Source organism: Haemaphysalis longicornis, unplaced genomic scaffold (assembly GCF_048455015.1).
Source record: "Haemaphysalis longicornis isolate Haplotype H1 unplaced genomic scaffold, Haemaphysalis longicornis Haplotype H1 scaffold_1, whole genome shotgun sequence".
NCBI classification, from domain to species: domain Eukaryota; kingdom Metazoa; phylum Arthropoda; class Arachnida; order Ixodida; family Ixodidae; genus Haemaphysalis; species Haemaphysalis longicornis.
Window position 1 is genome coordinate 57,891,059 of NW_027526203.1, and position 56,355 is coordinate 57,947,413.

General features: G+C 49.1%; 1 protein-coding gene across 1 annotated transcript; it reads left to right on the forward strand.

Moving 5' to 3' along the window:
• The first annotated feature begins 9,451 nt into the window (after positions 1-9,451).
• On the forward strand, positions 9,452-56,096 carry LOC144173392 (uncharacterized). The gene is made up of 9 exons (XM_077701859.1): positions 9,452-9,470; positions 10,727-11,005; positions 11,362-11,527; positions 29,223-29,359; positions 32,074-32,715; positions 46,621-46,971; positions 47,557-47,700; positions 49,447-49,704; positions 52,077-56,096. The coding sequence occupies exons 1-9, from the start codon at positions 9,452-9,454 to the stop codon at positions 52,367-52,369; spliced, it is 2,289 nt and encodes a 762-aa protein (XP_077557985.1). The 3' UTR covers positions 52,370-56,096.
• The last annotated feature ends 259 nt before the right edge of the window (positions 56,097-56,355 follow it).

The window sequence follows — 56,355 nt, forward strand, 5'->3', positions numbered from 1 at the left end:
AGTGCAACTCGCTCTCGCGAGAGGTGAGTGGGGCTCACCTCGAGTGGAACTCGCACTCACGAGTGGTGAGTGGGGTTCACCGCGAGTGGCTTTCGCACTCGTGAGTGCTCAGCGGGGCTCGCCACGAGTGGAGCTCGCCCTCACGAGTGGCGAGTTCCACTCGCCGTGAGTGGCTCTCGCACTCGCGAGTGCTGAGCGTGGCTCGCCGCGAGTAGAACTCGCACTCGCAAGTGGTGAACGGGGCTCACCGTAAGTGCCGCTCGCACTCAATCGCACTCGCACTCACCAGGCCAAAACGACGGTGAGGCTCACTCACCAGTCACTCGTGAGTGGTGAGGGGGGGGGGGGGTCTGTGAGTGCACTCATGAGTGAGTTTGCCGACCTATGCCGAGCAAGTCACACCGCAGGGGCTTTCGATCGGTCGAATTGTACGTGTCGCCGTCGGATACGTGTGACAATGGGGTCTGCCAACTCGTAAGTTGGCGTCGCAGTTGCGTCGTCGTCGTGTCGGCTTAGCAACGTGTCTTAACTGGAAGCGTAGTAAAAGAGTAAAAAAGATAAATATAGAAGAACACGATGGCTTTAAGCGTGCTGCCGCAAGCGCTAATTAACCAAAGGCACTGCCATGACCCGTCGATGCTGAGCAGACGACGCTTCTCTTCGCCGTTGGAGAAAAAGCCGCCCAACTGCAAGATTTCTGCTGAGTGACGCGCGTAGGGGAATCGATGACGTACATGCAGGAATATGGCGGAGCTTAAAAATACGCAGGAAAGTCTGGGAACGCGGCAACAAATTTTGCAACGATAGTGTGAGCTTTTTCTGCACGTAAAAATGTTATACTTTGCACAGATGACGTTGACCACCCAATCTAGCGATTGCGCTTGTTCATTTTGTGTGCTCACAACGCCTTTCAAGACACATTTAAAATAGTGTTGAATTACAGCATCCTTGTAGAAACGAGAATGCGACTGCACATGTTTTGGAAATATGTTCGGAGAGCACGTTGCAACCTAGCCGAAGAATTACTGTGAAAATTGTAGGAACAATACCAACTACCGCCATCACCAGAGTTTAGCAGTGATGATGTTTAATGTGGGGCATAGCCTCCTGTATAACCGACTGTGCCTGCTCTGTCGCCCCGAAACCCATTGGAGCAGCCCGTTCACCGTGGGGCGCCAAGTTCCCAGGTTTTTGGATGAGCATGCCTATGCGAACTGCTGTTTGAAGCGGAGGTGAAATGAAACGCACATGGCGTCGTCTGCGACGCGAAGACGTCTTCCAGTTACGAAAGTCCGCAAAGCGGCGAGCTTGGACTTCATGAGCCAATATTAAAGACCGAGGCTTTACTCGTGGGTTCGCAGAACAACTAAACTGCGTTCAGTGTACTGTTCCCGCCTACACGCTCGCCCTTTTGGGTTCACTACGGGAGTTTCACAACAAACTGTATACATTTCCTCACGGTTATCACTGCGATAAGAACCAGTGAACTTTTATCCCGCTCTGTAGGAGTTAAAAAGTGAAAAATAATGATTCTTGATTCATGTTTAGTGATAATTGAGTAATACTAATTAAATTTTATTTGAAGACGTCCAAACTGTTGATCTCCCCTTTTTTCTTACGAGTCCATTCAGTCTTGTTCTGCGGGTAATATTTTTCACGGTCCCCGAAAAGACATACGCCCACCGTCCTCCATCCCTTCCCTTTTTCTCCGTCGCCGCTGCTCCACGAAATGTTGCCATCGCGCATGTAGTAGATATATTGACGACGCGGTAATCGGCAATGCCTGGCTGCTGCGCAAAGAATGACGACTCTTTAGCTCAAGGCGATGCTCAGTATTTCAGAGCCCCTATATACGCTTATGATAAACATTCAGGGTGAACTTATCTTGTTTCTCTCGCTACTTCTCCCCGGTACATTCATTCTTCCCTCACCAATCATATACCGAATAACCGATTAATTCCCAGTTTGTCACAAACCCACTCGTGAACTCACCCGTAACATTTCTGGCTGAATCGAGGGAAACGCGGAAAGAAAACTTTTGCGTTAAATTATTTACGAACGAACAAGGTATAGCCCGAGAAAGACCATCTCTTTTATGATTACACTGTTAAGTTCTAGCGCCACCCGAGCTAGATGGTTTCATTTCTGGCCTCGTGAATTTCTGTACATTTCTTGTTCAAACAGGAGTTGCCCGTCAGTGCTTGAAACAGAATCGTCTTTACAAAAAAAATTCGCGCCAATCCACCCTGTGAATGTGGTTGGAAAGCAAAGCTGTAAACGTCACTCACAACGATTATCCCTGCGACGTCACTGAAATTCATTCAGTCGCTCTACAAATAGTGAAACCAGAGAGAAGTTAAATGCGCTTAACCACACCCTTTATTACTTCAAAGAGATATTCTTGGTAAGGTTAAATCAATGCATGATGCATGAACGGTGGTTGATTGAGTTGTATTGGTGTAGCACACCAGTAGAAACTCTTTTTTTATGAAATTAAAGGAAGCTCAAACCCGTTGTTAGACGATCTCACTTCTCTGTCTCTGCCGCCGTGGACAGAGGCGACGAGATCGGCGGTGGAGACGGAGGAGAAGGAGGAGGAGGAAATACTTCTATTCAGATTTCTGAACGACCCAGAGTACGGCCTAGGGGAGTGGTTACTTCTACACTGGAGCCTATATGTAGTCCGCGCTGTCTGTTCTCTGTCCACCAGCTTAACCTGGGAAGGAAGAGAGGGGCTGTAGAGCAGCATCTCCCTTTGCTCGTGTTGGGTAGTTGCCGGAAGGAGAGGAGGTGCTCAGGACCAAATTCCCACACCCCGATTATGTCGTGTAGTGTCCCTACCTCTGAGTAAAATTTATATTCAGGGTCATAGCGATTCGGGTGGATTAAGGGTAGACGCGTCAGGTGTGGAAAGGAGCCAGATTTCGTCAGCCGCACGGTAGTTTGTTGTTCTGTTCTCTCGAGACGTCCGGGTAAAGCGAAGGCAGGGTCTGTTTCTGTAGGTGATAATGCTGGGTTATGTCCCTGAACAAGACAAGCGGGTGACGGTCCTCGTGCAGCTCCGTAGCACGGGTGGTAAGAGCGCAGGCGCGCAGGCTTGTTGGTGGGCGTATTTGTTGCCCTCCAAGGAAGCGTGAACGGGTGTCTAGATGAGCTGCATGGAACCGTTTGGGGAGTGTATTCTTAGCACACGCAATGCAGGTCGAGACACCCAACCGAAGTGGTAATTCCTGTAGGCTTGTTGGGAATCGGTGACTACCTTTCGAGTCCCTAATTGAGTGAGAGCAAAGGCGATGGATGCCTCTTCTGCCTCTGAGTGGGGCACACCCAAGGAGGTTGTTTCTGGAGGTAGCCACGATGCTGGCGTACTGCTGCCTTCTATGTTGGGAGGCGTCTGTGCAGATAGCTGCATGATCCCCACCAAGGGTGGTGTTGAGCGGTTGAGCCCGTGCTTGTCGCCGACTCTCTTCGCGTGAGGGGTTCATATTTCTAGGGAAAGGGACTATCTTTAGTTCTCGTTGCCCAGAGTCCGGTGGTACATCAGACGGAGTGACATTCTGGGCTGCCCAGCCAATCGGGTTAAAAATGCGGCGGCCCGCCGCAGTTCTGCTCAATCGGCGCTTCTGGTTAGAAAGAGGCCCTCTATCAGCTTTTCAATCGTGTTGTGGAGCACCGTGCTAAGCAGCCTCTCTGTGGACGCGCACTCAGGGGAAGAAATATGTCCGGCTCAACCGCCTTTCTAATCACTATACAGCGCATCTTTATGTCCTTCTTGCCGAGAAGAATACAAGGGGTTGATGTAACTGATTCTCGAGAGGACAAAAGTTTCAATTAGTCGAAAGGTATCGGATGCCTTGAGGCGTCGCTTCTTGGTGCAACTCGCCTGATCCTGTGTATGATTTGATTGAGGCTGTGTTTGAGGCGCTGCAAGGATACGTTACTCTTGGTGTTGTCCAGGAGATGTAGGCCCAGGATCTTGATCCGGTGGCGTGTGGTTATGGGCTGGCCATCAAGGGCTATGTGAATGTGTTTCTTGATGTGTCGTTTGGCGTGAGGGCGGACGACAAGGAGCCGCCATTTTTTACGCCAGCACTGGCGGCCACAGGCTTTAGCACATTGGCGTACTAGAAGTGGGATGCCATGCGTTGGTGTGAGCTTCCTTTAATTTTGTAACTCCTAGCACGCACGCAACGTGCGCACAGGGCCGTTAGACGTGCCGTGGGCGGAGCGCACAGGAGCGCGAGAGGTCGCGTGAAGGTGGCATTCAACGAGAATGCGGGAGGCAAACCCGTGGACGTGCTTGGTGAGTGCACCACCTGTATTCCGCGTCTTCGCGTGGGATCGTAGCTAAATCGGTATGACAATAGGCTATCGCTTTGTTACTCTGTTAGTTCCAGGTTCGATTCCTGGCTGTGCCAGTAAATTCTTTTATTTGTTCGCGGGAGTTTTCTGTTGACACCAACGGTCGCGAAAGAACCCTTGGGGGGTAGAGGTAAAAAGCTTTGCTTTAAAAACGTATATTTTGTTTGCAAAGGGCCCTGGGAACTTTTTTTTAAACCACTCATTGTTGCAAGGTGTGTAGGCAAATGTTGACCGTGCCCTCGCCAACACAGGAGAACCTGGGTTTAGGGTGCCGCCACAGAGAACAGCAGAATTTCTCTCACTGAGCCGGCACAAGGTGTTATACAGGAGGCTATGGGTGGGGGTTAAGCCGTCCAGCATGTGCAGGCCGGCGAACGTGCTAGCGAAACCTCGCCAAACGATGACGACAATGCGCACGCCGGTACCACTTCACCGTAGCTTTACCGCGCCGCGCCATACGTAGGCCGCGCATGCGCAGATGCGGAGCTAAGCCATGACGTCATCACGGGGATGTAAAAGCAGGTCACCTCCGCAGCCGCGGTGACGGAACAGCCGGTAGGTCTTGATTGCTGGATAGTGGGTTCATGACGTACGAAAGAATAAGTTTGCGCAAAAGACGAGGACGAAGATAGAGAGGACAAGACTAGCGCAATTTTCAACTTTATTTTGCATGAAATAACCTCCTACCGGTATCTATGGTAGGTTGTAACAAGAACCACATGTCAAATACAACAAACGATGTTGTTGCATTTGACATGTTCTATTTGATGTATTTGACATGCGATTCTTGTTACGCCGGATTGGGTGGTGCGGCTGTTGATATAGATTGGAAGGTATCGGTGGAAGGTATACATGTGTTTTGTTATTCCAGGCAAAATAAAATGGGAAGTTGCCCTCGCCTTGTACTCTCTATCTTCGTCCTCGTCTTTCGCCCAAACGTATCCTTCGTAAGAACAGCCGGGTTTCCGACGAAAACAAAGATGGGGCAACACAAGAAGAGCTCGAGGTTTACTGTCTGAAGATGCGCTGGAGGAAGATTTGCGCTGTCTATTTGTGCCATCGGACGAGGACGACAAAATAAATGATTGGTACTGAACATAAAACACCACAATGTACAATGTATGTACATACTTTAATGGCCGAGTGTCCATTGCTCTTTGGCGAGCTGATGACGACACCACGCCGAAAACTTGACCGACTCTACAAGCATAACTACGCAGAAAACTTGGCCCAGTCTCCAAGCATAACCACGCATAAACTTAGACGAGCCAAGAATAAGCTGGGTGGGGCCACCAGTTTCGCATTCGCCCAGTCTTCGTGCCACTAGTGCGAGGCTGTCCCAATTATGTAGATTCAACATTGTGCCTCTTCTCACTGCGTCCCATTCCCCTGCTGCTAGCGGCTGTTTTCCGCGAGTTTAACCCAATACAGTTCCGAACAGTCAATGCTACTGCTCTGTAACATGAGTAATGATCTCAAACTGCACTGAAAAGCGAAAGTTGAGGCTGTAGGCGCCGATTTTAGAAATAGGCATTTATAGGCACTTATATGGATTTATACACAAACACAAAAACAGGCGTTTATAGACATCTTCGCTGTTTGTAAACAAACATGAATGCGCCGAACAGTTCGCCTCAGAAGACTTCCGGTGCGGCACTTCCTGTAATGGTTTCTAATGGTCGCGGCCGTAGCGGCGGTGTTTGCCTGGTGTGTTTGAATTTGTTGCTGCATTATTTCTGGCGCATTCCTGAAGATGTGTTTACATGATGTGTAAACATGATGTGTAAAGATGTGTTTACATGTGTTTACATGTGTTTACGTCTACATGACTGCTACTATGACAACACTATTAACAAAGTCGCAATAATGAACACTACTTTTTCACATAAGAAGAGGTGTGTACGGTACGCCACTTCACATAAACGGAACCTACGCTTTATCGCACGTATTTTAAGCTGCCTAAAACGGGCTAGTAGACAAACTCAAACGTTTGGCACACATCACGATAAATCGCCTTTTACTGCGCCTGTGTCACAATGGGCAGCTTTGATAGAGATCGGCGCCGATCGGAATCGGTCGCGATCTAAGGTGTTCAGTGTGACTGAGATAACAAAACGTACTCATTATGTGATGACGTCAGGTGCGGCTGAGTCACTAGAACAACTATGGTTTACTGGCGAGTACATTATTCATGAATCAAACTTTCAATTAACCCGCCTACATGTAGTCCGCGCTCACACCGAGAGGTAAATTAGCTGGAGTGCGACTATTTCCATTAACGGCAACACGACAAACTACGAGTCAGTTGCTCGTACCGATGAAAACCCACTCGCAGGCGTCGCTCTCATAAAAAGAAAATGTAAGGGCGCCACTGTAATTAGCAACAAAGCGTGGGTAACGCGACGTACGCTGTGCGGCGATTCCTGCGGAGAGCGGCTACTTTGGTGTCCCAAGTGTTGTTTCGAACAGTACACATCACTGACCAGTAAGCCTCTAACTACAAGAAACACCTTTACAATGTATTTTCGGCGTTAGCCAGCTTTGCTATCCAACTAAAGCGTCACCGCGGTTACTGTTAGGGGTGGAACACGACGGCGTCCGACGTGGTCCTTGTAATTGGGAGCCTCAGACTAACGTCTGAGCACAGCCTCTGTGCAATTGAAGCATACGTTGGGTTAAGGGAAATTGAGCGCTCAAACCAAAATAGAAAAAAACGAAGAACGACGAGACAGATGCGCTACTAACAACTGATTTATTCCAAGGAAAGACAGGGATATAAGTAGCTTGTCTACAAACACACAAACATACACAAAGGATAATAGATCTAAAAAAGATACTATAAAAACAAAATAGCCACAGCTGAAGACCACAATCACACCTTTTTATCGCATGTTGTCTAGGATCCGTCTCTCCTTCGAAAACAGTGATAGCGATGCTTCACTGATACAGTCTGCGCTGTTTTTTCGGATAAAATACCCTTCGCGCAGTTCTCGCGCCACGTTGGGCTTTGCTTGCCTTTGATGAAGTGGGCAGAACAAATCTGCGCGCTCTTTATGGGAGTCCAGTTTTCCCGCTTGATCGCTGCAAGCCAGGCGCTCCTTCCGCCTCATGGAGGAAAGAAAAGGTTCTCCATGTTCTGCCTTCATCTCTCGGGAAACATGGCGTTCTGACTTCCGATAGCAAATTGGTTCCAGAACGCAGACTGCATCCCGGCACAACACAGCAGTGTCGGAGTCGCGAGCGCTTCACGGGAATAATTTTATCCGCTGAAAACATCGAAATGCAAGAAGCCGCCGCCACCAACGCAGGCTGAAACCACTGTAAAACAATGTAAACAGGAAGCTTTCTAGGGCATGTTTCCGGTAAACGCACAATGTTGCCAGAGAACGGCGAGCGCTGGCGAAACCGTGTACAGGATTATAAAAAATGGCTGGCGATTACGATACTCCCTAATACGAAATTTGCGTGCAGCGCTAACTGCAGTCTTCTCGGTCAATACTCATAATAGGAGAGTGCAATTTTCCCAAGTTCACCCCACCCCCCTCCCCCCTAACCTCACATCAACCCTGAGTGATGGGATACCTTGTTGTTCAGCTCTGCCCTGGAAGAACATATTGCGCTGATAACCAGAGGACATGAGTACCTGGAAACATATGGGGCCCGAGAAGAGAGCGCGACCCCATCAAGCGCCTAAAAGGCTCTAGAATGCTCAATAAAGTTTGTTCTCTCTCTATGTGCTGAGTCTGAGGAAATGATCGCGTGATCAGCGAGCGCACGGCGGCGTGCGCTACTCCGCCGTTTTCTCGCAGCGCGCCGGCGCCGACGAGCATGTTGTTGCAAATCGTGTTTGAACCTCCCGCGAAAATGTCACGTAGTTCGTATGAGCCACGCAACGGGGAGGACGACGAAGGACCGGAAGAACCGATGTAAGTGCAGCACGCAGCGCGTGCTGGGCTTCTGTGCCTTTTGGTGAACTTGAAATAACAAGGCGCTTGCTTTCATGGATCCCTGGTTTTGCGTTCCCTGTCTCGGGCGTCACTAGACGCCAAGGGTAGTTTTCCCCCACTTATCCGGCGCGGACTGGGCATACTGCCCTCCCGCGCACACTTGCGCCACACTTTCCTCCTCCGTTTTCTTTCCGCCTTCAGTGTCCCCTTCGTTCGCTCGGTCCCAAGTCGCACGGCGCCGTCAAAGTACAGTAGCGGGCGCCAAAGTGCTGCGCACCGAAACACCATAACAGCCTTCTTTACCTCTAATCCATGCTCATATACCAAAGTGGGGCGATAGGAGCGCAGGGAATAAAATTGGCATTTGCCTAATCACCGGTCTCGAGACATGACGAACCAAGACGCTCCTTGACAGTGACTTTGAGCAAGCTACCCACATCGTGTCTTACGTTGAATGATGTGCTTGGCCCCTGGTCATGTGCAAAGATGGCTCGACGTGCGAAGAAGGGCTTCCCGAGCTTCTTTCGCAGTTCAGGCCTAGTTCACAGTCTTTAACAGTGCCGAGCATTGATTCGACATGTGCTACAGGACCTGCACAATCGCCTTTGCGCTCTCAAACTCTCAGTGGTGTCCCAGTGAACATTTCGGGGCTGTGATCACCGTGCCATGATAGCTTGTGGTCGCTCTGTGGTTTCCTGAACTGTGCTCAAATTGAAAACGAACATTTCTCCAGTGCGTTCGAACATTCCTCTAGTGTGTTTTAACACTTCTTTTATTTTTACCACGATCTACTGCACTCTGTCTACAGACCTCATGTTGGCGTTTTTTTTTTCTTTATTTCTTTTATTATTCACCTGACGTAGCATTTTAGGCTATCTGCAGGACAGACCTCGTCCGCATCATTAAACTGCATTCTCTCTCTCTCTCTCTCTCTCTCTCTCTCTCTCTCTCTCTCTCTCGACATCCCTTACACAGCGAAAAATCAATAAAGCATCCAGTACAAATTTTGTTCTACTTGCTTGGTTTATCTACTTTTAGACAGCAGCTTTTAAGCGTCCGCTGTTGTGGCTCCGCGTCGCAGTCGGCCTTGGTGTAATCGAGCTGACGAAGAGGACACCGAAAATAGGCGAGATAGATCAAGCATGGAAGCGGTGGAGGAAAGTAAGGGGAAAGTGTGATAGGAAGGGCGGTATACCGTGGCCGCTTGAGACACGCTTGGCGGCAGCAATGCGCTGCGAGAGAGCGCCAGAGTTGCGTTCGTTTTCGTGCGGTCGTTAATGGCGCGATCACTTTCTAAAACGCAGAAGCTATACGCCGTCACCGAGAAGACGCTGCAGTTCGCGCTGAGATCAAATTTAGCATTTAGGTGTATAATAATTAACAGCCATTCTTTTTTCTCTGATGAGAGAGAGAGAAAAAACCGACCGAAAAGAATCTACTGAGGATGTTTTTCGTGCTACGTCGGTATCGTTAGTTTAGGCTAGAGCTGTTCGCCGAGAGAGACCAGTAACGAAAACATTAAAATGATGCTAAAACCATCCTTTGTTGCTATTGTTTATTTTTTATTGTTATTGTGGACATGAATAGTGCTGGGCACAGCGCGCCACCCCAGGCGCGGCTGCATGGCGTCTTGTTTAGCCCTATAATGTACACTTTCCAATGGCTTACCGTGTTCAAGAATTCCTTGTAAGTTGTTAACCTCGATCTTGCTAAAGGATGGGAGTGGGATGTGCAGACGGCCGCATGGTGGAGCAAGGCAGGTGCCCCTTTCCCCGATTTCTGGAAATTGCTGTAGTTTCATTGTGCTAGTCCGCTACTTGGTTTGTTCAATGCCGCACGGACTTGATCACTTCGTAGGCTACCAATGTTTGCCCCATTTTGAAAGAAATTTCTGCGAACGTTTATGGTATTGAACGTAGATATACATAGTCTGGCAGCGCTGCACAATGGATGTCGGGAATTTTCGGAATTTGAGATCATTACCAAAATCGTGTCGATATCAAGCTCTGTCTCGTTCCCAACGCATTTTGGTGTTGTGTTTCTGTTTGCTGCGGTGCTTGAACAAAGTCTTTAGTATACACAGCGCCCTCACAATCATAATACTTTGGACAGTGGCCCGCTGCGTTCGCAAAGAATTTACAAGTGGTGGTGCTCGTGTTTGGAAAGAGGCCTGCCGTCCTACGTTGAAGTTCTGAGGATTTCCCTCTGGAAAATACGTTCAGTAGATTGCCACTATAATAACTCCGCCTTCAGTAAACCGAAAAGAAGTCATAATTCGCCTGTTTAAGGAAGCCCTCAAGTTCATCCGGCTAAGGGGAAATTTCTTTATATGCACACCCGACGCGTTTGCGAAAATAGGCAGCTTTTATTTCCCTATATAGCGTGCGTGGTGTGTATCACCGTGCTCCCGTGCGCAGAGCAAGTGCCGCTGCGGGACTTCCAGACCGCGTTCCGGTTCCACTCGAACGAGGCAGTGGAAAACCGGGGTTTCATGCTGCGCGTTCGCCAAGTGGCCTGCGGAGCCGAAGGTGGCAGCAATGGGAGCCCGCAGTATGACAAATCCGGGGCGCCGTGCATCCACCCACACCACCCGGCCCCGGGAGCGTCGTCGTCACCAGGGGGCCACCCCCTGGGGCCGGCCATGTTTGCACCGTCTGGAGAACCCGCCTTCTATCCACCATCTAGGGGCCTGCCGGGTAAGCGTTCCAGCAGTACGGCACATGCTTGAACCTTGCACGTGAAGTGACATGCATAGTACTATTAATTTGTTTCGGCCCGAAGATTCATTTTCAAACGCAATCTGGTGCACAGATCACGCATCACAAGACGCTCGAAGCGACGAGCTCCTCGGGAACAGATCTCAAAAGCGCCGCGCCACGGCGCAAGAGACTAACCAGTTGAGCAGCAACACTTTCGGACAGCCAACTCGAGAATATTGCTCTCAGCGCATGCGCTCTGTAACGTGAATTTTGTTGTTTTGTTTCTCTGCCCGCGGTGCTCGATGTGTCGTGATCCATCTCTTGCCTGCCTCTGTTTCTTCACTACTCCGCAGGTGGCGCCCCTCCAGGTCTGGGATCAGCTCCTCTCGGTCCTCCTTCGATTTACCCGTCACCGTCTTTGTTATCTGGACCTGGCCGGGCCCAGTGTGATAGAGCTTTCAACAAACCATACTTCGAATTGCGAAGCGCCGACCTTGGTACCGGAGACCTCGACTGCAGGTCAGTATACGTGCCACGCCAACCGCGAATCCAAACGGAGAAACATTTCTTATAAATAAATGATCACTCTGACACCACACTGGGATACGCATGGTCAGCTTACATATCTCACCAGTAAGCGTGCTTATACGCATAATTTTCATAATTATTGCGTTACTCCCTCTGTTTCGACTCTGACAGCCACAGCTTGAAACAATACCGCAAGTTGCGCTAGTTCGTGCATGATATCGAAAAAACTTCAAAGCGCACAAATAGAAGGGGACAAAGACAAAAAGGAGGGACACACACACGCGCATTTCGAGGAAAAGAAGCCCGTGTACTGGAAATGAACTGAAGCAATACCGCAAATTGGGCTAGTTGGTGCATGATATCGAAAAAAACTTCAAAGTGCACAAATAGACGGGGACAAAGAGGAGGGACACATACACGCGCGTTTCGAGGAAAAGAAGCCCGTGTACTAGAAATGAACTGAAGCAATACCGCAAGTTGGGCTAGTTGGTGCATCATATCGAAAAAACTTCAAAGCGCACAAACAGACGGGGACAAAGAGGAGGGACACACACACGCGCTTTTTTCGAGGAAAAGAAGCCCGTGTACTAGAAATGAACTGAAGCAATACCGCAAGTTGGGCTAGTTGGTGCATGATATGGAAAAAACTTCAAAGCGCACAAACAGACGGGGACAAAGAGGAGGCACACACACACGCGCTTTTTTCGAGGAAAAGAAGCCCGTGTACTAGAAATGAACTGAAGCAATACCGCAAGTTGGGCTAGTTGGTGCATGATATGGAAAAAACTTCAAAGCGCACAAACAGACGGGGACAAAGAGGAGGGACACACACACGCGCTTTTTTCGAGGAAAAGAAGCCCGTGTACTAGAAATGAACTGAAGCAATACCGCAAGTTGGGCTAGTTGGTGCATGATATCGAAAAAACTTCAAAGCGCACAAACAGACGGGGACAAAGAGGAGGGACACACACACGCGCTTTTTTCGAGGAAAAGAAGCCCGTGTACTAGAAATGAACTGAAGCAATACCGCAAGTTGGGCTAGTTGGTGCATGATATGGAAAAAACTTCAAAGCGCACAAACAGACGGGGACAAAGAGGAGGGACACACACACGCGCTTTTTTCGAGGAAAAGAAGCCCGTGTACTAGAAATGAACTGAAGCAATACCGCAAGTTGGGCTAGTTGGTGCATGATATGGAAAAAACTTCAAAGCGCACAAACAGACGGGGACAAAGAGGAGGGACACACACACGCGCTTTTTTCGAGGAAAAGAAGCCCGTGTACTAGAAATGAACTGAAGCAATACCGCAAGTTGGGCTAGTTGGTGCATGATATCGAAAAAAACTTCAAAGTGCACAAATAGACGGGGACAAAGAGGAGGGACACATACACGCGCGTTTCGAGGAAAAGAAGCCCGTGTACTAGAAATGAACTGAAGCAATACCGCAAGTTGGGCTAGTTGGTGCATGATATGGAAAAAACTTCAAAGCGCACAAACAGACGGGGACAAAGAGGAGGCACACACACACGCGCTTTTTTCGAGGAAAAGAAGCCCGTGTACTAGAAATGAACTGAAGCAATACCGCAAGTTGGGCTAGTTGGTGCATGATATGGAAAAAACTTCAAAGCGCACAAACAGACGGGGACAAAGAGGAGGGACACACACACGCGCTTTTTTCGAGGAAAAGAAGCCCGTGTACTAGAAATGAACTGAAGCAATACCGCAAGTTGGGCTAGTTGGTGCATGATATGGAAAAAACTTCAAAGCGCACAAACAGACGGGGACAAAGAGGAGGGACACACACACGCGCTTTTTTCGAGGAAAAGAAGCCCGTGTACTAGAAATGAACTGAAGCAATACCGCAAGTTGGGCTAGTTGGTGCATGATATCGAAAAAAACTTCAAAGTGCACAAATAGACGGGGACAAAGAGGAGGGACACATACACGCGCGTTTCGAGGAAAAGAAGCCCGTGTACTAGAAATGAACTGAAGCAATACCGCAAGTTGGGCTAGTTGGTGCATCATATCGAAAAAACTTCAAAGCGCACAAACAGACGGGGACAAAGAGGAGGGACACACACACGCGCTTTTTTCGAGGAAAAGAAGCCCGTGTACTAGAAATGAACTGAAGCAATACCGCAAGTTGGGCTAGTTGGTGCATGATATGGAAAAAACTTCAAAGCGCACAAACAGACGGGGACAAAGAGGAGGGACACACACACGCGCTTTTTTCGAGGAAAAGAAGCCCGTGTACTAGAAATGAACTGAAGCAATACCGCAAATTGGGCTAGTTGGTGCATGATATGGAAAAAACTTCAAAGCGCACAAACAGACGGGGACAAAGAGGAGGCACACACACACGCGCTTTTTTCGAGGAAAAGAAGCCCGTGTACTAGAAATGAACTGAAGCAATACCGCAAGTTGGGCTAGTTGGTGCATGATATGGAAAAAACTTCAAAGCGCACAAACAGACGGGGACAAAGAGGAGGGACACACACACGCGCTTTTTTCGAGGAAAAGAAGCCCGTGTACTAGAAATGAACTGAAGCAATACCGCAAGTTGGGCTAGTTGGTGCATGATATGGAAAAAACTTCAAAGCGCACAAACAGACGGGGACAAAGAGGAGGGACACACACACGCGCTTTTTTCGAGGAAAAGAAGCCCGTGTACTAGAAATGAACTGAAGCAATACCGCAAGTTGGGCTAGTTGGTGCATGATATCGAAAAAACTACAAAGCGCACAAACAGACGGGGACAAAGAGGAGGGACACACACACGCGCTTTTTTCGAGGAAAAGAAGCCCGTGTACTAGAAATGAACTGAAGCAATACCGCAAGTTGGGCTAGTTGGTGCATGATATCGAAAAAACTTCAAAGCGCACAAACAGACGGGGACAAAGAGGAGGGACACACACACGCGCTTTTTTCGAGGAAAAGAAGCCCGTGTACTAGAAATGAACTGAAGCAATACCGCAAGTTGGGCTAGTTGGTGCATGATATCGAAAAAACTTCAAAGCGCACAAACAGACGGGGACAAAAAGGAGGGACACATACACGCGCGTTTCGAGGAAAAGAAGCCCGTGTACTAGAAATGAACTGAAGCAATACCGCAAGTTGGGCTAGTTGGTGCATGATATGGAAAAAACTTCAAAGCGCACAGTAAATGATGTTAGGTTGTTTCGTTGTTGTTCCTTGATGATGATGATCTGCGTTGGTGCCTGATGGTGGCGGCACTTGACGACACGACGACGATGGTTGATGAAGGGTTTTCAAAAACTGTATATTTACACAGAGGATATATACAGAGTATTGACAAACTGAAGATAGAGTTAACAAAGTAAGAAGTAAAATGGGGTTCTAGGTCAGCTAAGACTTTGTGCACGCGGCACCCCCGTCAGCGACGGACCCTGACCTTAAAACTACCCAAGTGGTGAGATCCTCCCTAGCCTGACCTGGCTAGCCCGGCAATACGCCGGCCGTGCATAGCACATTAAAACCTTGAGGATTCGACCCCGAGACCTCGTGTCTCGTGGTTTTAATGGGTTACTTAGGCCCCACCCCCGATACACCGGCCAATCGGTATCTCCTGGGCACCTGATAGGATGGATTAGTAAATCCGGGCCTAAACCACGGTGGGCAACGCCCCTCCGTAACCCTCAAACGCTGGTCACTTTCTCCCACCAGAAAACAAGGAGGAGATCAAAAGTAAACCAAACAAACACAACCACTCAAAAACCCGAGGAAACACGTGCATGCGCCCGGGGCACGCTTCCACGAACGCTGGTCTGCATCGCCTGTTCCCACGCATCTCGTCCGAGACCGGACAGCTACTCAAGCCAGCCGAAACCCATAAACATCCGTCTTAACGGCCCGGCGCGTCCCCAAGATTCTCCGCCGTTGACAGGCGATGCCCCGTTAATTGGACCGTGGGCCAGAAACAGCGCGTACGGACAAAAGGACGCGGCGGCCGGCTCAGGCGTCGCCTCTGCCGCGCCCATCCCGGGCCGCAACGCGCGCTCCCTCGCCCGCCTCCGCTCCGAGCGCGCACTGGCCAACAAAAGGAAAGCTATCGCCGTAAATCGGCCACTGTCTAACCCCAGTTGACAGCTCCACGCTCCCCGTCTCCAGCCGCTCGACGGACTAAATGGTTTTACAACCTGCTAATGGAAACCGCGGTGAGCCCCGAGCCAGCGGCCGCCATGCCCCCGGGGTGCCATTTGAGTCGCCAGGCTACCAATGTTTTCCTACGGCTACACCACGCACTTCGGCCAAAACAACGCGACCGCGCAGCTGCGGCCCCAGAAAATGTGTCTTTCCGCGAACGGCATGACCCAGAGACCGCTTGCTCTTAACGAGCTGGCTGCCATAAAGTCATTCATTCCACCTTCCCGGAACCGCCGCTTCCCACGCGTTCGACAGATTCCGCGTCGCTGACGCCTGGATCCCTTACACGCCCGTCACAAGATTCACGTAGGGGCCCACTGGTCACTACGTGAATAACACAAACAGGATCCAGGCGTGCAAAGTGACAGTGAAAACAGTTCACATACTTGTACCCGGAAAACACGCTAACACGAGCTTGCATGCACACACCAACCCTTCGACAAGGACAACCCCCAAAATAATTAGAGTTCCAAGCGAAGGCAAAAAGTGTCCGGTGTAGCACCACGCTCGCTACACGGCGTATAGTCCACTGTGCTCCGCTAGCGAAACACAAACACACCCGGTGCCAGTCCGCAACGTCAGGTGTCGCTGTCTTCTTCGGCAGCACGACCAGTCATTGTTGCGACACAAAGTTCTCGATTACACAGGAGGGTTCCCCCGCCATGCACCCGCATGCGAACACTGCCGCTCCCTTAGGAACACCGCAGAAAAATGGACACCCTTCCGTCCTCGCCTAGAGCTGCCCCTCGGCGCAACTCTACCTCGAGCTCAACCTGGCCACCGAAAAGCCACACCTGACCGAAATACCCCCAGGCCACCCAAAATGAGCGCCTGACAGCCGCTGGGTATTCCGCCTGCGCCGGAGAAAACTCCCCGCGCTTGTGCATGAAGCTACCCCTGCCTCGACAATGCGAAACCTCGCGTGGAAAGCCATTGCAAGCGAACAAACGCTTGCCCGCACTGAAGCTGTCGGTCTCTCCTTCACTGCAAGAACACCTGAGCTCGCGTGCCCGTTCACGCGATCTTACCTGCGCGACACGATGCTCAGTTCCGAGCGGCTTGTGCCCTTGCTCCGCCGAGTCCTGTACGCGCCTCTTGTCTGCTTGCTGCAGAGCAATGCCCGAGGGGCATGCCAGCCACACCGGCGCGCCCTGCTCGACCCTGTCGTTCTGCTTCTCTCGAGGAACCACGACAGCTGGCTCCTCCCGACACTCCGTGTCGTCGAGAACACCTCGCGGGCCGAGCGCTGCCGAAGCATCCTGCCTGCTCACCGCATCACTGCGCGAGCGGCGATTGCGATCACTACGCCCCGCGGCCTCAGATACTACCACCGTGTAGTTCGTGTGCCCCTTCAGATCGGCTGCCGGGATCGCAGCCTCACTGTGGTGTAGGACAACACCCTTGCTTGCGTACTCCTGAGATTGTCCGTGGTCTGGATTTACTGACCGGTCCGAGCCAGCATCGGGCGGCGACTCCTGAAGCCGTGGTGCGACTGCACCAACTGCGACGCATTCGCATCCCACCTCTGCCGCTGGGACAGCAACAGCCGCTGCTCCGTTGGCACTCGGCAGGCAATGCTGCGTCGCCTCACCCTTCACTGTTACGGCCTCGTCGGCCGGCCCCGGCTCCTGAGCATTCGCCAACTGACCTGAAGGCTCCGCTCCCGGGATCGCAATCCCGCACCGGCGTGAGACCAGACACTCGCGTACGGTCTCTCTATCCTTTTCGCGGTCTGAATAAACTGACCACTCCGCGGCGGGGTCGGGCGGCGGCTCGTGAACCCCTGCGGCGGCCGCAACGGGTGCGACGCACGCGCGTCCCCCCGCCTCTGACACGGCCGCCTCATCGGTGCTCGGCTGACAATGCGGCGTCGCCTCACACAGCTTTTGTTCCGCCGCTCCCCGCCGCGGCAACTGCCGGGCTCTTCCGCGCTGTTCCATTAGCTCAAGCTCCCGCTCTAAATGCCTAATGTTTTCCCGAACAGCCCTGAGCTCTGCTTCCATCGCTTCGACTGAGCGATTATTGCTCGCCATGATTAGCTATACGAACTGAATCGTTAATTACGCTAATTCATGCCCAGACTTAACGGCAGTGATCGCACACGGGTGGAGGCAAAAGGGACTCACCCCACGACGCGCTGAGACAGACGCCGTCGTCTTCCCGGTGGCCTCTCTTCCCTGCCGCTCTTCACCGCACGATCACGGCGTTCAGTCAGTGTCCGCAGTCACACACCTGATGCGCTGCGTCCCCAGTAGTCGCTCCGACGCCGACGCTGTGTCGACGCCTTCGTTGCTCCTGCTGGTCCCCGGCAAGCCGTCAACTCGCCGTCCCGCTTTCTGCACGGGCTTCCGGTAGACGATGTCTTCCCCCGTTGCAGATGCGCCCTTACTTGTTATTCTTCAGTCGTCACCCTCCTTGTCGTCGCGCCTCGCAGATCCTGTCGACTGCGCCAGTAAATGATGTTAGGTTCTTTCGTTGTTGTTCCTTGATGATGATGATCTGCGTTGGTGCCTGATGGTGGCGGCACTTGACGACACGACGACGATGGTTGATGAAGGGTTTTCAAAAACTGTATATTTACACAGAGGATATATACAGAGTATTGACAAACTGAAGATAGAGTTAACAAAGTAAGAAGTAAAATGGGGTTCTAGGTCAGCTAAGACTTTGTGCACGCGGCACCCCCGTCAGCGACGGACCCTGACCTTAAAACTACCCAAGTGGTGAGATCCTCCCTAGCCTGACCTGGCTAGCCCGGGAATACGCCGGCCGTGCATAGCACATTAAAACCTTGAGGATTCGACCCCGAGACCTCGTGTCTCGTGGTTTTAATGGGTTACTTAGGCCCCACCCCCGATACACCGGCCAATCGGTATCTCCTGGGCACCTGATAGGATGGATTAGTAAATCCGGGCCTAAACCACGGTGGGCAACGCCCCTCCATAACCCTCAAACGCTGGTCACTCTCTCCCACCAGAAAACAAGGAGGAGATCAAAAGTAAACCAAACAAACACAACCACTCAAAAACCCGAGGAAACACGTGCATGCGCCCGGGGCACGCTTCCACGAACGCTGGTCTGCATCGCCTGTTCCCACGCATCTCGTCCGAGACCGGACAGCTACTCAAGCCAGCCGAAACCCATAAACATCCGTCTTAACGGCCCGGCGCGTCCCCAAGATTCTCCGCCGTTGACAGGCGATGCCCCGTTAATTGGACCGTGGGCCAGAAACAGCGCGTACGGACAAAAGGACGCGGCGGCCGGCTCAGGCGTCGCCTCTGCCGCGCCCATCCCGGGCCGCAACGCGCGCTCCCTCGCCCGCCTCCGCTCCGAGCGCGCACTGGCCAACAAAAGGAAAGCTATCGCCGTAAATCGGCCACTGTCTAACCCCAGTTGACAGCTCCACGCTCCCCGTCTCCAGCCGCTCGACGGACTAAATGGTTTTACAACCTGCTAATGGAAACCGCGGTGAGCCCCGAGCCAGCGGCCGCCATGCCCCCGGGGTGCCATTTGAGTCGCCAGGCTACCAATGTTTTCCTACGGCTACACCACGCACTTCGGCCAAAACAACGCGACCGCGCAGCTGCGGCCCCAGAAAATGTGTCTTTCCGCGAACGGCATGACCCAGAGACCGCTTGCTCTTAACGAGCTGGCTGCCATAAAGTCATTCATTCCACCTTCCCGGAACCGCCGCTTCCCACGCGTTCGACAGATTCCGCGTCGCTGACGCCTGGATCCCTTACACGCACAAACAGACGGGGACAAAGAGGAGGGACACACACACGCGCTTTTTTCGAGGAAAAGAAGCCCGTGTACTAGAAATGAACTGAAGCAATACCGCAAGTTGGGCTAGTTGGTGCATGATATCGAAAAAACTTCAAAGCGCACAAACAGACGGGGACAAAGAGGAGGGACACACACACGCGCTTTTTTCGAGGAAAAGAAGCCCGTGTACTAGAAATGAACTGAAGCAATACCGCAAGTTGGGCTAGTTGGTGCATGATATCGAAAAAACTTCGAAGCGCACAAACAGACGGGGACAAAGAGGAGGGACACACACACGCGCTTTTTTCGAGGAAAAGAAGCCCGTGTACTAGAAATGAACTGAAGCAATACCGCAAGTTGGGCTAGTTGGTGCATGATATCAAAAAAACTTCAAAGCGCACAAACAGACGGGGACAAAGAGGAGGGACACATACACGCGCGTTTCGAGGAAAAGAAGCCCGTGTACTAGAGATGAACTGAAGCAATACCGCAAGTTGGGCTAGTTGGTGCATGATATCGAAAAAACTTCAAAGTGCACAAATAGACGGGGACAAAGAGGAGGGACACACACACGCGCTTTTTTTCCAGGAAAAGAAGCCCGTGTACTAGAAATGAACTGAAGCAATACCGCAAGTTGGGCTAGTTGGTGCATGATATCGAAAAAAGTTCAAAGCGCACAAACAGACGGGGACAAAGAGGAGGGACACACACACGCGCTTTTTTCAAGGAAAAGAAGCCCGTGTACTAGAAATGAACTGAAGCAATACCGCAAGTTGGGCTAGTTGGTGCATGATATCGAAAAAACTTCAAAGCGCACAAACAGACGGGGACAAAGAGGAGGGACACACACACGCGCTTTTTTCGAGGAAAAGAAGCCCGTGTACTAGAAATGAACTGAAGCACTACCGCAAGTTGGGCTAGTTGGTGCATGATATCGAAAAAACTTCAAAGCGCACAAACAGACGGGGACAAAGAGGAGGGACACACACACGCGCTTTTTTCGAGGAAAAGAAGCCCGTGTACTAGAAATGAACTGAAGCAATACCGCAAGTTGGGCTAGTTGGTGCATGATATCGAAAAAACTTCAAAGCGCAGAAACAGACGGGGACAAAGAGGAGGGACACACACACGCGCTTTTTTCGAGGAAAAGAAGCCCGTGTACTAGAAATGAACTGAAGCAATACCGCAAGTTGGGCTAGTTGGTGCATGATATCGAAAAAACTTCAAAGCGCACAAACAGACGGGGACAAAGACGAGGGACACACACACGCGCTTTTTTCGAGGAAAAGAAGCCCGTGTACTAGAAATGAACTGAAGCAATACCGGAAGTTGGGCTAGTTGGTGCATGATATCGAAAAAACTTCAAAGCGCACAAACAGACGGGGACAAAAAGGAAGGACACATACACGCGCGTTTCGAGGAAAAGAAGCCCGTGTACTAGAAATGAACTGAAGCAATACCGCAAGTTGGGCTAGTTGGTGCATGATATGGAAAAAACTTCAAAGCGCACAAACAGACGGGGACAAAGAGGAGGGACACACACACGCGCTTTTTTCGAGGAAAAGAAGCCCGTGTACTAGAAATGAACTGAAGCAATACCGCAAGTTGGGCTAGTTGGTGCATGATATGGAAAAAACTTCAAAGCGCACAAACAGACGGGGACAAAGAGGAGGGACACACACACGCGCTTTTTTTCCAGGAAAAGAAGCCCGTGTACTAGAAATGAACTGAAGCAATACCGCAAGTTGGGCTAGTTGGTGCATGATATCGAAAAAACTTCAAAGCGCACAAACAGACGGGGACAAAGAGGAGGGACACACACACGCGCTTTTTTCGAGGAAAAGAGGCCCGTGTACTAGAAATGAACTGAAGCAATACCGCAAGTTGGGCTAGTTGGTGCATGATATCGAAAAAACTTCGAAGCGCACAAACAGACGGGGACAAAGAGGAGGGACACACACACGCGCTTTTTTCGAGGAAAAGAAGCCCGTGTACTAGAAATGAACTGAAGCAATACCGCAAGTTGGGCTAGTTGGTGCATGATATCGAAAAAACTTCGAAGCGCACAAACAGACGGGGACAAAGAGGAGGGACACACACACGCGCTTTTTTCGAGGAAAAGAAGCCCGCCTACTAGAAATGAACTGAAGCAATACCGCAAGTTGGGCTAGTGTGTGCATGATATCGAAAAAACAACAAAGCGGGCAAATAGACGGGGACAAAGAGGAGGGACACACACACGCGCTTTTTTTCCAGGAAAAGAAGCCCGTGTACTAGAAATGAACTGAAGCAATACCGCAAGTTGGGCTAGTTGGTGCATGATATCGAAAAAACTTCAAAGCGCACAAACAGACGGGGACAAAGAGGAGGGACACACACACGCGCTTTTTTCGAGGAAAAGAAGCCCGTGTACTAGAAATGAACTGAAGCAATACCGCAAGTTGGGCTAGTTGGTGCATGATATCGAAAAAACTTCGAAGCGCACAAACAGACGGGGACAAAGAGGAGGGACACACACACGCGCTTTTTTCGAGGAAAAGAAGCCCGTGTACTAGAAATGAACTGAAGCAATACCGCAAGTTGGGCTAGTTGGTGCATGATATCAAAAAAACTTCAAAGCGCACAAACAGACGGGGACAAAGAGGAGGGACACATACACGCGCGTTTCGAGGAAAAGAAGCCCGTGTACTAGAGATGAACTGAAGCAATACCGCAAGTTGGGCTAGTTGGTGCATGATATGGAAAAAACTTCAAAGTGCACAAATAGACGGGGACAAAGAGGAGGGACACACACACGCGCTTTTTTTCCAGGAAAAGAAGCCCGTGTACTAGAAATGAACTGAAGCAATACCGCAAGTTGGGCTAGTTGGTGCATGATATCGAAAAAAGTTCAAAGCGCACAAACAGACGGGGACAAAGAGGAGGGACACACACACGCGCTTTTTTCAAGGAAAAGAAGCCCGTGTACTAGAAATGAACTGAAGCAATACCGCAAGTTGGGCTAGTTGGTGCATGATATCGAAAAAACTTCAAAGCGCACAAACAGACGGGGACAAAGAGGAGGGACACACACACGCGCTTTTTTCGAGGAAAAGAAGCCCGTGTACTAGAAATGAACTGAAGCACTACCGCAAGTTGGGCTAGTTGGTGCATGATATCGAAAAAACTTCAAAGCGCACAAACAGACGGGGACAAAGAGGAGGGACACACACACGCGCTTTTTTCGAGGAAAAGAAGCCCGTGTACTAGAAATGAACTGAAGCAATACCGCAAGTTGGGCTAGTTGGTGCATGATATCGAAAAAACTTCAAAGCGCAGAAACAGACGGGGACAAAGAGGAGGGACACACACACGCGCTTTTTTCGAGGAAAAGAAGCCCGTGTACTAGAAATGAACTGAAGCAATACCGCAAGTTGGGCTAGTTGGTGCATGATATCGAAAAAACTTCAAAGCGCACAAACAGACGGGGACAAAGACGAGGGACACACACACGCGCTTTTTTCGAGGAAAAGAAGCCCGTGTACTAGAAATGAACTGAAGCAATACCGGAAGTTGGGCTAGTTGGTGCATGATATCGAAAAAACTTCAAAGCGCACAAACAGACGGGGACAAAAAGGAAGGACACATACACGCGCGTTTCGAGGAAAAGAAGCCCGTGTACTAGAAATGAACTGAAGCAATACCGCAAGTTGGGCTAGTTGGTGCATGATATGGAAAAAACTTCAAAGCGCACAAACAGACGGGGACAAAGAGGAGGGACACACACACGCGCTTTTTTCGAGGAAAAGAAGCCCGTGTACTAGAAATGAACTGAAGCAATACCGCAAGTTGGGCTAGTTGGTGCATGATATGGAAAAAACTTCAAAGCGCACAAACAGGCGGGGACAAAGAGGAGGGACACACACACGCGCTTTTTTCGAGGAAAAGAAGCCCGTGTACTAGAAATGAACTGAAGCAGTACCGCAAGTTGGGCTAGTTGGTGCATGATATGGAAAAAACTTCAAAGCGCACAAACAGACGGGGACAAAGAGGAGGGACACACACAAGCGCTTTTTTCGAGGAAAAGAAGCCCGCCTACTAGAAATGAACTGAAGCAATACCGCAAGTTGGGCTAGTGTGTGCATGATATCGAAAAAACAACAAAGCGGGCAAATAGACGGGGACAAAGAGGAGGGACACACAAAGCGCGTGTGTGTGGCCCTCCTCTTTGTCCCCGTCTATTTGTGCGCTTTGAAGTTTTTTCGATAACGGCTTGAAAGCCTGTAATAGCAGCTCCGAGGGGTAGCAATAAAGGAAGAGCCCGAATGGGGAGCATAAAAATGAAATAGACTTCATATTATGCGATAACCCTGGCGTTGTGCAAGATGTGGAAGTACTCGGAAGGGTAAGGTGTAGTGACCACCGTATGGTAAGATCTCGAATTAGGCTAGATTTGAGGAGGGACCGCAACAAGCTAGTACGAAAGAAGCCGATAAATGAGCTAACAGTAAGACGCAAGGTAGAAGAATTCAGGATCGCGCTACAGAACCGATATTCAGCTCTTAACGAGGAAGCCGAGCTTACGACACAGGAAGCCAGCGATAACCTTACACGTATTATCACGGAGTGTGCAGTAGAAGTCGGGGGCACTATGGCTAGACAGGATACTGGCAAACTCTGACAGGAGACGAAAAATTTAATTAGGAAACGGCAAACTATGACAATCTCCACCGCAGCTGACAGAATAGAACTAGCGGAGCTTTCGAAGTAAATCAATAAGCGTAAGACAGCTGACATACGGAAGTATATAATGGAGAGGATCGAATACGCTGTAAAGGACGAAGGTAGCCTGAAAGCAGTTAAGAGGCGTCTTGGCGTCGGGAAAAATCAGATGTATGCACTTAAAGATAAGCAAGGCAATGTCATCACAAATAGGGATAAAATAGTCACAGTGGCCGAGGAGTTCTACAGGGATCTGTACAGTAGCCGGGACATCCAGGATATTGCCGAACCAGACAGTAGTTCAGAGGAGCTAGACATCCCACCAGTAACGACCGAAGAAGTAAGGATGGCTTTGAAAGAAATGAAAGGGGGCAAAGCGCCTGGTGAGGATCAGATAACAGCAGACCTCTTGAAGGATGGCGGAGAGATTGTACTTGAAAAACTGGCAAACCTGTATGCGCAATGCCTAATGACCGCAATGGTACCGGAATCTTGGAAGAACGCGAACATCATCCTAATCCATAAGAAAGGCGACATGAAGGATTTGAAAAATTACAGGCCGATCAGCTTACTGTCAGTCGTCTACAAGGTACTTACCAAGGTGATCGCTAACAGAATTTCTGCAACCTTAGATTTCAGTGAACCTAAAGAACAAGCAGGGTTCCGTAAAGGGTATTCAACACTGGACCATATTCACACGATCATTCAGGTGATAGAGAAGTGCGCTGAGTATACTGAACCCCTATATATAGCCTTCATAGATTATGAGAAAGCATTTGACTCGGTCGAAACCCTAGCAGTCAATCAGGCATTACGGAACCAGGGGGTAGATGAGCATTATGTAAGAATACTAGAGGATATCTACAATAGGTCCACAGCTACCATCATCCTCCATAAGGAGAGTAGTAAAATACCTATAAGGAAGGGTGTCAGACAAGGAGACACAATCTCTCAAATGTTATTCACAGCATGTTTACAAGAAGTATTCAGAACGTTGGATTGGGAACAGGTGGGAATAAGGGTTAAGGGAGAATACCTCAGTAACCTCAGATTTGCTGATGACATTGCCTTGCTAAGTAACTCGAGGGACGAATTGCAAAGCATGCTTTCCGCACTGGATGAACAGAGTGGAACCGTGGGCCTGAAAATTAATATGCAGAAAACTAAAGTAATGATCAATAACCTCGGGACAGCACAGCGGTTTGAGATTGGTGGTGAGGCAGTGGAAGTGGTAAGCGAATATATCTACTTAGGCCAAGTTGTGACCCCAGATCCCAACCATGAGGCAGAGATAATTAGAAGGATCAGAATGGGGTGGGGTGCATATGGCAGGCATTCTCAGATAATGAATAGTAGCTTATTATTGTCGCTGAAGAAGAAAGTGTATAACAGCTGCATCTTACCGGTACTCACCTACGGGGCAGAAACTTGGAGGCTCACTAAGAGGGTTCAACTTAAATTGAGAACTACTCAGCGGGCAATGGAGCGTAAAATGATAGGTGTAACATTAAAGGGGCACTGACACAAAAATTTTGCATCTTGTTTTTTTTTGTTGCGATAAGTAGCTAGTGACCTACTTATAACCTGTAGAAACCTCATTTGCTTCAGCGTGCGACGGTTGTTTAATTAGAGGCATTTTCAATGCGGCCAGTCGCAGTTTCGGTTTGAGCGAGTGCCGCGAAACGATGGATTTTGTGGATTTTGTGTGAACAAAGCTGACCACGTGACCGTCGGAGTGATATCACAGAGCAGAGCCGCCGTAGCACTGTCGAATCCGCATCGACGGCAGTTTCTGTGAATGCCTCCACGTACTGATCTCGTGAGGCGCTTAATTAAAAAGCGACCGTGGATGTAACGCAGGCGCTACGAGTGCAAATGCTATCGCGGCTAAAGAACGACGCGCGACGCTCGAGACGGTGGGTGGCAAGACGCGCGCTGGGAGCAGCCGGCCGGTCTGCCTACAGGTCCGCCTACAGATGTGTTCGGCTTAGCACTGCGGCGGATATTCGAGTGCCGCTTTCGTAAGCGGTGCAAATGACAATTTTTAATGCAACCCGCCATCGCATCATTAACTCCTTTCTCATGTAAGCCACCATGGTCGGGACTTGGGGGCAATTTCGTGCAGCGGTAACAAGCTATCACTCGAGCTACCTGCGCCGGCCTGGGCCACTTCGCGGCCGTGGCCGCCGCCTGCAGAGCGACCGTGCGGCTAGCTCAGTGGGCTTTACGTGCCTCCGGCGCGTTTTCGCATCCAATGATAATAAACAGTAATAGAAACAGAGTGCCTGGAATCGCTGTAGAACTTTGGTCGCGGCCAGCTGCCCGATGAGCTGACGAAATAAATCACGGCGCCTCCGCCGCCAACGATCGGGTCGGTGGTTCTCGAGAGCAGAAGCTCCGCCCTCCGGCCCTCCGATTGGAGCGGCGAGCCGGGCGAGCCGGCGAAAAACACCGGCAGTGCGGAAGCGGCAAACACAAACTCGTGACGTTGTTTATTTACACAATATCCTCGGGAGGTCGATTGCGCGTGGTCCTCTGCTGACTGCTCGGTTGCGTTTCGCACACTTTAAAATTGATTTTAAATATGTTCTAGGCTGTATTCGCCGCTGATATTTTGCAGTTTATGTATATGTGTTCCCACCAATCTATCTCCCAAGTTATCTCGCCTTCAAAATTTTGTGTCAGTGCCCCTTTAAGGGACAAGAAGAGAGCGGAGTGGGTCAGGGAACAAACACGTGTTAAGTACATATTACTAGAGATTAAGACGAAGAAATGGACGTGGGCAGGGCATGTAATGCGCAGGCAAGATAACCGCTTGTAATTAAGAGTAACAGAGTTGATCCCTAGAGAGGGCAAGCGTTGCAGGGGGCGGCAGAAAGTTAGATGGGCAAATGAGATTAAGAAGTTTCCGGGGATAAATTGGTCACAGTTGGCACAGGACCGAGGTAATTGGAGAATAATGGGAGAGGCCTTTGCCCTGCAGTGGGCGTAGATAGGCTGATTATGATGATGATGATGATGATGGTGGTGATGATTTGATTATAGGGTTTACGCGCCGACGCAATTCAGGCGATGAGGCGCGCCGTAGAGGAGAGCTCCGGGTCAATTTTGACCACCTCGGTATCTTTAACGTGCGCCGAAATCTCGTACACACGGGCGTTTTCGCTTTTCGCCTCCATCAGAAAAGCGGCCGCCGCGGCCGGCAATCGAACCCGTTACGTCGTGCTCAGCAGATCAACGCCTTAGCCACTGAGCCACCGCGGCGGGTCCCTTTATCACTAAAGAGTACGTTATACTTAGGGCTGTTCGTTTTCGGGTTTTAGATTTTAACACCAAAGTATTTTATGCCGCGATACACCAATATTTCACTGCCGTCATATCCGTCACGGGAATGGCGCCAGTACACCTTTGCCAAAGCGACACGTCGCTCAGCAAGCACTCCCCCAAGACAGCCGCCGACCCGCAAATCATGCTCAGCCGCAGATTTCACTGCACATTTCGCTTTCGTGTTTTACCGATTCCTATGACAGAGGAATCAACCACCGTTTTTTTTTTTTTTTGCCATACCTGTCCCCCTTCCTCAGAAGAGGCCAATTTGGACGCGCCACTCAATGACACACCCCGTCCACGTGTTCCCTGCATGATCGAAGCATGTATACGTTACTTACGAAATACTATTTCCTGGAGAATCCTGCAACGCCACAAATAACCTATTGTTGGAATGCGGTTTGAAGAGAAAGAAAATGAGGCACATTCAAAGCATTAACGCGCGAGTTGGCTGCTAGGCAAAATAACGACTCCGCTTCGATATGTTTGGCCGACATTCTTATTGCTTTCGTAGCACAGTAAACGTCATCTTATGACAGAGGGGCTGCTTCAAACCAAGACCAAGGTTGAAGGTTTAAACCTTAGGTCAAGGTTTAAGATCTGCTGCTTCCTGGTGTTTCACTATTTCGATAGACTAGATAGACGATATGCGGCTCCAGAAGGGGCAACCTGATGAAATGGCCCATGGCCAGAGGGGTAAATTGTCCGTGTGCCTGCTTGCTTCACGGCAAATCTCGCCGAAAGGTGACACCCTTCTACCGCCCCTGCCACGTAACGCCTTTTCCTCTCTCTTCCTCCTCAAACCCCCTACGCGGCTCCTGTCCACCCTCACTCCTGTAATTAGTGATTCATTGGAGGTTCGCCGGTTCAATGCAATTTTCCCGCGTTCGCCCTGCTCGCGCACCATCTGTAGGGAACCTTTGTTTCTGTGAGCAGCTCGGCCCGACATCTTCGGTTGTAGTGTCTGCTGTTGGCTCGCCTCCCTTCGACACTGTTTTAGACGCATTTTCCTTTCCTAAAAACCAGTTCAGCGTGCAGCCTGAATTAAAAATGATTGGCACTTTCGGTTATTTACCCAGATGTTGGCTCAGGTATACCTGAGGTTTTCGTTGCGCCGAATCATGTTGACGTGTACGATCCACTGCAGCAGTTTTCATTGTTTGGAATGGTGTTTCTTGCAGATACTTCGTATTCCCGAAGTATCTTTTTTTGGTTAGACTGGGTTTATTCGGCGGTTGTTCAGTCGAGTGACAGACGGGCCAAAATTTTTCCGTTTAGTATACATACCGCATAAAATCCTCGCACGTTTGAAGTGTGTTCATATGACGTACCCCACGTAGCCATACCGCACACGCACTCTGCTGTTTTCTTTGGAATGGGGAATTCGCGCAATGCACAAGAACCAGCATGGTATAAATGAACGGCAGAAAACGTGCATGCATGAGTCTGCGATTCCAAACGTTTCAATAATTTGTCTGGTTTCTTGATTCTTCTTCTCAAAGCTTGTTTTCGCGCGGTCATATTTATTCGCCGGAATGCTCAAGTATGATTTAACGTGTACGACGCAGTATTACAAAGCACGCAACACTGTGTTGTACATGGCCGTCCCCACAAGTCTTTCACGAAGGGATACCGTATTTTCTACAAGATGCGACAGAAAGAGAGAAAGAGTAAAACAGGCCCGGACAGCGCCGTGCCTAGTATCCTGATAAGTGTAATGTGGGCGCAGGTTCATCGTGCGCCGCCACGGCTCGGACAAGTGTGGCCTGGAGCTGCTGTTCGTTCGCTTCGATGTGGACTGCAGCCAGGACCAGTTCCGCGTCCAAGATGTCCAGATATGCGGCAGGCTGGACCACTACTCCACGCGTGAGTGCTCGCTACGGCGCTACGCTGGGAGCCGGTGAAAAACACTGCTGCCATAGAAAGTGTGTTCGCTTATTCATATGGAGGAAGTGGGGTACTGCAGATCTCACAATTTCTGGGTGAAAATAGATGCTTGCCACAGAAGAAATTTGCCAGCGGCAGGGACCGTATGTGTCCGCAACGCAGTGACCATTCAGTCCATTTAAGCTGTTTCGCAGTGCGTGACCGCTAGGGGCAAGCTGAGATTTGCAGCTCAAACGTTAAAAGCTCACATACTACAAGCGGAGGAGGCCCTTCTTGATTCAGGAGATTGCATGAGTGAGTTCTAGCGGTTATCGTTTAGCTGAACGGGTTAAGCCTTCTGGTCCTCTGGTTCACATCGCAATCGCGTGCCTATTCTGGGGCGCGTTGCTCTATTCAGTCAGAAGCGCAAAAGCAAAAATCTCTAGTATTGAAAGTACATCAGAGATCAAGAATGGCACCATGCGGCGTTGATTAAAGGGTTAATGACATTGACCATCGCATGCGTACGTATATATATATATATATATATATATATATATATATATATATATATATATATATATATATATATAATGTTTGGAAATGAGGGGCTCGTTAGGAAATACAGAAAGAAATGCCGGCAGTTTACAACGCCAAAGAAGGCATAGGGGAATGGTTAGACTATTTTTAACCGTTAGTGATGTTACATTATTTTTTTTAATATTACTTGAGAAAGAAAGAAAGAAAAACGCGCCCAGAGTGGGGACCGGACCCACGCCTTTCGATTAGATCTCGAATGCCTTAACAATTCGGCTATCTGGGCGGCCCAGATAGCCGAAGTTATGCGGAGGTTGTGGGTTCGATTCCCGCTTCCGGAAAAAACGGCGCTTTTTTTTTCGACTAGAATTTTCAATTATTCATTCCTGCAAAAAAAAATGCAATCTGACCTCATTCGGCACTATAAAAAACACTGTTAAAACGCCAAACAGCACTGGCAATAAGGACTGCAACTTTGATATGTGTCCTTACAGAATCCCTCGTCCCGTACGTCTCTGTTCTACAAAATGCATTACGAGGGTTCTGGCTTCAGCAGTCTGAAATGCCTTTGGCTATCCCCGACTTCCGACCACGTCTTACGTGCGGCCGCTGGGAAAAGACGTTCTACGTCTTCCCGCGGTAGTCGAGGGGCGGCGCTAGTTGACCGGGCTCTGAGCAGTCGTAAATACAAAACCCCGCCGTATAGTCGAGAAGGGAGTCGCCGCGGAACTAGCTCAATGGTAGAGCACCGCACGCGTTATGCGGAGGTTGTGGGTTCGATTCCCGCTTCCGGAAAAAACGGCGCATTTTTTCTCGACTTGCATTTTCAATTATTCATTCCTGCAAAAAAAACAAATGCAATCTGACCTCATTCGGCACTATAAAAAACACTGTTAAAACGCCAAACAGCACTGGCAATAAGGACTGCAACTTTGATATGTGTCCTTACGGAATCCCTCGTCCCGTACGTCTCTGTTCTACAAAATATATATATATATATATATATATATATATATATATATATATATATATATATATATATATATACAAAGTAAGAAACCTCGGTAACAGCAACAGCGGAGGGTTTATTTCGACGTTTCGACTTCGAGACAACTCCTCTACAGGCCTTTCTGTAGAAGACTTGTCTCGAAGTCGGAACGTCAAAATAAACCCTCCGCTGTTGCTGTTACCGATGTTTCTTACTTTGTGTTCACCACGCCTTCGGCCCCATCGCCAGCATGCCAGTTATATATGCATATATATATATATATATATATATATATATATATATATATATATATATATATATATATATATATATATATATATATATATATATATATATATATATATATATATATGTGTGTGTGTGTGTGTGTGTGTGTAAGAAAAGAAAACCTCGAACAACGTAAAAACCACGATTGTTGCAACAATCATGGTTTCTACGTTGTTCGAAGTTTTCGTGTGTTGTGTTTTCTACCGTCTTCCAAGTTTTATTGCTATATATATATATATACAGTGGGTTTACCGAAATAATTAACTAGCAATTGTTAATTACCTTTTTAATTATTTTACTTGGGTGTTTATTTGCGATCAGAAAATTGTAAATAATCATCAGTCAAACATATAACCATGATTAGATGTATGAAATTGTAATTGCGTGCAGAGCTACAGCGCTCAGAACCTCAGCTCTCCAGATGAGCGCCACGGTCTCAGTGCGGCATCTGAGCGCAGCTTATCTACGCCCACTCGCTGGTGTCAGTCGGAACTGTAGACGTCACACGCGCACCGCACTTTATCCCTCAAGGAGCAGGTGTTCTCTATTCCCTTCCCCATCGTATTTACGTCTGTGTGATTGTATCGTATGGCTAAACGTGGCACCTTGATTTAAAATAACCATCGTCTCCATCAAACGCCGGTGTTCGAAGCACTGCGGCAGTTAGATTCTTTTGGGGGCTCAGTTGCAATGTATGAAGGCATTTTATGGGCTTTTCATCCACAAAGAAGCTGTCTTGCTAAATTTTACATATTTCTCGTTCTTTCCTAAAGAAAAAGAAATATAATGGGGGTTCCTGTGTGCAATTTTGTCGCAACTGTCGCCCTTCATGTGGCCCGTTTCGCTTTCCTTGGGGACGACACAGGTAGAGTCTTATGCATCCTTCCGCTGGCTCCCGCAGGTAGCTACGACTTCGAAGGGCAAGAGATGTACCTCTATTATCACACCAGGTCGGGAGGCCGCGCTTCCGACTTCTTGATCAAAGGGCGCCAGAAAGGTTGCCCGGACGCGGGAAGGCAACCGGATGGGCCTTTCATGGTGGACCCCGAGCACAGGCCCATGGGACGTGGCGGCGACGAGTCCATCGTTCCTCGCCACCACAAATCACCACCTTACCCGCCACCCAAACCCCCAACGGAGTACCAGGACCCGCGCTTCTTACGGCAGCCACCCTGGCACCATCCGTCACCGCCAGCCTCACATCCGATCGGTGGCGGGTACCCTTCATCGGGACACTATCCGCCACCGTCTCACTCGGTGGGCGGTAGCTGGCAGCCACCACCGGGACACTACGCGCCGCCCTCGCACTACCCGCCGCCGCCATCGCCTGCTCGCAACGGGCCACCGCAGCAGCCACCCGCCGTGTACCCGCCACCCCCGCCGGAATCGCAGGGCGGATACCGGCCGGGACACCAGCTTCCTCCTCACCACGGAGACGGGGGGCACTTCATGCACCACCCGCCGCAGAGGGAACCGCCGGAGGGCGGGCCCCAACACCATCCCGGAATGCCGTGGGCACAACCGCCGCCAGCGGCAGGAAGGCGTGAGTGCATGAGCTTCTCTAAGGCCTCTGTGTCCACCCAGCCACCCGCTTGCGAGCCTTCTTCCTGAATTATAATGGTCGCACGGGCCATAGTTCTTTTCGCAGCCATTTATGAAAGAGCCCTTAATATCGAGACTCCGAAATAGGCTAAGCCAACGATTTTCACCTATTCTACGAGAAAACTTTCAGGCGCCAGCCACCAAAGGCGAAACATGCTTTACTGTGCAGCGCTCACTCCACAACCAGCTTTTACGGACAGCCGCCGTTCTAAGTATTAATAAATGTCATTGTAAATAACGATACCACCTCAAGTTTTGCTGTGGCACGCCTATTGCCGCTCAGAATCTCCGCCTTTTTACCGCAGAGTGGAGGGTGAACCTTACCACACGTGCACACCGAAATGGTACATTGAATAACACCGGAGGGTTAAAAAGATTGAGCTGGAGTTCTCGTTAGAAAGGTGGTGCCTTGTAGTATACTACCGGCTTACTCCTCATATGTCGGTTCGGTCAAAGTGTATCAGTAGGCGCGTTCGCGTGATGGTTACCGCAAGAGAAATCTGCGCCTTGGGCTGAGAAACACCTATTCGTGTGGTATCATATGCGGTACGAACAACACGCATCTACTATTTCGAACTTTAGAGCAATGCCGCTCGGTAAGGAACGGACAAGGTTGGGACGGTAGGCAACGCGGCACCACATTCTAGCCGAGAAGCACCGACAAAGCTGCAGGTAGAACGCACCGTGAATTACCTACGCTGCTCCTCCCGCACTTCGATTAGGGCCACAGGATGGCTGGGGTGCTATTCCAGAAGGCCCGAGTTTGTTCCAAACTTGGGCAAGGCGGAGCTGTGGTGATAATGACAAGGTCATGATAACATTACGGGCCAGGGTTAAAACGCTTTAAAAATACGATTCATGCTATTTGCTGATTATTTTGGTGACGCAACCGGTCAAGGGCAGCGCGCTCCAAGGATGCACGAGGCGCATCTTTCAGTGCGTTTTCTCGCTCCACTGCGGTACCAGTGGCTAGTGGGGGCAAGCAAATCAAACTGCTTTATTTTATTGTCCTTTTACTTCATTAAGGTGTACTTCACTGCACAGTCTTTTTTTATTTTTTATTCCACACGTTCATATGAGCTTTTTGTTTGAAATTTTTTGTCCTCAGAAGCAGTTTCTGGCGTGGGGGGCAGACAGTGCAGTCACGTGACTATGGCTGACTGGCAAAAAAGAAGCGGGTGATGGAAACCCGCAACATTCAAAACAGTTGCTGCTCGTGTTACGTTATCGAAACCCTCCTGTATAAACTTTGTAGGTGTCTATTTATTATTTATTATTTACAAAATAATAAATAAGAGGACCAAGGGCCGAGGCGTCCCGATGATGAGATGGTGTTCTATTTACAAAGATGGCGACATGACAAAGAAGAATCAGCTCGTACTATGGCTGCTCACGCGACTATGGGCACCGGTGATGGTGATCTCATCGGTGCAGCAATGATGACACCTATAAAGTTTCTACACCTCCGTTGTTCGACACAAAATTTCCTCGGGGCACTCCAGTCTGCTTACGTGCTTTTAAGGTGAAAGCCTGGCGATTCCTGGCCTGGCAATGACTTCTTTTCTGATACTTTGTACTTGCGCCTTTTTCCTAGCTTTCACTTCTTTGTCTTTTGGCACGGATTACTTCGAACGGCTTCGTTTCTGGTTTTCCGTGTTTGCGTCAGCTTCTTTCATTTGTTCGTCTTAGTGTGCGAATTACGTCAGCAAGCAAACTGGAACACGCCAAAGCCTTCCCAGAATCGGGGTTCTGCGAGGGTGATGTGCACCTGTCCTACTCCCGTGGCATCACGTTCAGGCATCACGCTGAACGAACTATTCTACAACTGTTACTTTTCAAATTCGCAGTGTTATGAATTTTGCGAACCGGGCACATTAGCTCTTCAAGCTCCCAATTGCAGGCTAATGCCACAACTGGCCATGTACTACGAAGGAAGGAATTCCAACAAGGACAACAACTTTTCAGATTTGTTTGCTTTATTTCATTTAGCTCTTCACCGCTCTTGTTCGACGAAGCTCTCTACATTCCTTTCTTTATAGAGTTAAATCCCCTCACAGCCCTCTCTTCCTTCGTGCCCTTCCGACTCCCGCTTACCCTCCCTCTGGCGTCAAGCGAATACTTTAATTCTCAGCCCCTCCCTTTACTCGCTTTCCATGCCCTGCATCCCGCCATACGACCGTGACGCGAAGCAAAACCCGTTCAAATGTGTAATAATCGCCTCTGACAATAGTTACATATGCGCCGTTGGTTGTATTTTATTGTAGCGAGTATAATGAACAGATGCAACAGGTCATAAAGCTATCGGGGTATGCACCGTACCGGCATCAACCATGTGGAAGAGGGAGGTAGGTTGTGGCCAGTCCAGACGTGGGGATATCCGCCAAAGACGTGTCAGGGGAATAAGATGAACCCCCGAAGGTGCATGCACGAGAAACTAGCTGGGTAATCTCAACGCTCGGACTGGTATTACTATCGGCTTCACCGCTGCGAATAAACCACCTCAACTGGCTATCGGTGCTTCGATTGACTCCATATGTAATACGCATAAGCTGTCCTGCGAGTAAGGTTTTCACACGAAATGCGCCTCACGCAACCCCTCGAGGGAAACTGTCTGCCGCGCTGATGATTAGCAAAAGACAGGGTCATGCAACGCCTCGTTCGAAACTGTTTTGCGAGCGGACGATAACTGAAGCGCACGCTCCGGCTGCGGACGGATAGACGCGCGGTAGGAAGCTGCGGAAGCCATGTCCGCTAAACCACTTAAAATAGAGGCGAGGTCAGGGAAACAAGTCTCCAGCGATCGTATTGCACACACACCGGCTGACTGCCGACTGGCGTGGCAGTCGATGGTACTGCCACTACCTAAGCTTCCGTGGAATCTGCCCGTCGCGTAAAACCGCAGCGCACACAACACGTGCTCTTCGACGGTCATGGAGCGAAAGCCGCCTCGAAGTCGTCGCAAACGGGGGTCTGTCGCCAGACGACTGCACAACCAATGCACAGCATTTACGAGAGATAAAAACGACCTCGAAATTCCTACTTCGTTTAAGAGACCTGTTGGGGTAGAAATATGCCTGCTAGGGCGACCTTAAAAATAAACCTCGCCGCAGCAGCGGTGCCACGGGCGTCCCGAGTTCAACTCGCCCGTGCAAAACCATGCCCGAGTTTCCTCCGAGTTCTAATGTCAGCCAAACACACCCAGCCCATTCGTGGGTTCGGCGTAGCGACTGAAGCCACGCCAACCCATGGCGTCCACTTTGTGTTGGCGTAGCGTCGTAGCCACGAAGTCCTCATTTGATGCCCGCTAACAGAGACAAGAGCTTCGCACCAAACAAAAATAAAGTCCCCAGGCCACCGTCAGCCAATGGTGCCTCAGTCGCGGGGGTGTTCGGTCCAAACTGAGTGCACTCTTGTAGGAGCCGATAGGAGAGGACAATACACGACACAAGAGGCCAAGACGACGCGATTTTTCTATGGGAGCCATCTTCATACAACGTGAAAACACAGTCAATAGAGAGTTTTAGCTGACCGTTTCTGACGGTCCCCTTCGCTCCGATAGCTAGCGGGAGCGCCATTCCGCATGCGTGGCGCGCAAAGGCGCTAAAGGCGATACCAGAGCGGGGATCCGCTCCGCTAACCGGGGCTTCTTAGCGGACCGTCGCGGCAGCTTACGTTACCGTGCGGAATATCAACATGGCTGCCCCGCGATGCGAGCGCGCTCCCGCGAACTCCGTTTCTTTAGTTGAAACGCGAGCGACGAAATCCCGGAAGCTCTTCCGAATAGGCAAAGGTGCCAAACTCCTCAACAAGCTTTAGTACGGAAGCGAAAAACGTCGACCGAAGCGCGGGGCTGCTTCTGTGCAGCGCCGAGAAAGACAGCCTTCTCTTGGCTATTCCAAAGTTTATCGGCTTCTTTAAAATAATTTAGAACCATTATACCGTGTAAGTGACTACACAGTTTTAAAAGAGTGAAATAAGTTCACGAGGATGGCTTGGTGGGCTAGTTAGTGTAGCATCATAAAGGGTTAACAGCGCACAAACACGACGACACACAAGGAAGAGAAGACAGGACAAGTCTTGTCCTGTCTTCTCTTTCTTGTGTGTCGTCGTGTTTGTGCGCTGTTAACCCTTATGGTGAAATAAGGCACTATACACGGTACTTTACTTTACTTGAGCTACCAAATTCCAATGCGTATCTTTACTTTGCGATGACGTTTCGGTTTGCCTACGCACAGGGCACGACCAGTGACGCGAATCATTCCCCCGTGTAGGGAGATGCCGTTATCGCTAAGCTAAAAGCCTTTCTGCCGCTGAAGCTCCGGTTGTGCTTAGCGGGCCGTCGGGAGCATAGCGGAGCGTCAAAAACGGTCTGCTAAAACTCTCTATTTAATGACAAATGACACAGCTTCAACGTCTAAAACGCACTCGGCAATGCTGAAACACGCTCTTGACACGGGACGATTTCTGATAAGCGCCCGCCGTGCACACTCCACCAAGCCGTAAACAAAAGAATCGATGGTCGGCAGCAGGGCACGTTCCCTTGGCTACAGTGAACCCCTTTGCATGCATGGTTTGTGCTTGCGCAGAGCTGCACTGGGGCTACCCTGAAGTCACGTAGCAAACATAATTCTGCGGAAGAACAGAACACCGACAAAAAAAATCACACATCTCCACGCCGTGAACGATGCCGAAGGTGCAAAGCACAGGGACGCAAGTTGCGTTTTGTACCCTTTGAAATTCGCGTTCTTTTTTACTGCAGTTAGCACCGCTCTCCCCAGATGGCCGCGTATAGTACGGTGTGCGCCACTTTCGATAGATTTAAATTCGCTCTTTTTGCTACTACAGTTTGCGGCGCTTTCCCCAAATGGCGCACGGATCAACGTTTATAGAAGTATCTATAAACGTTGGCGCGGATGGCACTACAGTGTGCGCCGCTCTCGATAGACGGCTTACAACGCTGTGCGTAACTCTATGGCTGTGCACATGAACAACGCCAGACAACGGCACGGACATTGCGCGGTCCTAAACTGCTCTGCACTTAAAACGGACCGCCCCGCACCCGGCGTGGCCAACAGCCGGACTAGTGATTTCAAAGTAATACTAGGGTTATCTAGTTTATGCAAGGGAATGAGTATTTCAGATCGATTTCAGATGGCGCTGCATGCAGAAAATAGCACAAGCCGTACTTTATTAACGTGGGCGGCCCCAATACAGCGTGCTGAATATGTCAGGTGTGCTGTGCGCGATTCTGGCGGTTTCGCTCAAGGTGTATAGGATGCTCCACTATCAATACTTTCATAACCCAAGCAGCTGGAAACTCGGGAGTAGGCGCAACTCGGGCCTTCTGGAATAGCGCTTCTGGACCGCGGTCCGCGCATCCCGGGATAGGACGTCACCACATCGCGCGAACCGCCGTTGGACCGCGCAGGACCGCTGCCCTCCCGGTATGGTGGCTAGAAGGGGGAGGTGGTGTCAGCGCGCTTGCGCAGCTGATGGGAAAGCGATTCTTCGTTTCATGCACGGCCGCGGTGGCCGGAGTGGCACTCCGGTCAGTTCTTTTTGGACATTGAAGGGGCATATGACAACGTAAACAGAGAACGTCTGTGGAGAATGCTGAAACTCCAGGGATTAGATGACGAAGTTAATACAGTTCCTTATGGTGATCTATAAAGACAATAGAGTACACTTTGCATGGCAAGGAGAGAAATGCGCCCAGCAGGTCAACATCGGGGACGGAAACAGGGATACCCTTTGAGCCCAGTACTGTTCATGCTTTACATGGCTGGGTTGGAAAAGAAACTGGAATAAAGTAAAGTAGGGTTTAGCCTAACCCATATGCTGCAAGGCGAAGTGGTACAACAGCACATTCCGGGAATGTTATACGCAGACGACATTGTTCTTTTAGCTGATAACCAAACCGATATGCAGCGGCTAATAAATATTAGCGGCCAGGAAGCCACCAACCTCGTGTTAAATTTCAGTGCAGAAAAATCAGGAATAATGGTTTTCAATGACGCTACCACTGACGTAGTGTCTATCCAGCAAGGCGAATTACCTAGAGTGAAGGAATATAAATATTTGGGAGTGTGGACAAACGAAGGGGATAACTACTTAAGAACTCACGAGGAGCAACTAAAGGTTAAGGGAAAGCGAAACGCAGCTATAATGAAACATTGAGCTCTGTGAGGGTATAACAAATATGAAGTAGTAAGGGGAATGTGGAAAGGAGTAATGGTTCCGGGCCTCATGTTTGCGAATGCTGCACTCTGCTTAAAATCAGACGTTCTATCAGGCCTTGAAGTAAACCAGAGAACGGTAGGACGTTTGGCCTTAGGCGCGCATGGAAAAACAACTAACGAAGCAGTTCAGGGAGTAATGGGCTGGGCGTCGTTTGAAGTTAGAGAAGCACAGAGTAAAATATGCTGTGAGACGAGGTTGAGGGCAATGAATCAACGAAGGTGGGCAGCTAAGGTTTTTAGGTACCTATACTTGAAAAGCGTGGACACACAGTGGTTAAGAAATACTAGAAGGCTAACGATGAAATACGGAAAGAACAGTGAAAAATCCAAAAGAGCCAAGGTAACGAAAAATTACCCCCATCTCCCCGCGAGGGAACCCTGGTGTGATGCGACGCATCTGGGGGTTCAATTGGCGTTTCCATTGGGTTGATTCTCTAAATCGGGTGAAACGTGTCGTGAACGCGTAGGATGCCTTTCCATCACATTCGGGTGTTCTCATACGCGGGACGATGGGGGTAATTTTCACAGCGCCCGAAGGAGAGGAGACAGCGGAGAAGAGTAGCGGATGCGCGCAAAGCGAGCGAAGCGCGCGCACGCAGCTGTTGTTTATGATAATGAGACGGAGTGAGAGTGTTGCGCACAGCTGTCCGAGAGAAGAGCGGAGGAGAGGCGCGAATGCGCAGGTGGCGTGCGCACGCCCCCGACGCCGACGCAGGAGGGACATGCCTCAGAGCAAGAGATGCGTCGCATCTAAAAAGAGGCAAGACAGATTGAAACGAATAAATGGAGGGAAAAAATGGAAGCTAAGACGTCGTTAGAGATGTACAGGGCTGAGAAATTGAACATCAGAAAGGAAAATCTTTACGATAATTCCCAGGGCAGTGCTTTGCTTTTTGAGGCTAGAGCAGGTTGCCTGCGAACTAAGAGTTTTGTGGGGAAGTATTCACAAAATGATGGGGTATGCGTGGTCTGCGGAAAAAAAACAGACACTATGCGGCACATAGTGTTAGAATGTGAGGGTATCCACCCAAATCTACATGAAGGGAATATTGGGCTTCCAGAAGCCCTAGGATTTAAGGGTATCACAGAGTTAGTTAACTTCAAGGCTGTCGAGGGGACGAAAAGAAGATTAGAATGCTGGTGGAGGAAAAGCAGAGAGGGTAATATTGCCTAGGACAGTTACCACCTGTAACAGGAAAACAACTTTGCACAACGACGCTACCGACGCCCATGGAGACGAAAGCGCTCCCAATAACTCCCCAACCGTGACTGATATCGCGAAATGTGAACCGCAAAGCACCTATTTGGCGAAGCACGAGATTGTTGGGGCTTGCAATGTTGCAGCATTTACAGTTTGTACCATGGATCACCAGAACCTTGCATTCGAAAAGTCGTTTTCTTAACTACAATCGAGAGAGAGAGAAACAACTTTTATTGAGCCCATTTCAGGTGATGCTTGCAGGCGTCAGACCGGGTGGAAGCCTATGTCCCATACCTTCACTGCAATCGAGTGCAGTGTTGAAGTGAATGTTAAATCTCTCAAGCCACACTTGTGAGTACCTCAGGGGTCACTAACAGTACAATGGTGCAAGAGCTGCTTGTGGAAGCGGATTCCTACCTGATACCGTGCAAAGGATTTGGCGAAAAGGGTGAGTTAATTTGCTGCTAAACTCAAACGCCAAGAAAAAACCTGTGCATGGGAAGACCTGCGGTGAGAAAAGACCTGTGGTGCTAATTAAAATTAACAGGGCTGTAACAGCTGAGTGAATTAGTTTCTTTTTCTCCTCAGGAGGAAATGCTGCTGCATGCAACTATACCACTGTACTTTTTCCCTCTTCGTACGAACGTCTTTGTGTAAATGTCAAACACTGATCACCGTAGTTGAAGACATAGCAATTGAATTTTTTGTCATCGAGATTGAACACTGCAGTACTCAAATGCAAACTTTTTCCATTGCATTTACAGCTCAGCCTTGATATTTGTGCATTAAAAAAAATAAGGTGCTTTTACTGTTATTTCTCCTAGTTGAAGACTTAATCCATTTTTTATTTGCTTTCTGTAAAATATTGACTGTCTGAATATGTACAGGAAAGAGATTCTGTACGTCAAAACTGAACAATTTGTTCCTTCTGCTACTTGCAGTGAAAGGCTGCAGTCGCAGATGCAGATCCTTTGAATTTCTGTTTCCGTAGTCGGTTAGTATACATTCGGCCTTACAAAAATGGTGGTTTTTGTGCTTTGTGTGTTTATGCAAACGGGCATGGTCTCTTTATTGTATTGTGTCTAAAATAACGTCGAGTACAGAACGGGGAGCGGGGATTACAACATGGAAGTCGTGAGCGCAAGATGCGTGACGTTCGGCATTGCATGCATAGGTTATGCATATCGGGCAGAACGCGTCGACGTGTTCAGTGAGAGTTGCGAAGTATGTGCCACTCCAAGCCACTTGCGTGCTGAGTAAAATTACACTTGCGCGTGCGGCGACCTTCTTCTGGTTTGCGCTTCCGCTGCGCGCCGAGTCGCAGAGCGGGCGGCCAGGCGGGCATCGAACTACGGAAAGCAGCGCCACCGCGCGCCAGGCATGAACCGGCGCATCGCTTTTTACCGGCCCTTGGCGTCACCTCCCCCTTCTAGCCACCATACCTCCCGGTTCCACAATTTGCCGAGGCTTTTAGATGCGACTGCATCTCATTCACTCGCCCTGTCCCTGCATCTGGCGTCACCGGCGTTGTTGTCGGCGTCCGCCCCTCCCCCATTCTCCTCGCCGCGCGAGCTGCGCTCTCCGCCGCTCACCCCCTCTCCTCTCCGATAGCGAACACTCTCTCGCGAGGGGTATTGGATTGGATTCGATTGGATTGGCTTGGCTTGGATTGGATTGGATTGGATTAAAGTTGATTGTGTTGCGTCATAGCCGCGGCAGATGCACTGGCGCCGACGTGTCCCCTCACCGTTATGCGCGCTATAAAACGCGGTGCCTGCGCCGCTCCGCTCCATCGTTCCAGCGCCGTTCCTCCGCTGTCCAACGCTGCAACGTGAACCCCTTATGCGTCGCATCTACACAGGGGCTTCCGCGAGGAGAGGTGGGAGTCTTTCGGTCCGCAATTTCGATGGCGGAACGCGATATCAAGCAGCGTGGTCTGGCAACGCCGGCATCGCAAGGGCGGAGCCGGGTCCAGTTGCGCCAATAGAGATCGGGGCAGGCAGCGCGCCTGTTTCGAAGCGCTCGAAAAAGCCTGTCAATCACCCGCCGGTTGAGTAGGCAGAAGGATAGGCTTGCAATCGCGACGGATACTTAATCGCCGACTTGTATGACTCTTTCGAGTGCGATGCTAGCCGTGATGATTACTTCAGGCATGTGAAACTTTATTTACGGGAAGAGTTCGGTTCCAGCAAGCGGTGGCGAGCGGTGACAAGCCGTATTTGCAGCCCGGGTTGCCCCGTCGTCACCGCTCGCCGAGTCGCCTTCCTGCGAACGACGCCGGCGGCTGCGTGAGCGCGCATGCCCGGCATGCATGCGGATTTGTGGCGGTTATCGTGGGGCTAAAACGTTTCGTTCAGGTTTGTGCGTTTCAACATGTTGTTGCGGCCAAACAGCGCCTGTGTTCAACCTTCTTGTTTGAGAGTTCAGATGGTCGGTCATTCGCGGTCCGATCAGCCGGCACGCCGTGCGGATGCGCGTTGCGCTGGATCGAACCGCGAACTCAGTCTGTCGATCGGATCGGCCTTTACTGGCAAGTCCTTCTGCATGAGTCGGACAAAGAGAATACGGCGTTCGCCACTCCCGATGGCCTCTGCAAATTCAATGTGATGCCATTAGAGCTGTGCAATCACTCGGCCACGTTTGAGCGGATGATGGACAGTGTGCTCCGTGGCTCAAAGTGGAAAACGTGCTTGTGCTACCACGATACTGTTATCTTTCCGCCCATCATCTCTGAGAATCAGAATCATCTGGATTAAGCGTCAGAGGGCCTTTCCTGCTCGGGAATTCAGCTCAATGGAAAGAAATTCGGCTTTGCATGCAAGACCATTACGGTATTGGGCCAAAGAGGGAATATAGCCCGTAGACATAGACATAGACGCCTTATTTCATGTTTGCAGAAGGAAACATGAGGAGGCCATAGAAAAAGTTCCATCCGCAGCTTGACAATGCTCCTACCCCCGATTAGAAGGTTGCTACAGAGTTATTATAACACATGAATAACTGCATTAAGAAAACATAGACATCAAGAGATGATATGTGAAAATATAAAATAGCCACAAGATGCTTTCATGACAAACTAAACTGTTCAAGTTCTCACACTCGGAGAAAAAAGAAAAAAGTCGCATACAAAAGTAAATCATAAATAATTCAAGCACACCTATGCAAGTCACAGAAAACAAAGCATTACAAGCTACAAACACACGTGCAAGACTTACATGGGGATGTACAAATCGTAGACGGGGGGAAGAAGACAGAAAAGAAAGCCGGCACAGCTGAAAACAAACAGTACATTATTAGCGACAATGGCGCGCAAACACACGCTATACACATCAATGAAGCACACCTTTGAATGCAAATCGATCAGGAGCATTCAAAAGGCATCCGAAAGTTTCGGGACAATGTTTTGCATAAATTGGTCACCATAATTTGTTCTAGCAGGACAAGATCTGGCAAGACATGGCAACACCTCATATTCGGTGATTTCTCGGCTTGACTCCTTACGGTCGTCGTTTCGTGCGTAATGCTGCAGCCATTGCTTTCCCTCTACACAAGTTCTTGCCATCTGGTATGTCTTATGAGTGATCAAGTGAGTGTGAAGGAAAATTTCAAGCCCTTAAATACGCCCCTACGTCCGGGCCAGTTCTACGCCACTTTGACAGTGCTAGGCCCACCATACTTCACACGGAAGCCAGCGGCCGTGACATTGGCGCTGCCCTTCTGCAGCGTGACGAACAGCTTCAGGAAAGAGTTGTTGCCTACACCCGTCGTTTCCTGGCAACTGCCGAACAAAATTACACCATTACAGGACAACACTGTCTAGCAGTGGTTTGGACCGTTCAGAAATTCCGTTCATACCTTTACGGCCGTCATTTCACTATGGTGACCGACCACCACGCTCTCTGCTGGTTGTCGTGTCTCAAGAATTTGTCCGGACGCCTGAAGCGCTAGTTTCGCCGCCTTCAGCCGTATGATTTCACAGTCACATATAAATCAATAAACATCCGGACGCAGACGTTCTGTCTCAGTGATCATTGTCCTCAACTTCATCTGGTGTTGAGGTGGAGCTCCAGCGTACCGCAATCCCAGTGGCACCTGTCACGCCTCCTGGCGAAGCCGATCTTCCTAAGTTGCCGCATCTGCTGAGAGTTGACGCCAATCTTTCTCGTCTTCGGTCGTTCCCCTTCTATACATCCGACTCAAAGTTCTTCTGGGCACCTATTACCTTTGATGCACAAGCTCATGGACAGTATATTTCACGGCCTTGCCCACCAAAGCTCACCAAGAAACCCGAAAGACTCGCTACGACTCGACACGTCGTTATGTCCGTTTCCGTCCTTGCCATGAGGTGCTTCTCTGGACTCCCGTGCTTAAGCCCCAATTTCGCGAGAAATTTCTAGATCGATTTCTTGTTCTGTAAATAGTCATTGAGGAGACATCTCCAGTTAATTATCCCGTAATACCAGTAGGCCCACTAACAGATCGCCGTCGCCCTTGTATCGAAATTGTTCATGTGTCCCGGTTGAAACCCTTGAAACGTCGGACCCCACACTGACTTGCGGCCATGAGGCCGCTTCCACCCCGGTAGGGGTGGGGGGATGTGAGAACTCTTGGCCATTCCAGCAGTGACGGTTGGAGGAAACAGCCGTGGTGTGAGGACTAGGACTCTGGAGTGCTCGCAATGTTCCTTCGTCATATGTACATTATCGTCCCTTTTACCTTTTCTCGCTTATAATGCGAGATTTTCCGAAATTGAACTTCTAAGCAAGGGAAAAGGAAAAATTGTGTTTCCATAAATTCGTCATTATCTCGCTCATCCGTTCATATATCCAAGTGCTTTTTGCGGATATTTGTAGGCCTTACGAATATCTAAACAGTAATTTTACGGTTTCCCCCTAACCGACATTATTGGACCGATTCTGCATTTCGAAACAAAATAGGTGTCCTAAAGGGTCCTCTCATAACTGTGTCACTGATTAATTATCCCATTTGTTTTTGATAATAGCTGTTACTAATACAAACAAACAAACCAGATTTAAGGATATCACCCTTTGACGCAGTTAAAAGAGCGAAAAGAATTTTTTAAACTAACCCGCCTGAGTAGCCGGAAGTCCTAAGAGGTTAATCAACGCATAGCCAAACTGCTCATTTAGACGGCTTCAGATCTCATGACAACATTCTGATTATAGTGCAGGAGCTGAATATTACTGTCATTTTTAAAAATTATTTCCGGTAGAGAGTGAACAGCGCCAAAATTCTTTTTTCACACATTCATTTTTCTATCGCAGGAAAGTTTAGATATAGAATTGCGTTTTGTTGATATAGGTGGCTTATACAGGTATTTAAACACTGTTATGGAAGATTTTTCCAGAACACCCATTTAATATGGAGAATTAGGTCTTTGAGAGAGAGAGAGAGAAACTTACGTCCTTTAACAAATTACTCAATAACTAAACTGCCCGTTGGTATATCAAATTTGTTTTTACTTACAAATGCTGCCTATGCAGTTCTCCAAAAAGAATTTCTGAATTCCGTGCTAACACGCGTTTAAAGACGCGACCGGGATTTTCTGTCTTCCACCTCTTTGGACGTGGAATTCAGTTCAATTTTTCCGCGTTCGCATAGCTCTCTCCATCTATTCATTGTTTCTACAACCATGCGCTTCGCCGTAACAGTCTATGTTATTTATAATATAACTGCGACCTATGCCTCCTTTCTACCCACCAAGCACTTCCCATGAGAAAGAAGTCGTGTGAGCGCACCACCTTGAAACAATTTATTTCGGGAGAGTTCTAAGAAAACACAAGTTCCAGTCGTGTCCCGTCTCCACACGCCTCCGGTCGAGGACCCTTGACAGCAGGCAGGAGTCCGTAATTGCGGACAAATTTCACTGTGAATTACCTAACTATGCCAAGTCAGAAATAGGTGAACAGGGGTTACACGCGTTATTGTTATTAGTATAGCGGCTCACCCGGGCATTGCCGAGTACTACTGCTAGTACATACATACATACATACATACATACATACATACATACATGCATACATACATACATACATACATACATACATACATACATACATACACACACACACATACATACATACATACATACATACATACATACATACATACATACATACATACATACATACATACATACATACATACATACATACATACATACATACATACATACATACAAGTGTGTGTGAGCAAACGCCCGTGTGTTCGGAATTTCGGCGCACGTTAAAGTCCCCAGATGGTCCAAATTAATCCCGAGCCCTCCGCTACAGCGCGCCTTATCGCCTGTGTAGCGTCCGTGCGTTAAACCCCATAATAAAAAAAAATCATCAGGTGTGTGCGCGCGGCGGGCTCGCCTGATGCGGTGTGGTGGTGCATCGCGCAGCGGCCGAGTGGTCTCCGCGCGGCGCTGCGCCGCCGTTGAGCTCGCACGGTCCTGCAGCGGGTCCATCGCCGTACCCTCGGCCCGGCCCCGGGCAGGGCGCGGCGCGTCCGGCGGCCGACTGCGACCAGACGTTCACGGCGCTCGAGATGACGGTGCAGAGCCCCAACTTCCCGGGCCCGTATCCGGCGCGCACCATCTGCCGCTACGTTGTGCGCCGCTACGACAGCGCCACGTGCGCTCTCGAGGTGCTCTTCTCCCGCTTCCACATGGAGCACAACCCGGACTGCCAGTACGAGCACCTCGAAGTGGACGGCCGAAAGCTGTGCGGCACGCTGCCCGAGAACAGCATCCGTGAGTGGGGCTGAGTGGGGAATAGCATACATTAATTTATATGCGCGTTATAAATTTCCTGCGCCTAAATATAATGCGTGCGTACAATCAAGAATGCATATCTAGCGTATGACAGAATCGATATGACTGCTAAAATTGGCATAACGATGTTTAATAAGTGGCAAAAAAAATCTCATGGTTCCTTTTCTGTTTACCCCCTATATAAACGTACAAAAATAATATTATGCTCGTTTTAAAAACTATCTAAGGAATTGTGTTGATATTGCTTATCATTCGATGTAATATTATTTTTGCACGCGGTGTGAATCAAGCTATTCTTGAGGGGTGTCTGGCACATAAGACACGGGATAAAAGGTGAAGAAAGATAGACACAGCCATAACACACGGGTAAACCCTTTGTATAGCCACACAATATAATGTCGTCTCCTCCCACACATCGCAAGAGATATAGATGATATGTCTGTGCGCGTGCATGCGCCTTTCTTCCCGTCTTATGGGCTCTGTTGCCTCCAGAAATGCATTGCCAACTGACTATTTCGTCGTTCAGTCCTCGTGAAGCTAACCACTCTCGTTTGGACTGCGCAGAGAAGTTCTCTTTCTACCAACCCGAGACGGAGAAGGTGCTCGTGTTCCGGTCGGACCAGGGCAGTCCCCGCCAGGGATTTTCAATTCGGATCCGTCAGGTGACGGACTGCGCCGGGGCCACCTGGATGCCCGGACAGGACAAAGGTTTGTACACTCATTCTCGACGGAAGGCCAGAGGGTTCAGCTTCGCTTGCCATTTGCACTGATGAGAAATCTTGCTACTGAATTGGATGGAAACAGGCAAAATTAACCTCGGTATCAGCAAGAAACAGCAGTTGGTCTTTCCTCGAGAATAAAGCCACCGCGTGCATCGAATACGAAACCAAACCGTCTCAGTGAGCAAAGTCGGAAAAAGAGGAGAAACCAGGCCCTCAATGCATGGTGCACGCCGGTATATTCATTCTAGGTCGTCCCGTGGGGGTGTATGCACCAAGTGCTTGCCCGGGGCCGCCAGATGACCTGAAACACTTTTGATTCCTTGGATGCACACCGTGACTGGAAAGTTGTGAATCGAAATGAAATGGGCAATACATTCTTGGCCCCTGCACACGTATGTGCGATAAGTTGGTATGGAACAGGATGACAAAACGTCTTATTTGTACCTAAGATTGGTTCTTGCTCTGGCAGTTTGTTGGGTCGTACTGCGGCTTTCGCCCTTTCAGTCAGCTTATGCTGAAATTTCTAGTCTACGCTGGCCAGAATTAAGACCCTCAGCTTAATCGTCATGTCTTTGATCCTAGATATTCCCGTATTCTTTTCGCAGGCCCATATATTGCCACACTATATACGGCCATTAGCCGCAGGAGTATACACTAACTATAGGTGATTTTGGCAGGGCCACCAAGCGGCCCGACTGACTCCTTGGTGGAAGAAAAAGAGGTTACCTCAGCTCTTGGCTCTCTACCTGGTGCGCTGCTTGTTCATAAACAAAGCTCCTATTTCTATTGAGTCCATCTATCTCTCTCTTTCTCTCTCTTGTGACAATATAGTCTAACTCTGTGCCACGGTTGATGCACTGACGCTGTTTTCTGCAACCCCACGAACCTCCGCATTTACCGTAGCAACGGTCTGCGTTCTTGCAACTTCAACAGGTTTTCGTTGAATCATACGAACAGTGATGCATTACACTTCCACCTCTTAAACATCATAATGACCTAAAGAGTGCTATAAATCAAAGAAAATTAATCAACTCTGGGAGTTTGGGGTTGATCATTATTTGTTCCCCTTCCAGTGGGAGGTTGCGTAACTGGTCGGTTGAAAGGGTTAAGATACTATTGCTACGGCACTATCAATCCTTTTTCTGTGCAAAAAAGGAAGCAGTTCACTTCGATATCTTGGTTTTTGTTCTCATAATCGCAGAGGTGCAAGCTTAGGTCACACATTATATTTATTGTCAACTGTAAACCTGCACCAGTTGTTCATCAGTGCTCATGTATAGATGTCGGCCTCTGAGACCCTGCTTTACACTCTGTTTTCCAAGTAAGATGTTTCCATATCCTATATCGATGTCGATTCTCAGGAGCAACAGTTGCTCGTGTTTTTAAGCATGTAAGATGTATTTCGGTCGAAGATAAGCTCCAGTCTCTGTTGTAAAATCGGGAATACCTTGGAGTACGGCCAGGAAGTGTATGCGTATGTGTGTGGGAGGGGGAGGGGGCGGCACGTTCTATACGTTTCGTGGCGCTAGTTCAGGAGGGGTACCCCTAAAACCCATCTGGATACGCCTCCGTGCAGCAGCTTCACTTTGAAGCAAATAGTCGCCACCATAGCTCTTCATACCAGGGACGGAGGCTAAAAACGGCAATGCATGGAATCGCATCTCTCCTTTACGGACCGCTAAAACTCGAGTTGTCCAACGGCAAGCGCAGTGAAGCTTTGTCCGCTTTGCAGTGGCTCCCCCGCCGCCGAACCCGCTATGCGACTACTGCCAGCGCGAGCCCCGCGGCCAGCTGTCGAGCCCCAACTACCCGCAGTCGTACGGGCCGAACGCGCGCTGCACGTACCGGCTGGAGCCCGTGCCGGGCCACTGCCACGTGGAGATGTACTTCCACCACTTCGACGTCGAGAGCTCACCCGGATGCATGAAGGACTACCTCGAGGTCGACAAGACGCAGCGCCACTGCGGCAACGACCTCAACAAGGCCATTCGTGAGTGATAGGGAGTGATAGGGGTCGTGTGACGAGGGCGCAAGATGTTTTGTTTGGTCGGTGGATGGAGGGTTACTCTTCCTTAATACTTTGTTATGGTGGGCCCTTTCCACGCTAAATTTTGAGCTCGCCTATGCATAGGCTTGTTAACGCAAAGGGGAAGAGGGGGCTGTAGTTCCGCACCATAGTGTTTCCAGGATGCCGTGAAGGGATGATGCCGTGGATAGCTTGGCGAGGAGCTCACAGAAAGGTGGCATACACTGACAGTGCTAATTTGTGGGGCGCTCGGGAGGGGGCCATCTGGGTTCGCCACTGGTTCACACCCGCCCACGTCACGACTACCTTTTAAATATCGCCTGTAAAAGCACCGTCTCCGCGATACGAATGACCAAGTAGGAGGAATAGCCTGCCATCCTTCAGCATTATCGATGCAGAAACAAACCCGATCTCTTTTTGTGAAAAGGAGAAGGTGAGACGAAATAAAGCTTCAAAGATTCACCTATTTACGTATCCGCTTGTTTTGTGCTGTATCGATATTGCCTGCTCAAAAATTCTGAATGAAGCCAGCTGCGTGCTTTTCACTTCCCTTAAAATTATCAAATAGACTAGAGTGTGGCTCTCAACCATTTGTCTGTGCTGGGGTACTTCCTGGGCTTGCACAGGTGCTGACAGACGGGCGTTTGATGAGAAAAAGGGCACGTCACCGAAATTCGCTCTGGCGCTCAAAGTACCCTGTACACCAGCCCTTTTCATCAACGCATGCCCTTATGCCTTCGCTTATGCATGCTCTCTGACTACATTTTCTTTGCAGCTTTTGTGATGTGCAAGAGAGCAAACAAACGCAAGAGAGCCCGCACAAATATTAAGCCCTCATCTTACCTTCTGCGAGAGTTTCGCGGCGACTGCACGCGCTATAGGCAGACAAGCAGAAAGAATTTGCATGTTTTGAGGTCAAGCCACCTTTTTATACTGCACAAGTTTTTAGCGAAAATAAGAATGGTGAGGCGGAGGGGTTCTTACGAAACATTCTGTGGACCCCGGAAGTATCTTCGCGCTACCCCATGAGACGACGGCGCTGTACTGGGTTGGAAAATGAGCACAGTACAATGCACAGTTCGCGTTTTGAGCTACTTTAATACAGCACCGCTAAGGCTGCAAGGTTTTAAGGTTGTCAATGCCAAATATGCCGTCTCGCGAGAAGGCGCTCCTCGGCAAAGTCAACTTTATATCAAGGCCAACAATGGCTGCCAACGCCGATGAATAAAGTGGCCAACCCTCTCCCCTCCTTCGATCCGTACCTGTGCAGCAGGATAGCGAGACTGGCTGTGAAGGAAGCGCAGTTCACGTGATTCGCTAACCTCGCTCCACGGCGTACCAAGCTAGCGTGGAGCGAAGGGTTACGTCACGCCGCCTTGAGCGCTCGCTCACCCAGCCGACGCGGAGCAGTTATAAAAAGGGAAGGGCGTAACGTATGCTTACATTAGCTTAGTGAAATAGTACACCTGAGCATGCGACTGCTTTGCCACGTTAACGTCGATATGAACAAGGCTGAACCGTCAGTTATCATCCTGTCACCTTATCGTCGCGCGCCTCTTATTTATTAACAAGTTATTTCAGTCCATTTATGTATAAATTTATTAACTCATTTCATCACGCTTCACATTTGTTATACTTATTAAAACTGCCTGAACGCATGAATTTTACCGCACGGCCCAAACTGTCAGTGCAAGAGGCGCAAAATCATAAATTGTAGTAAAAAATTAAAGCAGCAATGCAAGCCACCCCGTTATTTTACAACATTTGCAATAATGTGAACCATAATTTTTACGACACTCATAACTATGGACTCAGGACGTGGGTTCGATTCCCGGCCGCAAGAGCCGCTTTTCTGATGGCGGCAAAAAGCAAAAGTTGGAGATTTTGGGGCACGTTAAAGGTCCCCAGGTGGTCAAAATTATTCCGGAGCCTTGACTACGACGCACCTCATCGCCTGCGTAGCGTCAGCGCGTTAAACTTCACAAGCATCATAACTCCCAATGATGTTGTTTCTGCTCTTCCGCAGTTTCCTCACGACAGAGATTGCACCTGTTTTTTACTTTGTGTATTTTTCTACACCGCTTACCCCTCCCCCTTTTCTGTTGTTAGGCCATGCCCCTTGGCGGCAGGCTACTAAGCGCAGTATTAACCTTCCACGCAGCCAGTGTGGTTCATAGAAATAAAAATTACCATAGCTTGTGTATGTGCACCACCTCGTGCAGATCCTGAAAATGATTGCCTACGGGGGTCACATAAACGTGTACTGTAAAGCGCACGTAGTTACGCTTTTCCCTTTCCCTTGCGCCTTTCTGATCGCTTCTGTGTGCCACTCGCAGGCAAGGTGCCGTTCCCGGATGGTCCCTCGCCCGAGATTCGGATACTGTTCATGACTGATGGCTACGGCGAAGGCAAGGGCTTCCACCTCGAGTACCGACAGCTGCCTTGCAAATCAGCACTGCCATCATCCCCGTCCGGTGACAGCGGCACGGTGGGCAACAACGGCGGGGGCACAGCTGCAGCCAGCTCGGACCGGAAGTCACACTGGGTAAAGGGCTTTCGGGAGAAGGCGGAGCTCGTCACTGCGAGCATATTTGTCGAGAATCGAAGGAACACCTCCAGCAAGAGCTAATTCAGCTGGGACCCTCCTTCCACTCACAGGCGTCCTGAAGAGCCACGCTGGATCGTTCTGGACAGCGACTCTTGCACGATTCAGCAACGGTTGGGAAAAGTGGTCCATTTGTTGCATGTGGATACTTTTTCGTGCAGGAAACCTTGCACAGAAAGGAACGAATGTCTCATATCTTCTTCTGTCATGTTCAGCATGAAGAACATCGGTTCACGACCGGAACTTGCCCGGTCATTCCCAGTGAATGTGACCCAGTAATTGGCTTCAACGGGAAATATGAGAGTGCACTTATTGTTGTGCATTAGCCTAATGAAAGCTCACTCTATCCCGTATTTCCTCAGTGTCCCAATATCGATGTCATTATTAGGCACTTTCATGTAAAAAATTATGGTATCTGATCTAAACCTTCCATTTCATCCATTACACTCTTACAAATCGCCGCAGGTGGGCTTCATCACAACACTCCAGAACAGCCAATCATCGTGTCCAAATGTGCTAATTTCTCGAATGAGGCCAGAAGGCGATTAGAGCAAAATATAGTATCTGCGCGGTGAAAACGGCGCAAGGCGTGCATCTGCGCAGTTGTCACAGCGCAGATACTATTTCTTTCTCTAATCGCACGCTGGACCTCTGCATTCGCTAAATTTGCACATTTGATTGATTGATTGATTGTAGGGTTTAACGCGCCGACGCAACGCTGGTGATGAGGCGCGCCGTAGTGGAGGGCTCCGGATTAATTTTGACCACCTGGGGATCTTTAACGTGCGCCGAAATCTCGAACACACGGGCGTTTTTGCTTTTCGCCTCCATCAGCAAAGCGACCGCCGCGGCCGGGAATCGAACCCGCGACCTCGTGCTCAGCAGCACAACGCCTTAGCAACTGAGCCACCGCGTCGGGTAAATTTGCACATTTGGTCACGATGATTGGTCGTTTTGGAGTGTTGTAGGGAAGCCCACCTGCCGCAAATTTTAAGTGTAGGTACCAACTTCGCTGCACTGAGTTAAATGGTTCTTGTACAGCACCTCTTCAACCTGATAACTTAGCCTGTTTAGAGTGAAATAACTGGACAAATATGTTGGCTATATATCATGTATATTGTACAGTCTTTTTTTTCGTACAACGGCCGTGTCCAGAAAATTATTTGGAATTTTTCAGCTTTCACAACATCTTTCAAACGCTTAAGAAAAAAGAAGTTATGGGAGGTGCAACCGATTATAAGATTTGCCCGGGCTTAAAGCGCAAAACAAAAGCAACACAGGAGAAAAAAGACAAGGGTTAGTGGTTGTCTCTTTTGTGCTTTGGTGCGTTTGTGGGTGATTTTATTCCAAGATAAATGGTTTCCAGCTTACTAAACTTTCTATCGTACTGCAACAGATCGTAAGACCTTGGAGTGCAAAGACTGAAACAATCAAAATGTTTAGAGGAACCCTCATTCTCTGCCCTTCTGTACCAATACCCCTGGCTGAAGTTTCAAATTATTTACCACCTACACCGCCCTTGTGAAACAATTATAGTAACCTTCATTGGGGTAAAACACAGTTGCCCTGTTTCTGCACAATATTCCAGTGCAAAATGGACCACAATTTGAGGAGAACCAACAGTATCACTGCAGAAAGCTGGTATAACATTGCAAAATATCTACAATAGTGTGTGAGCAAAGTTATCGAAAGCATGAGCTAGGAATACCACATTGAATTTCTGCCCCCACAGGAGCAGAAATTCCAGGAGGCTTGAGTCACCAGCATTATTTATCTTCGAGTACTTCATTAATAATATGATGGTTGGTCGCCCTAGTGGCGCCATATCTTTTTTCTTTCTTTTTTTGCTGTTAATCAAGGTAAGAGTACGTAAGTTTTCGGTTGATTCACAGAATTTGAAGCGTATCAAACGGACTGAAAACTCCTCTAACTTCCATGCACGTCATTTGTCTGTCTCCCAGCCTACCAACAAACATTTGTGAGCATTGCGATCATTGTGCCAATTGTTCTCTTATGACTTTGTCTGTGACCTGCCAACGCAGTATTCATTGTGCTGTCTAATTTTAAAGCATGAATAATTTTTGACGTATAATGTTGCCAACTATCACACATTGGACCTCCTAAATTATTAGTCCTAGATACACCGCACATTGAAAAGGACACAATGGGACATTCAGTTTTCACAAATATTACTAGGGCACTTTCTGCCCGCCATAAGTGCTTTAACTTACCACATACTATCAAAAAGAAAGTGATCTCACCCTCATTGAATTTCGCAGCTTTATTTTTGTTTACCAACACCCGTGCATAGCCAAGCGTCTGTATCGCTGTGAACGGTTCCACAAATGGTTCATGGCTGCGTAGATATCACAGTGATCCGGTACAACTGCTCTGAATGTGGTCATATGCGGCCACCAATGAAACTGCCAGTCTCACCGTTTCATCGCTGTAATAGAACTGCAGAGATTTGCAGCTCTGTTCGCTGCAAAGAACTCAGCGCAATGTTTTTAGCGGGTCTGCAGCAGTGATCGCCTAAAAGTATGAAAGAAGGCACAATTCATGCCCGTGTGGAATGTTGGCATGCAAGCTTAATGAAGTAAAACTTCCAGTGCTCTGTCTGACGTGCAGCCCATTTTGTCAACGTAGCACAATCCACTTGAAAAATCGTTGGAAGCAGCGCCGGCTCATCACTCTTCCTCTTCCCATAAACGGTCTCCCATTTCCTGTCCTCTTCAGTGTTTCGAGACATGCGGACTTTCAAAACCGAGCTCAAGCCTTATCGTGGTTGGCCACATCTCTAAAACTAACCAGGCCATATGTTGAGAAGGCTTGCCAAACTGCCTTAGGCGCTAATTATTGTCTATTTTACGCTCAAGCTGCTGTCACAAATGATACTGCGAGACCAAGACGACATAGTTCGCTTTAACATAGCTTGATTGATGTATTTTGAAGACAATATGTGATTTATCAGTGCTTTATATTCATTAAGCTTTGAATGTGGTAGTAAAAGACATTTGCGCATTAGCATAAAATAAGCTCCTAACACGAACAGCACCTGGGCAGTTTAGTTTCTTGCTTTGGTTCCAACGCTTTAACTTGATTGCCAGTCCTTATCGAGGCAACATTTCATCATGGCAAGAAATGCGAATCAGAATGCGATACTTAGAGTTCTCACAAATCATAGTTCAGTTGTTCGTGCCCTTTACAGCTGCTCATTTAGCTCTGAAACACCATTTACTGTCCCTGTACTGCATGAAAAAACAAAAACACTTCTCTATATATTGATACAGCACCAGTCATACCTCTACAAACTTCAAATGGTTGTTCTTTGACACAAGCTCTCGTACCAATTTCATGTCGACTTGTCCAATGTGCACCAGAAATTTAACAAGCTGGTTGGCAGCACTGCTCAGAAAACACTACAAAAGCAACTCACTCTCACCTCACGAGGTCGCCTATTTTTTCCGTGTCCCGATCAATCTCGTCCCTTCCCATATTCATCATTTGTAACAGGTTTATTATGTTACTACAAATGTTATAGGCAACAGTGCATGCAAGCAGCTGTCATAAAATGGCGACAAGTATGTGTGGTCGTTTTTATAGGATTAAGACTGTTGTGTTACGGCTGCACGTATCAGTGATACATGTGCAACAAATCAATGCGGCATGGATTGCATTTGCCTAATTCTACCATATTGCATTTCGCGTCGTCACTGTGAAGATTTTCCACATCTTCAGCGGTAGATATGTGCAGCCGACAAACGGGCTGTAGGACACTTGTCGTAGCCATGTGAATAAATAAAATGTTTGAATCACAAAGTAGTTTTTCTTGAGGCCTACAAAACAACAGTGCCTGTCTTTAAGAAATCATCAACATCATCATCACCCTACTCACGTCCACTGCAGGACGAAGGCATCTCCCATTGACCGACAACTGCTCCTTTCCTCTGCGCTGCTCGAGTCCACAGTTTCCCCGCACGGGGCACCTTGAACAATCTTGGTGACGGTAT

Bases quoted from the DNA above. Each gene is read 5' to 3' on its own strand.
- LOC144173392 (XM_077701859.1), top strand. The intron at 32,716-46,620 runs GTGAGTGCATGA...TGCATCGCGCAG, and splicing joins GCCGCCAGCGGCAGGAAGGC to CGGCCGAGTGGTCTCCGCGC. The intron at 46,972-47,556 runs GTGAGTGGGGCT...TGGACTGCGCAG, and splicing joins GCTGCCCGAGAACAGCATCC to AGAAGTTCTCTTTCTACCAA.